Source organism: Acipenser ruthenus, chromosome 21, assembly GCF_902713425.1.
Source record: "Acipenser ruthenus chromosome 21, fAciRut3.2 maternal haplotype, whole genome shotgun sequence".
NCBI lineage: Eukaryota > Metazoa > Chordata > Actinopteri > Acipenseriformes > Acipenseridae > Acipenser > Acipenser ruthenus.
In genome coordinates, this window is record NC_081209.1 from 17,270,166 (window position 1) to 17,342,254 (window position 72,089).

A 72,089-nucleotide genomic window follows, 5' to 3' on the forward strand; every position below is an offset into this window, starting at 1 on the left:
GTTGATCAGGCTGTTGATTGAGGCCTGTGGAATGTTGTCCCACTCCTCTTCAATGGCTGTGAGAAGTTGCTGGATATTGGCGGGAACTGGAACATGCTGTCGTACACGTCAATCCAGAGCATCTCAAACATGCTCAATGGGTGACATGTCTGGTGAGTATGCAGGCCATGGAAGAACCGGGACATTTTCAGCTTCCAGGAATTGTGTGCAGATCCTTGCGACATGGGGCCGTGTATTATCATGCTGAAACATGAGGTGATGGCGGCGGATGAATGGGACGACAATGGGCCTCAGGATCTCGTCACGGTATGTGATAGAGAGAGAAAGGATCGATGCTGCAAATCTCCCTCCCGATTAGAAAGGGCGCTGTGTAAGGGGGAAGGTATGCTGCCTCCTAGATCTACCACCTCGGTGGTAGGTGGAAACCGGAAGGTGACCATATTAGGAGGGGCGCGTAGCTGCAAGTACTCAGGACGATTCCATTGCAGTCAGCTGCGGGGCAGCCCTCTATTGGAGAAATCATGGCGACGCGTTGGCTGCAGGGAGGAGTTTGCTGGGTACAAAGGGGAAGCAGCTATGTCAAAACCTCCCCTTGCGCTGAGAATGAAACGCAAACGGCCGGAGCCTGTATTGTTTTTATGATTTTGGATTACGTGTGTTTTGTGTTGCAGAGGAGGAGTGAGCCGCGGACCGGCGATTATAAAGAGCACGTCCTTGCACTGCACAGCACAGCACAGCACAGCACCGCACTGCACCACTCACGGCACCACGCTTCTCTGGAGCGAGAGCACTGCGCGCACAGAGAACGTGGGGACGGACAAAGTCCCGTTTTTGTTTATTTTTAAGAGAGCTGCTGTGTACCCCCCAATACCATCGCTGGTAAAGGGGTGGACTTATTTTGTGTTCTTTGTTATTATTTTTATTATAATTAAAGTCCACAGACTGTTTTGGGAGAAAGGATTGTGTGGACTTGATTTATTTACTGCACCACTGCACCTGATCACACGGTATCTGTGTGCATTCAAATTGCCATCGAAATGCAATTGTGTTCGTTGTCCATAGCTTATGCCTGCCCATACCATAACCCCACCGCCACCATGGGGCACTCTGTTCACAACGTTGACATCAGCAAACTGCTCGCCCACACGACGCCCACACGACGCCATACATCTGCCCGGTACAGCTGAAACCAGGATTCATCCGTGAAAAGCACACTTCTCCAGCGTGCCAGTGGTCATCGAAGGTGAGCATTTGCCCACTGAAGTCAGTTACGACGACGAACTGCAGTCAGGTCAAGACCCTGGTGAGGACGACGAGCATGCAGATGAGCTTCCCTGAGATGGTTTCTGATAGTTTGTGCAGAAATTCTTCGGTTGTGCAAACCCACAGTTTCATCAGCTGTCCGAGTGGCTGGTCTCAGACAATCCCGCAGGTGAAGAAGCCGGATGTGGAGGTCCTGGGCTGGCGTGGTTACACGTGGTCTGCGGTTGTGAGGCCGGTTTGACGTACTGCCAAATTCTCTAAAACGACGTTGAAGACGGCTTATGGTAGAGAAATGAACATTCAATTCTCTGGCAACAGCTCTGGTGGACATTCCAATTGCACGTTCCCTCAAAACTTGAGACATCTGTGGCATTGTGTTGTGTGACAAAACTGCACATTTTTTAGTGGCCTTTATTGTCCCCAGCACAAGGTGCACCTGTGTAATGATCATGCTGTTTAATCAGCTTCTTGATATGCCACACCTGTCAGGTAGATGGATTATCTTGGCAAAGGAGAAATGCTCACTAACAAGGATGTAAACAAATTTGTGCACAAAATTTGAGAGGAATAAGCTTTTTGTGCGTATGGAAAATTTCTGGGATCTTTTATTTCAGCTCATGAAACATGGGACCAACACTTTACATGTTGCGTTTATATTTTTGTTCAGTGTACTTTTAAAACATCTCAAAATAATGCAGAATTCAGCATTACATCGTACTTAATACTTTGAGGTTTAGTGAGTCATATACACGCAGAGCAGCTGATGATTCGATTACTTTCGGTTTGTCTTAAGTCTGTGCGCAGTGAAATATAGAAATATTTTGGTTTTGAGGTGGCTGTTGATGGAATAGTAAAACAATACTAGATTGTTACTTTACTATGGCAAGCCAAATTATCATTTAGAGATATCTCTAATTGCATTTTAAGATATCTTGAAATATTTAGAGATATCTGTAAAACATTTCAAGATATCTCAAATTGAATTCCAGATATCTTTAATTGTGCAGTTTTTAAGATATCTAAAATTAATTTAAAGATATCTGTAAATCAATTTGAGATATCTAAAAATGAAATAAAGATATGGCAAGCCAAATTATCATTTAGAGATATCTCTAATTCATTTATAGATATCTCTAAATATTTGAAGATATCTCTAAATCATTTCCAGATATCTCTAAATATTTGAAGATATCTTCAAATATTTAGAGATATCTCTAAATCATTTTAAGATATCTAAAATGCATTTTTAGATATCTTTAAATCATTTGAAGATATCTTTAAATGGAGCTTTAAATGAGATATCTAAAATGCATTTTTAGATATCTTTAAATCATTTTAAGATATCTATAAATGTTTTTGAGATATCTTTAAATACTTTTCAGATATCTTTAAATCATTTAGAGATATCTCTAAATAATGTGCTATTCATTTAAAGATATCTGCAAACCATTTGAAGATATCTTCAAATAGCTTCCTGTTCATTTCGAGATATCTCTAAATCATTTAGAGATATCTTGAAATAACTTCCTGTTCGTTTAGAGATATCTCTAAATCATTTGAAGATATCTTCAAATGAACAGGAAGCCATTTCAAGATATCTCAAAATGACTTCCTGTGAAAATGCTCTATGTTTTCAATGGACTTCCTGTCCATTTAAAGATATCTACTACAACCACAACGACAGCCACCCCGACTACAACCACAACCACTGCAGCCGCTACTACAACGACAAACACTGCAGCCCCAACTACAACCACAACCACAGCCACCACCAGTACAACTACAACCACTGCAACCCCTACTACAACCACAACCACTGCAGCCTCCACTACAACCACAACCACTGCAGCCCCTGTTACAACCACAAACACTGCAGTCGCCACTACAACCACAACTCCAGCCCCAACTACAACCACAACCACTGCACCCTCAACCACAACCACTGCAGCCCCTACTACTATCACAAACTCTGCAGTCCCAACTACAACCACAACTAATGTAGCCCTAATTGCAACCACAACTACTGCAGCCCCAACTACAACCACAACCACTGCAGCCCCAACCATAACCACTGCAGTCCCTACTACATCCACAACTACAGACACCCCCAGTACAACCACAACCACTGCAACCCCAACTACAACCACAACTACTGAAGCCCCACCTCAAACAACAACAACAACAACTGCAACCCCAACCACTGTAGCCCCTACTACAACAACAGCCACAACCACTGCGGCTCCCACTACAATTACTGCAGATCCCATTACAACCTCATCCACTTCAGCCCCAACTACAACCACAACCACTGCAGCTTCCACTACATTAACAACCACTGCAGCTCCCACTACATCCACAACCACTGCTGCCTCTACTACAACCACAACCACTGCAGCCCAAACTACAACCACAACCACTGCAACCCCAACTACAACCACAACTACTGCAGCCCCCACTACAACCACAACAACTGCAACCACAACCACAACCACTGCAGCCCCTACTACAACCACAAACACTGCAGTCCCCACTACAACCACAAGCACTGCAGCCCCTACTACAACCACAAACACGGCAGTCCCCACTACAACCACAATCACTGCAGCCCCTACTACAACCACAACCACTGCAGCTCCAACTACAACCACAACCACTGCAGCCCCCACTACAACCACAACAACTGCAGCCCCCCTTACAACCACAATCACTGCAGCCCCCACTACAACCACAACCACTGCAGCCCCCACTACAACTACTGCAGATCCCATTACAACCTCATCCACTTCAGCCCCAACTACAACCACAACCACTGCAGCTTCCACTACATCAACAACCACTGCATATCCCACTACATCCACAACCACTGCTGCCCCTACTACAACCACAACCACTGCTGCCCCTACAACCACAACCATTGCAGCCCCCACTACAACCACAACCACTGCATCCCCGACTACAACCACAACCACTGCAGCTCCCACTTCATCAACAACCACTGCAGCTCCCACTACATCAACAACTACCTCATCCCCAACTATGACCACAACCACTGCAGCTCCTACTACAACTACTGCAGATCCCATTACAACCTCATCCACTTCAGCCCCAACTACAACCACAACCACTGCAGCTTCCACTACATCAACAACCACTGCATATCCCACTACACCCACAACCACTGCTGCCCCTACTACAACCACAACCACTGCTGCCCCTACAACCACAACCATTGCAACCCCAACTAAAACCACAACTACTGCAGCACCCACTACAACCACTGCTCCCCCTACTACAACCACAACCACTGCAGCCCCAACTACAACTACTGCAGATCCCATTACAACCTCATCCACTTCAGCCCCAACTACAACCACAACCACTGCAGCTTCCACTACATCAACAACCACTGCATATCCCACTACATCCACAACCACTGCTGCCCCTACTACAACCACAACCACTGCTGCCCCTACAACCACAACCATTGCAACCCCAACTACAACCACAACTACTGCAGCCCCCACTACAACCACAACTACTGCAGCCCCCACTACAACCACAACCACTGCATCCCCAACTACAACCACAACCACTGCAGCTCCCACTTCATCAACAACCACTGCAGCTCCCACTACATCAACAACTACCTCATCCCCAACTATGACCACAACCACTGCAGCTCCTACTACAACTACTGCAGATCCCATTACAACCTCATCCACGTCAGCCCCAACTACAACCACAACCACTGCAGCTTCCACTACATCAACAACCACTGCATATCCCACTACATCCACAACCACTGCTGCCCCTACTACAACCACAAACACTGCTGCCCCTACAACCACAACCATTGCAACCCCAACTACAACCACAACTACTGCAGCCCCCACTACAACCACAACTGCAGAACCCACTAAAACCACAACTACTGCAGCCCCCACTACAACCACAACCACTGCATCCCCGACTACAACCACAACCACTGCAGCCCCCACTACAACCACAACCACTGCAGCACCTACTACAACCACAACCACAGCAGCCCCTACTACAACCACAACCACTGCAGCCACAAATACAGCTACAACCACTGCAGCCCCAACTACAACCACAACCACTGCAACACCCAATACATCAACAACAACTGCAGCCCCCAATACAACCACAACCACCTCATCCCCAAGAACGACCACAACCACTGCAGCTCCCACTACAACTACTGCAGATCCCATTACAACCTCATCCACTTCAGCCCCAACTACAACCACAACCACTGCAGCTTCCACTACATCAACAACCACTGAATATACCACTACATCCACAACCACTGCTGCCCCTACTACAACCACAAACACTGCTGCCCCTACAACCACAACCATTGCAACCCCAACTACAACCACAACTACTGCAGCCCCCACTACAACCACAACTGCAGCCCCCACTACAACCACAACCACAGCAGCCCCCACTACAACCACAACCACTGCATCCCCAACTACAACCACAACCACTGCAGCTTCCACTATATCAACAACCACTGCAGCCCCCACTACAACCACAACTACTGCATCCCCCACTACAACTACAACCACTGCAGCCCCTACTACAACCACAAACACAGCCACTCCCAGTACAACCAAAACCACTGCATCACCAACTACAACCACAACCACTGCAGCCCCCACTACAACTACTGCAGATCCCATTACAACCTCATCCACTTCAGCCCCAACTACAACCGCAACCACTGCAGCTTCCACTTCATCAACAACCACTGCATATCCCACTACATCCACAACCACTGCTGCCCCTACTACAACCACAACCACTGCTGCCCCTACAACCACAACCATTGCAACCCCAACTACAACCACAACTACTGCAGCCCCCACTACAACCACAACTACTGCAGCCCCCACTACAACCACAACCACTGCATCCCCGACTACAACCACAACCACTGCAGCTCCCACTTCATCAACAACCACTGCAGCTCCCACTACATCAACAACTACCTTATCCCCAACTATGACCACAACCACTGCAGCTCCTACTACAACTACTGCAGATCCCATTACAACCTCATCCACTTCAGCCCCAACTACAACCACAACCACTGCAGCTTCCACTACATCAACAACCACTGCATATCCCACTACACCCACAACCACTGCTGCCCCTACTACAACCACAACCACTGCTGCCCCTACAACCACAACCATTGCAACCCCAACTACAACCACAACTACTGCAGCCCCCACTACAACCACTGCTCCCACTACTACAACCACAACCACTGCAGCCCCCACTACAACTACTGCAGATCCCATTACAACCTCATCCACTTCAGCCCCAACTACAACCACAACCACTGCAGCTTCCACTACATCAACAACCACTGCATATCCCACTACATCCACAACCACTGCTGCCCCTACTACAACCACAACCACTGCTGCCCCTACAACCACAACCATTGCAACCCCAACTACAACCACAACTACTGCAGCCCCCACTACAACCACAACTACTGCAGCCCCCACTACAACCACAACCACTGCATCCCCAACTACAACCACAACCACTGCAGCTCCCACTTCATCAACAACCACTGCAGCTCCCACTACATCAACAACTACCTCATCCCCAACTATGACCACAACCACTGCAGCTCCTACTACAACTACTGCAGATCCCATTACAACCTCATCCACTTCAGCCCCAACTACAACCACAACCACTGCAGCTTCCACTACATCAACAACCACTGCATATCCCACTACATCCACAACCACTGCTGCCCCTACTACAACCACAAACACTGCTGCCCCTACAACCACAACCATTGCAACCCCAACTACAACCACAACTACTGCAGCCCCCACTACAACCACAACTGCAGACCCCACTAAAACCACAACCACTGCAGCCCCCACTACAACCACAACCACTGCAGCCCCTACTACAACCACAACCACAGCAGCCCCTACTACAACCACAACCACTGCAGCCACAACTACAGCTACAACCACTGCAGCCCCAACTACAACCACAACCACTGCAACACCCACTACATCAACAACAACTGCAGCCCCCAATACAACCACAACCACCTCATCCCCAAGAACGACCACAACCACTGCAGCTCCCACTACAACTACTGCAGATCCCATTACAACCTCATCCACTTCAGCCCCAACTACAACCACAACCACTGCAGCTTCCACTACACCAACAACCACTGAATATACCACTACATCCACAACCACTGCTGCCCCTACTACAACCACAAACACTGCTGCCCCTACAACCACAACCATTGCAACCCCAACTACAACCACAACTACTGCAGCCCCCACTACAACCACAACTGCAGCCCCCACTACAACCACAACCACAGCAGCCCCCACTACAACCACAACCACTGCATCCCCAACTACAACCACAACCACTGCAGCTTCCACTATATCAACAACCACTGCAGCCCCCACTACAACCACAACTACTGCATCCCCCACTACAACTACAACCACTGCAGCCCCTACTACAACCACAAACACAGCCACTCCCAGTACAACCAAAACCACTGCATCACCAACTACAACCACAACCACTGCAGCCCCCACTACAACTACTGCAGATCCCATTACAACCTCATCCACTTCAGCCCCAACTACAACCGCAACCACTGCAGCTTCCACTACATCAACAACCACTGCATATCCCACTACATCCACAACCACTGCTGCCCCTACTACAACCACAACCACTGCTGCCCCTAAAACCACAACCATTGCAACCCCAACTACAACCACAACTACTGCAGCCCCCACTACAACCACAACTACTGCAGCCCCCACTACAACCACAACCACTGCATCCCCAACTACAACCACAACCACTGCAGCTCCCACTTCATCAACAACCACTGCAGCTCCCACTACATCAACAACTACCTCATCCCCAACTATGACCACAACCACTGCAGCTCCTACTACAACTACTGCAGATCCCATTACAACCTCATCCACTTCAGCCCCAACTACAACCACAACCACTGCAGCTTCCACTACATCAACAACCACTGCATATCCCACTACATCCACAACCACTGCTGCCCCTACTACAACCACAAACACTGCTGCCCCTACAACCACAACCATTGCAACCCCAACTACAACCACAACTACTGCAGCCCCCACTACAACCACAACTGCAGACCCCACTAAAACCACAACTACTGCAGCCCCCACTACAACCACAACCACTGCATCCCCGACTACAACCACAACCACTGCAGCCCCCACTACAACCACAACCACTGCAGCCCCTACTACAACCACAACCACAGCAGCCCCTACTACAACCACAACCACTGCAGCCACAACTACAGCTACAACCACTGCAGCCCCAACTACAACCACAACCACTGCAACACCCACTACATCAACAACAACTGCAGCCCCCAATACAACCACAACCACCTCATCCCCAAGAACGACCACAACCACTGCAGCTCCCACTACAACTACTGCAGATCCCATTACAACCTCATCCACTTCAGCCCCAACTACAACCACAACCACTGCAGCTTCCACTACATCAACAACCACTGAATATACCACTACATCCACAACCACTGCTGCCCCTACTACAACCACAAACACTGCTGCCCCTACAACCACAACCATTGCAACCCCAACTACAACCACAACTACTGCAGCCCCCACTACAACCACAACTGCAGCCCCCACTACAACCACAACCACAGCAGCCCCCACTACAACCACAACCACTGCATCCCCAACTACAACCACAACCACTGCAGCTTCCACTATATCAACAACCACTGCAGCCCCCACTACAACCACAACTACTGCATCCCCCACTACAACTACAACCACTGCAGCCCCTACTACATCCACAAACACAGCCACTCCCAGTACAACCAAAACCACTGCATCACCAACTACAACCACAACCACTGCAGCTCCCACTACAACTACTGCAGATTCCATTACAACCTCATCCACTTCAGCCCCAACTACAATCACAACCACTGCAGCTTCCACTACAACCACAACCACTGCAGCCGCTACTACAACCACAACCACTGCAGCTTCCACTACAACTACTGCTGATCCCATTACAACATCATCCACTTCAGCCCCAACTACAACCACAACCACTGCAGCTTCCACTACATTAACAACCACTGGAGCCCCTACTACAAAAGAAAGACAGCCACCACCACTACAACCACAACCACAACCACTGCAGCCGCTACTACAACGACAACCACTGCAGCCCCTACTACAACCACAACGACAGCCACCACCAGTACAACCACAACCACTGCAACCCCTTCTACAACCACAACCACTGCAGCCCCCACTACAACCACAACCACTGCAGCCCCTATTACAACCACAAACACTGCAGTCCCCACTACAACCACAATTGCAGCCCCAAGTACAGCTACAACCACTTCAGCCCCAACTACAACCACAACCACTGCACCCTCAACCACAACCACCGCAGCCCCTACTACTATCACAACCACTGTAGTCCCAACTACAACCACAACTATTGTAGCCCTAATTGCAACCACAACTACTGAAGCCCCAACTACAACCACAACCACTGCAACCCCCACTACAACCACAACCACTGCAGCCCCTACTACTACGACAACCACTGCAGCTCCCACTACAACCATAATCACTGCAGCCCCTACTACAACCACAACCACTGCTGCCCCCAGTACAACCACAACCACTGCAGCCCTCACTACAACCACAACCACTGCATCCCCTACTACAACCACAACCACTGCAGCCCCCACTATAACCACAACCACTGCAGCAACAACTACAGCTACAACTGCTGCAGCCCCAACTACAACCACAACCACTGCACCCCCCACTACATCAACAACCACTGCTGCCCCTACTACAACCACAACCACTGCAGCCCCAACTACTACGACAACCACTGCAGCTCCCACTACAACCACAACCACTGCAGCCCCTACTACAACCACAACCACTGCAGCCCCCACTACAACGACTAGAACTACTTCTGATCCCAATGGTCCTACATTCATGTCACTTTCATTCAGAATGATAATGGACTTCAAAGAAACCCTGAGAGATGAGAAGTCACAGGATTTCAAAGACTTAAGTGATAAAGTTAGCAGAGATGTAAGTCTGTATTTGATTTTCTTTTTTTAATACGATACATCAAATCTATTATTTTACTCTTGCAGGCATTATGTCTTGTGATATGCAATGTTAATTATATCCCAGTATTTGTTTGAAATTTAGCTTAAATGTTTCTGTAAACAATAATATATTATGTGTTTCATTCAAACAACACAAAGTCTTATCAGCTGTACATCTTTTTAAAATACATTAAATAGATTAACAATTTAAAATGTATTAATAAAAAATGTATCTGCTTGGCATCAATGTTAATCTAGAACATACAAAACGTATGCATACACCAATACCATATCACATAAAGAGTGCATACATGTCAAAACTGCTGATATGTTCCCATGCAAACTGGAAAGTAACATACAAATCTGCATATTTCCATCAGTACTCTTTGAATGTACTGGTACAGTATATAGACTTCAGAATGAACGCAAATGTAATTTCTGATCTTTTCCAGCTATATAAAGTTTACGTAGTGCTGTATCCTGTTGGTTTCGTCAGAGTATTGGTTAGAAGATTCAGGTAAGAGCTGCTTCATGTTGAATTTGAATATAACAAACAGGTTACTTGCCGTTCAATCATTGAACTATTACAATATAACATGTTCTCCAGTATTACCAGTCGTGTACTAGGTTGTGTCACACACATTTTCTATGTATCATTTTATTGAAATAAAAAATAGTTTTATATCAAGAGGAACATCCTGAAAATATCCTGACCGTGACAACAAGTAGGAGCCTGAAGCCTTCAGACAGAACTAGAAGTAAACACACTACTCAGTATAAAGTATAGTTTTATTATTTAATGGGTCTTTTTCATCAAACTTCTCATACTTCTGTATGCCTTTAAACAAATTAAGCGTAGCTCCAGTGCACACACAATATTTAAGAAGCTCCATGTCGAGCATCCAGTGGTTCCACCCCTGCACATTGTGCGTTGTGAACCTGCCACTCCAGAACAAGCACTCGCTCTGCGTGCAGTGCTTGTGAGTCCAACATGCCCAGGAAGCTATGGGCAGAGAGGCATTTTGTGACCTATGTGCAGCTTTTCAGCCCAAAATACGTCGCTGTAGGCTCAACAAGGCCATGGGGTTAGACGCCGAGTCTCCCATGGCCGAGTTGTCAGCAGCACTCGGGGCCCCATCTCCGCTCCTTCAGCTCTCGCAGAGCCCCTCACAGGAGATTCCCTGCGTCAGGCTCCTGCGCATGCACCTCGCAGCCGCTCCCCCTCCCCCCAGGCGAGAAGGGTGAAGCGTTCAAAACAAGTGAGGGACATTATTTACTTGAAGGCGCACAGGTCCTTGAGCTTCTGTCTAGGCCCTCTAGGCAGCCGCCTCAGAGAGCTCCGCCCCAGCCTCAACAGCCCCAGTAGAAGCCCTGAGGGCCTGTGACCTCAGACCACCTTTACCATACAACAGCTGCAATATTGGCACGCTTGCACCTGAAACACCTGGGTGCTCACTATTGTACAACGGTTATGCATTGCAGTTCCATTTGGGACCTCCCCCTCCGAGGAGTCTCACACACGTTAATGTCAAACTCTCTTCAGGTCTCAGTACGCAAAGAAGTGGTTGCCTTGCTCTGCAAGCGAACCATCTGTCTGGTAGATCCCACCTCCTGAGGAGAGGGGTCATACTCGAGATATTTCATAGTACCCAGGATGGATGGTGGATTCCGCCCCATCTTAGACCTAAGATTCCTCAACAAGTTTGTAAAGGAAAAGAGGTTCCAAATGATGACTCATGGTCACATTCTCCAGTCTGTCCAACAAGGCGACTGGTTTGCCACCGTGGACTTACGGGACACGTATTTTCACGTTTCCATTCGTCCAGAGCACAGGAAGTATTTCCTCTTCACCTTTCAGAGAAGCTTTTATGAGTTCGCTGTGCTGCCGTTCGGCCTCTACCTGGCCCCATGTACGTTTTCAAAGTGTGTATACACTATCCTGGCCCCCTTGCGTTGCAGGGGATCACAGTACTAAGCTATATAGAAGACTGGCTTATCTACTCAGTTGCGGGAGGGAGCAGTGGCTCACACAGCAGTGGTGACGCAGCATTTGTCGAGGCTGGGCTTCACCATCAACAATGCAAAGAGTCGGCTTTTACCGGTGCAGTGCACGACATACTTGGTACTCCGGCTGGACTCCAGTACGATGCACGCATACCTGTCGGACGACAGAGTAGCAGCTATTCAGGGTTGTCTCTCCCTGTTCAAAAGGGATCGAAGATCCCCTTAGTACGGTTCCAAAAACTGTTGGGTCTGATGGCTGCAGCCATATCAGCCATACAGCTGGGTCTACTATGCATGCGCCCGCTCCAAGCGTGGCTTAATGCGTTCCATTTACACCCGAAGCACGCAGACACCATTGTCTGACAGTGTCTCACATACATAATGTTGTTGGTGGTCGTCTTTGAATTGAAAGGGAACATTAGGTTACTTACCGTAACCCTGGTTCCCTGAACTATATATATATATATTTCTTTTTTAAACTTGAACTTTTCTTTTTGATCCTTGTGTTTCTCTTCACTCAATTTTAGCCTTTTATTTTAATTGCGGAATAATGCAGTTTTTTTTTTTTTAATCTGAGAATTTCATTTTGTTTAATGTGGAAAACTAGGATCCTTGGTGATGAGTCTATAGATATGAAGTAAGAAACCAATTGAGTAGTTTCATTTGATTGTATATTTTATTCTCGATATTCTCTATGAAAATGTATTCAGATAATGAATTGCTGTTTGCTTGGGTTAGGGATATGGTCAGAGTTAGGGTTAGGGATAGGGTTAGGGTTAGGGTTAGGGTTAGGGTTAGAGTCTATCTGATTATGCCAATGATCTCATCAACTTTTTGGTACACTGCAATTGGAATTAGCAATGGTACCAACGTTCATCCAAGCAAGTGGATCAAACTCACTTAATCCCCCTGTTGATTGGACTAAATTGGGTACGCTGCAATTCACCCTTGTATGTTAATAGAATGAATAACAAATGAGACTATACTTCCATATTGTTTTTGAATTAGCGAATATTTATTTATTATATTTTATTCCTAAACCCCTTACAATCTTTCGATCCTTTCCAGGCCGGGATCAGTCATCCCAGAAGTAGATTTGGAATTCAAAGCCAATTCCACAACCCCAAGCAATCCGGACATTGTCAGAACTCTCTACACAGCATTGACTGGATCAGGAAATCTGGGAGACCTAGTATTGGACAAAACAAGCATCACATCGAACAGTAAGTGGAATTTATTTCAGCAAAGATTCATTTTCATGTCTTTTACATGTTACATCTTATCAGTGTAGAATTCACAATAAAAGTGTGTTTGGTAAAATCTCTCTTAATGGTACTAAAACCTGCTCATCTTTGCAGCTTTGTGAACATGCAGAATATGGCTCACCAATGAGTTATATCAACACCAATGTGGCACAGATTACATCACCCATTGCTTTGGTTAATTCTTTCTTTTTTTGTCTACAGCTGCGGATGTGAATACACTACCTCCACTTAGCATTGTTATAGAATTCCTCCTTATAGACGGATTTACAATAATAATAATAATAATAATAATAATAATAATAATAATATGCATTTTTGTGTTTTCTGGCTCATTTTTGATATAGAAATGACAATTTTTTTTTTTTTTTTTTTACTATTTTTTCAGTTGAAACCTATCCTTGAAACATATTATGGTCAAACAATGGTGAATTCAGCCTTTGCAAACTTTAGGTAAGTGACTTATCAAAAAGCTACCGTATGTTCTGTTTAATATCGATATGCTGCTTATAAAATCAGAAATGATGCACACCCAACTGTGCTTAATATGGCCTTGGGGACTGAAAGTAGGGTTAGGTATTTCAAGTCAGATATTTTATAAAACAGACTCATTCCAGTAATGCTCTATTGTCCTTGCTCTCAAATGAATACATGTGTTGGCTTTTTCTTACCAGCAAACATTACTGTAAATATAAATGTAAAAACTATTGTTCACTTTGTAAAAAGTATTTTATTCTACATTTTATTTTAACAATTTATTTCTCAAACTATACACATCTGTAAATGTGTAATTAAAGGTTTTGACGATTATTAACAAGGAGTTACAGTTTATTATCAGAACATTTCAATGACAGTACTATTGTAAAGCTTCATATCATGTTATAAATTAAGATTTAGTAAATGTTCTTATAACAGTATATTGTGATTGCCTGCTTTTATTAATAACATCTTTTAAACACACACGTATAAAGGCATCATCGATTATTTAACCAATCTTAAACTAAAGTGTTACTTGTCTAATGAATTTATTCTGAGGTCAGCACTGAACAGAAACGAGACTGGTTATCTGTGTAGAAAATAATGGTTTCAAATAATTCAAGAGGCAGGAGCCAGGCCTGTGTAAAGGGACTACTAGAATAAAGAGACTAAGTGCCCAAGGGGGAGACTGGCACTGGTGCAAATGAATAGATTTAAGCAAGAGAATGGAAAATGAAATGTAGTTAGAAAAGTTTTGGTCGGGGGGTCCCCTCTGACCAGCGGGAACCTTCCTCTCGGAGGATGAGACAATGTTGTCGGCCTCTAAGGTTGGGTAGTGAGCTTCACTTGCCTCCAGAGGGGACCGTTGCAGAGGAGACGCTGCAAAGCGGAGGAAGGAGGACACTGAAAAGCAAGACAAAAATTAGGGAGTTGGCTAGAGTTTAAATAGGGTGACTGACAGGTAATTTCAGGGTGACTGACGGGTAATTTAGCAGGATGACATGAGGGAGGAGCCCCAGCTCCAGCCCCCTGAAATACACAAAGGTTCTACTGAGGCATTATGAATTCTACATTCTATGTACAGAAATATAAATTATATATTTTTTTCACAGCAACTCTGATAATTGGATCCAGACCAAGGTGGTATATCAATTCAGCACACCCATAATTGTGAACCCAAGCAAGATAATTGATGGTATCCTTGCAAGCACAAGTCCTGTACGCTATGTGAGAGGCACCCTGAAAGTCAATGGTATGTTAACAGGGACAGGAGGCTTACATCTACAGTCAACACCATGGAGTCCATGGCCACTAAGTCTTTTTGCTTTCAGACTGGAATAAAATTGGGATCTACTGGTTGTACAAGACTACAGAGCATCAACAACCAACAGCAACATCAACAATAATGCATCAAACCAAATATACACTATCTTATCTTGGTGTTCTGTGTTTTTTTTTTTTTTCAAGCATTTGCTAATTGTATTTTCTTTGGATCCAACAGAAAATCAAGCACAATTTGATATGGTCCCGTTTAGTTTGAGAATACTGAACAAAGACTTCTCTGATGGCCTATCTAACAGAGGCTCCACAGAGTTTAAAGAGCTCAGCACACAAGTCACAACCTCGGTGAGTAACTGGACTCTGTGGGAGATTCAGGATTGCACTGCTTAAGTGGGGTTACTGTACAGTGACAATAACAATACCCTAATCAAAGAGTTGTGAACACAGTTTTAACCACAAGTGTGTTCTTCAATCTCTCACAGATAAAGAAGCTTTTTGGAAATGAGAAAGGATTTTCAGAAGTCTATGTAATGAAACTCACGTAAGTATTTTTTTTAGTGTATAGTACTTTTAGCTCTTTCCATGCCCTTTTCCTCTTCAATACTCAGTATGTATATATAAGTGGGCAGATCATCCTTGATCTCTGTGCAAATGATCTCCAACTAGAAGTCATGTGTACTGACGGATTCTAATCCAGATCAGTATACACTCATCCATATGGTTTTGTCTGATATATTTTTGCTATAAGTCCAGGAGGTATGATAGTGTGTGATATTCATGATGCCCCCTCTCTCCACAGGAAAGGCTCGGTTGTTGCCAGTACAGAGGTGACCTTCTCCCCAGGATCCACCTCACCAAGCAGGGTGTCTCAGATCCTACTTAATGGGATCCCCTCTCTGGAAACAGAAGGCTTGAAAATAGACCCCACTTCAATTAACCTGCCAGGTACTATACTGTGTTCATTCAGAAATATCTATACAGGGTGTGCAAACTCATTTCCAAAAAGACTTCTACATGCATGCTCTAATAAGACCCTGCTTAGGATTCACTTAAATTAGGCCTTACGAAAAAAAATCATATTCTGTATGTCAGAATTATTTTGTAACTTTCCATTAATTAGAAATGCTTACATTTTTTTAGGTTCTCAGTTTACATGCCTTTTATCAGGAGTTTGTTACATATTCCACTTCCTTTGTCATTTCACCTCAGCAGTGTCTTCTGGGTAAAAGCATGTAACTGGCTGACAAGCATGTCAGTTATTTAGAGAAGAAACTGATTGGTTAATGACAGGAAAGAAGGTGTTGAAGGGGAGGGCATAATTTACCTCTCCGAAAAAACTACAAAACCAAAAAAACTACAAAACTACACATGCAAAAATATATTTATTTAATCTAGCATAGTACCACATATAATTTCTTAAAATAAATGAAAATACATATTTGCTTTACCACGTGTGTCCTTTAAAACAGTACATTTCAGACTTATTTAGCACACAGAAGTGAAAAACATCAAATTATTTTGTTAGCTACAACCACTTTAAACTGTGAAGATGGCCAATGTGCTGTACTGTACGTCTGCAGAACTTTGCAGACTGGAAGCCAGGTACATTCCTCATACTGTGTGGGGGGGTGGATAGATGTATTATTATATATCCAAATCCAAGATGTGAGACATGCATGTGTATTTGTTTCAAATTGATTGTTTTTTCCTTTTTTTCTTCAGTGCCATCCACTCCCAGACCCTTCCCTGGGTTTGCTGTTGCCATCATTGTACTGTGTGGCCTGGCCATCCTCATTATCCCAATACTCGTTTTTGTGGTAAGTAAACAGTTAGATCTTCAGAGACGCAAACATGGCTTCAGGAATATAAATAGAAGACGGATTGCAACCTAACGAGGCCAAACTGACCATATTGGATTGCTATGATAACCCTAAGCTCAAAGAATAAGCAGTTCCAGTGGCATGAAATGCAACACATTACCAAAACCTTCATGTATTTAATACATTCACAAGAGAGAATACTAGAGTGTGTTAGATAAGACACACTTCAATCATAAGATGCATAGAAAGCTGCTCATATAAACTTGTATAAGTGTTTAATGGAATACAAGTACTGTACAAAATGACAAAATGAAAGAGTTTGTGTGTCTTTAATGAATTCTGCTCCTAAGCTATCATGTGATTGAGGTGTCTCAGTAACTGCACCCTACAGAACGTGTTCTGCTGAGAGATACTAAACCAATCCGCATGACCACTCACAGTTCTTCCTCAACTATAAAATCACAATCTAAGTTTCCTTTAGCATCTTTGCTCCCAGAGTTCTTGTATATCTATAGCCTCAATGTGTTGAAAGTTGTTTGCCAGTGTAATTCTGCTCCTGTTCCTCTTGTTTTCAGGCTTTGAAGACAGGGCTGTTCAAGAAGCTAGCACAAGCTTTCTCTCTGAGGTCACCAGATTATTATGACTTTTAAACTGCTCACTCTTTTGGGTAAGACAAATCCTATTCACATTGATTCTCAAAAAAACCTAGCACAATAAGACAATGAATAAGTTTATTCATAAGAAGCTGTGTGATTCTTCCTCTGCTCTGGGACCCACTTTACCTCAAGCCGATCTGAAGAAGATCCGACCATCCCAAGTGAGATGAATTATAATAATACTAATTTGAAGTATTCTCCAGGGTAGCCGTAAATGTGTCAAACTATAAGTCACTTTGCAAAATTACAAACTAAAAAAAGAAAATAACATAAAAAGTAAATGCGACGATGCTGAAGTTGGCTTTATTATTTGGCAAGCTTCTTATTCGAATCCCAGCTTCTTATTTGCTAATATTCACAAATTTAACTAAAATTGAATAAGTAACTGGGGTATGCTCATTTCAATGTTAATACAAACACGGGGGAACCCCTGTACGTCAGCCATATGTATTTATCCCAGCCCAAAACAGAATTTGGTACTTTATCCTTTTCAGGTCTGTGTGTGCTATATTAAATGGGGAAAGCACGAAACTTAACAATGGGTTATTAGACAAGATAACAAAGGAAAGCAAATTCCATGTTAGACAGGGAAGATTACATATGCATCACGCACAGGGTTTCCACTTCTGGATCCCTACTTTGAAATGTTTCACTAAACCCGATGTCAATGCTATGTGTGCCATGTTTGCATGCTGTTCTTGTGCCAAATTCCGTTTCTGATAAATACATATGGCTGACGTAGAGGAGTTCCCCCTGAGATTGTATTAACTTTGAAATGAGCAGCTCGAGGCGATTTCTCCCCTAAAATAAGAAACTGGAATGTGAATAAGAAGCTAGAATGCAAATAAGAAGCTGGAATGCAAATAAGAAGCTGGGTTGCGAATAAGAAGCTGGCTGAATAAGAAGCCAACTTCAGTATCCTGTTAATGTGGTAATAAATACGTTGCAGACATAAGCTTTTAAATAAAATTACCAAACTATCCACCTAACACAAACATGGTATTTGAGTAGAATTGATTGTAAGCAGTTGTTTTTAGTTTAAAGTAGGATTGATAATTGAGAGTTTAAAGTCGTGGATGCATACAATAAATGCAATATGGTAAGTTAGCTTTCATTCCTCTTCAGGGACCGTCTTCAGTTTGACAATGCAGTATTTCGATGAATATGCCCTACTTGCTGTCATAGTGCATATTTATGATTGTGGAATGTTTTGATATTATGCTTGTTGCAATATTGACTTAACAATTAAACATTACATTAGTACTTCTGAAATATGTGAATATATCAAATCAAATGGTTTGATGATTTTATTTAAAAGCATGTGTCTGCAATGTGTTTATTCATTCATTTATTTATTTATTACTTTTTAAATTTTTATTTCCAAAGTATAGTTTGACACATTAGCTACCCTGGAAAATAATTCAAACAAGTCTCACTTTGACACGAAGGGGTGGTCAGATCTTGTTCTGGTATTTGTTCTTACTCAGGTCGGTTTGGGTAATTGTCTGCACAAGCAGAATAAGATTTTGGCTTTCTAAAAATGTGAATGAACGTTCCTCAAGGCGATTGTGTTTGCTATATCATTTGCTAACACAACTGAACCGGAAGTATTATTTTGGCAGATAAAAACGCTTAAATGCTCATTCCTTATTCATTTAGAACCTCATAAAATTCTGCATGAAATGTGATCCGCCGGCAGAGAAAACGGAGGATCACATTTGAAAACAGATGGATATTTTTAATGAATTAACTGGTGGAAAAATTCTGCGGATGTTGCCATTTCCTTTTGAAAATCGGGTCCAATATATTTATTTTTCTGATAAAGTGAAGGCTGCATTCAGACTACACACCATAAGAAATGTTAGGCTAGCGGTATAAAGCTCACTGCTGTGGGTTTCGTTTAAGTGTAGAATTGACCTTTTGTTTCATATTGCAGGGCAATGAATGTGTATGCAGTATCAAAGAGGGGAACAGGAACCAAAATGAAGGCAACTGAATTTCTAATTTTTTACAATAATATACACAGTAATTATTTGTTTGTAATTTATATATATATATATATATATATATATATATATATATTGTGAACTGGTGAAGTCCACGTAAGTATGAGATGTGTACGTAGTGCCTGTTTTGGTGCAGAAGAACGTGACAGAGACCCAGGTCCAAGGAGATTTCGGTTTTAATGATTTTTCCTTTTCCTCTTATATTCTACCAATGAACACACAGAAGTTCCAATTATCAAGACAAATAATAACACAACTCAAATAAACACAGTCCAGGACTTTTTGTGGAACGAAACCCTCAGGTAAGAGATGGCTTGCTGTATCCAAGTTTCTTTGTTGGTGGCTTGGTATTGTGGCTTCTTTCTCTTTTCCAGGTTGTCGCGGACATCCACCAGATGGCGCTGTGGAGTTGTGGTAGTCCCCGTCCTACTCACAGGTTTGTAATCCCGACGGCCCCGGAAGCCTGTTTGCGGTATAGTGCGGCCACAACACCCGGCCAACCTTTCGTAAAGGTAAGTAATAATGCTGCTGTGTAGAATAAAATTAATACAGGTGAAAAACAGTGAGCACTTGAGCGTTCTCTAACTCTCGCCTCTCTTTTGTTGCAGGTTCCACTGTTCCCCGGACATACAATAAAGTTGTTTTCATTGTTGTGTCCCTGCGTAATTTGTACACAACTCTTCCAGCCGAACACAGTTCTCCTGGGTTAATCACTTGCCCAGTTCGTGGGCTTTTGATACAGTCTTTAAGCACTCTGTTTACATACACACAAGTCCCGTACTTCCATATCAACAGTACAACACAGCGTACTCACTCTACAGCGGTCAGTGTTCTCTGAGTTGCTCCGATGCAGGGAAGCCTGTAGTCCGCCGTGTTGTTTCCAAGGTAAAACCACCGTGCACAGTCCCGCTGTAGAAACAATGATTGTCTCCGACTGGTGACAAAGGTAGTCCGCAAGGTTGCTTCAATGGAATGTCCCACTACACTGTACCGTTTTAGAAACGAGTGCTACAATTGTATTCCTCTGATTTACCACTGGTTAATTTCCCAATTTCGCTCCCAATGCCGCTGCCCACTTTCGTCTGGGTTAGGTACTCTCCCGTCCCACGGCTCGTGTGTGCACCTGTTCTCGCTCTCCCCTCTAGCTGATTCCCGCAGCTTTTTAAAGCTACCGCTGTTACCCGTCATGCACGGTATGTTTGCCCCGTTGTTGGGAATTGTAGTTCCTAGTCGTTCTGTGTCTCTAACCCCTTTGACACTCTTAATCTCACACATCCCTTTCCTCAGCTCTAACCTATTGGTTTGAGCGACTTTATCACCCCAGCAGTGTACCCTCGATAACCCATCGGCATTTGCATTTTGACTACCCCTACGATGTTCAATTTCAAACCTGTAGGGCTGTAATGTTAAAAACCACCTTGTTACCCTAGCATTCCGCTCCTTGTTCTCTTTCATCCATTTAAGGGGGGAATGGTCCACAACCAACAGAAACTTCCTACCCAATAGGTAATACTTAAGTGATTCTATCGCCCACTTCACTGCCAAGCACTCTTTCTCCACCACTGCATACCGTCTTTCTCTCGGCAGCATTTTCCTACTCAGATACATCAGGGGGTGTTCTACTCCATCCTTCATTTGTGACAGGACTGCCCCTAATCCAACATCCGATGCGTCTGTCTGAACAATAAACCTTTTTGAAAAATCTGGCACCGCTAACACTGGTTCGTTACACAAGATTTTTATAACTGTCTGAAATGCTGTCTCTGCTGCTGCGCTCCACTTGACTTTCACTGGAGCCGATTTCTTTGTTAAATCCGATAAGGGTGCCGTAATAGTGGAGAACTCCGGCACAAACCTCCTATAATACCCTGCCAAACCTAAAAACGCCCTCACTTGTTTTTTGGTTTGCGGGGTGGGCCAGTTTTTTATTGCGTCTATTTTATTAACCTGTGGTTTAATTTTTCCTCCCCCTACTACATACCCCAGATACTTCGCCTCCTTTAAACCGACAAAGCATTTCTCTGGGTTCGCTGTTAACCCTGCTTCTCTTAAACTATTCAGTACTGCCTCTACCTTCTGTACATGCCCTTCCCACGATTCTGAATATATTACAATGTCGTCTATATAGGCCGAAGCGTATTCTACGTGTGGTCTTAAAACTTTGTCCATTAAGCGCTGAAATGTTGCCGGTGCCCCATGAAGCCCAAAAGGCATCACTTTATACTGAAACAGACCCCACGGAGTAGCAAACGCTGTTTTTTCTCGGGATTCTGGAGTTAACGGGATCTGCCAGTATCCCTTGGTGAGGTCTAGGGTGGTTAAGTATTCTGCCTTTCCGAGTTTCTCTATCAGCTCATCTACCCGGGGCATAGGGTATGCATCGAACTTCGATACATTATTTAGCTGTCGAAAATCATTGCAAAATCGCCATGTACCGTTTGGCTTTGCAATCATAACTATGGGACTACTCCATGGACTGTAAGATTCTTCGATTACGTCCAGTTCTTGCATCAATGTGATCTCTTTCCTAATGTCTATTTTTTTCGCTTCAGGTATACGGTACGGTCGAAGTGTGACTTTAACACCGGGTGGGGTTATGATATGATGGTGTATGACACTAGTTCGGCCGGGCGTCTTGGACAACACATCTTGGTTACGCCGTACCATCTGATGTATTTCCTCTTTCTGCTCCGGCTCTAACTCGGGGTTGATATTGATAGATTCTGTTTGATTCTCTTCCCCTATGTGTACTTCATTTATGGACGGCGTTGAGCTACCGTGAGTTGAGTCGATCTCTACCGTTAATGCTTCTCTGTCTACCCACGGTTTTAACAGGTTAATATGATATATCTGTTCCTTTTTCCGTTTATCGAATTGGTGTACCTTATAGTTTACCTCGCCTACCTGTTCAATAATTTCATATGGTCCTTGCCAGTGAGTGAACAGTTTGCTCTCGGGTGTGGGCACTAGCACCATAACCCGATCGCCTGGGTTAAACTGTCGCAATTTAGCCGTTTTGTTATATTGTCGTGCTTGTCGTTGTTGTGCTTGCTGAAGGTGGCTAGTTACAATGGGTGTGACCCTATCTATCCTGTTCTGCATTTGGATGACGTGATCAATTACATTCTTACCTAGGGTGTTCTGTTCCTCCCACGTCTCCTTGGCAATGTCTAGAATTCCCCGGGGTTGGCGTCCATATAGTAGTTCAAAGGGGGAGAAACCTGTAGAAGACTGGGGCACTTCCCGAACAGCAAACATTAGGTAAGGTAGCAACAAGTCCCAGTCCTTCCCATCTTTGGCGATTACTTTTCGGAGCATAGATTTTAGGGTTTTATTAAATCGCTCAACCAGTCCGTCCGTCTGAGGATGGTAAACTGACGTTCGAATTGGTTTAATTTTCAGCAGAATGCACAATTCTTTCATCAATCTACTCGTAAATGGGGTCCCTTGGTCTGTAAGGACCTCCTTGGGTATTCCCACTCTTGAAAACACTTGAAGTAACTCTTTTGCAATGGTTTTAGAGGCCATATTTCGTAAGGGAATCGCTTCTGGGTACCTGGTAGCGTAATCTACAATCACAAGAACATACTCATGCCCTCGAGCAGACTTATTTAGGGGTCCTATCAAATCCATGGCCACCCGCTCGAACGGGACTTCAATGATAGGCATGGATTGGAGGGGAGCTCTAAAATGTGATTTGGGACTGGCTTTCTGACACTTAGGGCAGGATTTACAAAAGTTTTCCACCATCTTGTTAATACCGACCCAATAAAACCGTTGGCAAATCCTTTGTAACGTTTTCTCACTACCTAAGTGTGCTCCAAACAAATGATTGTGGGCTAACCTTAAGACTGTCAGACGATATGCTTGGGGCACCAAGAGCTGCTCCACCTGTGAGCCATTAACCACAGTAATGCGATACAGTAAATCATTCTTAATAATGAAGTGTTCCCTAGGATTCACAACAGCACCCTCTACTGGCACCCCATTCACCGATATAACCCTGTCCCGGATATTTACTAAGGTACTGTCTTGGGCTTGTTCCCTTCCGAAATTCTGGGCTGAGGGTTGAAAAGGTTCATACCAGTTTTCTGTTTCATCCCTCTCCCCTATATCCATTATTTCCTCCTCCGTGGTATCCATAATATCACTGACGGTACACTGGGTGCCTGTCTCTCTCCTTTGTTCCCCCACTAGGACTGGTGCACCTTGCGGTCCATACCCCTTTTCTAGCCGTCTTTGTCGTCGCGACTTATAAATCTTACTGGGTCTCGTTCCTTCAAACAGGCTGCTGTCGGTAAAGGGAAATAAGGTTAATAGACTCTCAGGGGTGGTATTGCCCTCCTCAGTGTTTAACTCAGTAGGACTCAATTTCCCGTTAATGTCCACCAGGGTTTTAAACCTGGGATAATCTCTGCCCAGGATTACTGAGTGCGGCAAACTTTTAACCACGCCCACTCTCATGCTACACACGTGGTCTTGGTAAGTTATATCAACCAGAGCAGTGGGGTAAGGTTTAGTATCGCCATGTATACACATAATCCCTGTACTGAGATCATAATTCAATCGGAAAGTAGGTACCAAATTGGACACTACCAAGGTAATTGCACTGCCTGTATCAATGAGAGCCATGACCTCACGTCCATTTACTTCTACTGGGGCGAGGTAGGGCGCCCCTCTTTCTATTTTCCCTGGAACTATTATACTACCACACAAATAATCCCCCATATTACACTGCATAGGCTCGCCTTGTGTGCAAAACCTGGCTATATGACCCACTTGATTACACTTATAACAGCGGTAAAAAGAATAATCGATCCCCTCCCGGCTGCTGCTGACCCCCTGTCCCTTCACCACAGGTACTCGCTCTTCATTTCCTGTGGACTGCGGCTTACTCCTCGGGTCTAGGACACGTGGTCTCCAACTGTCTGGTCTGGTCGTCACTTTATGACCCGAGGCCCCAGGGCGCACTAGCTCTTCAGCCGCTAGTTGGCGCTCTACTAAGGCAATGAAGTCGTCCAATGTGCTAGGGTTCCCCTGGCCAACCCATTTCCTCATCGTTGGGGGTAGTGCTCTGAGATAACGATCCATTACCAACCATTCCACGACCGTGTGACTGTTGTTCACTTCGGGTTTTAACCATCTATTGGCCAGATGGACCAAATCGAACAGCTGGGACCTGGGAGGTAAGGACCCGCTGTAACTCCAGCTATGGTACTTTTGTGCTCGGAGAGCAGTAGTAATCCCGGCCCGGGCCAGGATTTCAGCCTTGAGTACATCGTAATTGTTGGCCTTCTCGGTGGCCAAATCAAAGTATGCTTTCTGGGCATCTCCAATTAAAAAGGTTGATAATATACCGGCCCACTGCACCCGTGGCCAGCCTTCTCTAATTGCCGTCCTTTCAAAGGCCAGGAGATATGCTTCAATGTCATCGCCGTTGGTCATTTTATTCAATACGTGCGTTGACCGTATAGAAGCGGTGGCCGCCGAGGGAGCCGGAGTGCTCACCAGTTCTTCCATCCGTTGCAAAATGGCTACCCTTTCCTTCTTTGCTTCCTGTATCTGCTCGTTCTGCAACCGGTTGGTTTCCTGTTGGATGGCTGCGAGGTTCTGTTGTGCAGCCGTGGCATTCATGATCACACGGACCAGGGCTTCTAAATCAGCCATTTTCTGCAATCAGGTAACAGACAGGTGGGTGCTGTAATGGATACTACAGGCTTAACACATCCCACTTCTGACACCAAATGTGAACTGGTGAAGTCCACGTAAGTATGAGATGTGTACGTAGTGCCTGTTTTGGTGCAGAAGAACGTGACAGAGACCCAGGTCCAAGGAGATTTCGGTTTTAATGATTTTTCCTTTTCCTCTTATATTCTACCAATGAACACACAGAAGTTCCAATTATCAAGACAAATAATAACACAACTCAAATAAACACAGTCCAGGACTTTTTGTGGAACGAAACCCTCAGGTAAGAGATGGCTTGCTGTATCCAAGTTTCTTTGTTGGTGGCTTGGTATTGTGGCTTCTTTCTCTTTTCCAGGTTGTCGCGGACATCCACCAGATGGCGCTGTGGAGTTGTGGTAGTCCCCGTCCTACTCACAGGTTTGTAATCCCGACGGCCCCGGAAGCCTGTTTGCGGTATAGTGCGGCCACAACACCCGGCCAACCTTTCGTAAAGGTAAGTAATAACGCTGCTGTGTAGAATAAAATTAATACAGGTGAAAAACAGTGAGCACTTGAGCGTTCTCTAACTCTCGCCTCTCTTTTGTTGCAGGTTCCACTGTTCCCCGGACATACAATAAAGTTGTTTTCATTGTTGTGTCCCTGCGTAATTTGTACACAACTCTTCCAGCCGAACACAGTTCTCCTGGGTTAATCACTTGCCCAGTTCGTGGGCTTTTGATACAGTCTTTAAGCACTCTGTTTACATACACACAAGTCCCGTACTTCCATATCAACAGTACAACACAGCGTACTCACTCTACAGCGGTCAGTGTTCTCTGAGTTGCTCCGATGCAGGGAAGCCTGTAGTCCGCCGTGTTGTTTCCAAGGTAAAACCACCGTGCACAGTCCCGCTGTAGAAACAATGATTGTCTCCGACTGGTGACAAAGGTAGTCCGCAAGGTTGCTTCAATGGAATGTCCCACTACACTGTACCGTTTTAGAAACGAGTGCTACAATTGTATTCCTCTGATTTACCACTGGTTAATTTCCCAATTTCGCTCCCAATGCCGCTGCCCACTTTCGTCTGGGTTAGGTACTCTCCCGTCCCACGGCTCGTGTGTGCACCTGTTCTCGCTCTCCCCTCTAGCTGATTCCCGCAGCTTTTTAAAGCTACCGCTGTTACCCGTCATGCACGGTATGTTTGCCCCGTTGTTGGGAATTGTAGTTCCTAGTCGTTCTGTGTCTCTAACCCCTTTGACACTCTTAATCTCACAATATATATATATATATATATATATATATATATATATATATATATATATCATGCTTGAATCGGTGGAATCTACACTCTCTTTGTGACCTATATCAGATTAAAATATATATTTTTTAACCTAGTTTTTATTTTACCTTTGAAAAACAAACACATTTTGGTCTGAATGGCTTAACGGGTATAGCAACAAAAGAGAAAGAAAGTGTAATAATAAAAGCCACAGCACAGAACAGTGGAGAGCAGTTCTGTGTATGAACACAGAGTACTAATGATCCCCTGGAAGAGTTATCTGAGGCTAGGCCAAATACAACCAAAACACACATTTCAAACCTGTAAGGGTGTAATAGAAAGAAGATTGCATGGAAAATGAATGTGTATCCATTTTAAGCAGTTTGGAATGGTTCCCGTAGTGGTTGTGTAGAAAGCCTGTTTCTTTTGCTCTTCACACTTCCAGAGTGTGCTCTGTAGTCATGCTGTCTGTCTTCCCTGTTGGGATTTTGTGTATGAAAAGGTATTATATAATTGTTTAGAAGACAGTGTTAATACATTAAATATTTTTGAACAAAAACTAATGTACCATATTTGTGTATGTAAATGTATGATCATTTGAATTCTATAGCAAATAAACTACGTAATATATAAATCAATGTTTGTTGTTATATTTTTACATTATAATGTAAGGGGTCTTCACAGGTGTTTTTTGATAGGTTGTGTTGTAAAGGTACTTCACTAGTGTTTGATAAGAGGCTCCCCTTGACAGGGTCAGACATTCAGCTTTTTAGCAACGCTAAATCCTAACCAAAAAGACTGCAGTACTGGTCTTGGCAGTCATCATCACAGTAAGTGCAGTAAATTAATAATATACAGGTTATAACTGCACTGTAAAACATGCTTTCAAATTGAGGTGGGAGATTTGGGCTGCGTCTTAAATTCGAGGGCTTCTTAAATTTGAAGGAATAAGAGTAATTACAGTTGCAGCACGGCTAGTCTTTGCCGCCGTCGTCTCTGTTTAATCATTTTAATGGTAATGATAGCTGGCAGAGCAAGAGCAAAAGGAGTCTTCCAAACAAAAGTGTTCTTCAAGGGATCCATCACAGCAAGAAACTAAGGCATTTTCACAAATCGCACAGCTACTTTCTGATAGGAATAGGGGCTGACAAGTTTTAGTGTGTTTACTTGGTAGAGCGAGTAAAAAAAAATCATGGAAAATCGTCTAGAGAATATATTTTATGCGACTAAGCTGAAAACTTTGCTACAAATTAGGCTATGACGACAATAAACGTTACAAGGAAACTCCTTTTACTCTGCAGAATCTGCATTAGTTGGAAAACAATTTTTTCCTCCTTGTGTCGCTGCTATTTTTGTAGCAATTTTGACAGAGTAAATTATAAACTCGCTCTATACATGGATAGAAATACGGCTTATAATACTCTCCAAACCTTTCACATAACAGGATTTCATAGACATTTCATAATGTGGCAAAAAAGTTTTACCAGTATACAATTCTAAGCAGATCATGTTTTATCCTTTAAAAAAAAATGATGGAAACAAAAGGTCTATCTTATTTGTCTTATTTTCATCCTTACCATAATAAAACATTGGCAATTCCCACAATTCACAAAGATGGTTCCACCAGACTCTGGTAAAATTTGCGTGATTGATATTTCACTGGCATTAATATGATTAGGTTTAACCAGGCAGTCTTAAAATACATTTAATTAGCTATGTTTCCATAAACAAGATGAACACATTCCTGGTGAACTTGCAGAATTTCGCATGAATAAATATATGGAAACCTTATCGTACAAAAATAGGTTTCCATCAAAGAGCTGTACGTAATGACGCCACGAGTTTCAAAAAATTTTCTTGATTCAAACAAAGAAAAAAGAGAGAGGCATTTCCTTCATTTATTTTGTATTCGCTTGCTAGACTTGCATATAAACTCTACCGAATAACCTACCTTACTGAGCATTCTGGTGATGTGTCTTTACACTACGTCCGAAAATGGACCAAGAAGGAACTGTGTGTTTTCAGAGTTGGGGGTAACGCGCTACTTAAATAACACCTTACTGTGATAATATTACTTTTGCCAATAACAAGGTAATATAACGCGTCGAGATTTGTAATGGGAGTAATAATATTACAGTTACTTTCCGCAAAATTAAACATATTTATACTACCTGTTTGACACATTTAATACATGAATTACCAGACATATAGTTAAAAAGTAAACAATATTCACAACAACTGTTTCACAGGGCAAGACAAGAAGAAGGAATGTAACAAGTAGTATTTAACACTAGAACGACCAAGGCGTCATTTTGACCGTTTTTGGAATTTAAATTTGAATTGCTGTGTGTGTATTTCAGATAAGGAGCCGTGCTTTGCTGACTTTTGATAAATCAATCAATAAATCAATCAATATTTATTTTATATAGTGCCTTTGACACAAAAATGGCCAAATGTTTAGCATCACCTAGAATTTTAGGATTGAGACATCATTGAAAAAAAAACAAAAAAAACCTGTATGAACATAATTTAGATATTTTATTTAACATCATTGTAACAGGGGATGTGTTACTTGTGTATTTTATAACATATGAAATGTGTCATTAGGTTTTAATTAAGTGCCCCGTCAGATGTTGTGCCAAATAGTGTCGCTGCCAAAATTGTGTAGCACTGTGGCAGGGCGAAAGTCCTACATGTAAATAGTGTGTGGCGGTGTTGGGAATATTGAGTTGGCAGGGACAGGGTTAAAATCCTTTCACATGGTATTTAAGGAGGAGAAACGCCTTTGTTTGGGGGTTGGTGTTTGAGAGGAGTGCTGGTGAGTGTCTCTGAGTCTCATCCCTGACGCTATCTTGTTACACACACAATTGCTATAATAAAGTAATAATGTGTAATATAGTCTATAACCGTAAATTATTTGATAATTTAATTGTTTTACATTCTTTGTTTTTGAAGATCAGAGAACATTGTTCTGCTAATTAGTGGATTTACTACAGCAGAGCAGAACACTGTGTCCGTTTGCCTTTAATGTGTGTAATCATGTGCAGAGTTTGCAAACCTAGCTCTCACTGACACTTTTTTAGAAATACATTTATATTTTTTAAAATATATTTTGTAGAATAAACCTACACTTAAGATATATGAAGGTTGAGATACTCAGCAACAGGTTCTTATACAAGAATTAAAGATGTACTGCATGACTTTGCATGCATGCTGACTACAATTGTAACACGTCTCTTCTGATGAGACTGTTTGGCATAACACCAGATAGAAACGTGCTGCGTTGACCACGTAAATACACCATGAGTTAACCAAATGTTGCATGTTTCCATCACAATTGTCGTCCTTTTTCAAATGCAGTTCGAGTTTTAGTGCATAGAAAAAGTTTGATGGAAACATAGCTGTTGCCAGATATTTTACCAGGGCTTAATGCCAAAACCGCTATCAGCTTTCTAAGAGCTGGTGGATTTATCTGCTCTTTATAGTACTGTAACCACCCTCTTGTGTTCATATGTAGTAAACTGTTAGCCTGAGCATTTTCTTGTAGATTTTAAAATGTGTAAAATAAAAATAAAAAAAAATCTAATTTGTAAGTAGTATCAATTCTAGTGCAAATTCAACCAAACAAAAAAATGAAGACATGACAGTGCTTCAAAAGAACAATGTGGATACAACTAATTTCAATTATAAAACACAAGTTCTACAAGTTTTAATCAGCGAGAACTGCCAGAGACTCTCTATACAGCAAGGATAGTTGACCTGTTTTCAGGGTATTGGCGCAGCAAAAGTAAATCAGCCAAAAGCACCATTTCACTTTTAATTTGTAGTTCCCAACACTCTTAGGTGAAATGTAGAAAAAAAAGTCAATACCTGTGTGACAGAGAGCTAGTGAATCCAAGTCATAAATCTCCTTCCCGATCTATGAGAGCACTGTATATCAGGAAAAGTGTTCACCAGACTGGATGGGTTGGCAATTCATTAAAGGGAAAGTCAGAATTTGGCCATCCAGAAAGGAAGCGGAGTCACAATACTAAAAGTAATCGCCTTAATGCGGTAGGCAATGTGGCAGTCACGGATTGGAGGAAAAGCGATTGCACTCGCTACCGAAGCGGGCGTGACTGAGGGTATATCAGGGGATGTGGTGAAGCAATCTGTTCCTTTGTTATGGTTGTGAAACGTCCTGTAAAGGACATGCAAGTGAAAAATAACCCTGAGTGTTTTGAGTAATCTCTGTCTATTAATTGTCACACTTGTAATATATAGACAACTAAAATCCAGGAGCTGTCGCTATCAGCCAGCACCAAGCCCGGACTACACTGCGCTACTGTTTCACTAATTGCTGTATAATTCACCACTTGCACTGGGAGCACTCACTGTTGGATATTGTAATCGTGTGTGTATAGTGTGTGGTATTATTATTTCAGGACTGAACCCAGTGGTTTTAACTGTGCCATACACATCGTTATGTAAGGCCAGTTAGTTATTATTTTGCTATCAAGCAACCAGTCAAATAAAAGAGCTGTTTTTCACTGTGAACTGTTTTGTGTCTGTTATTCCTGAGCACTGCATCACCTCTACATCTGTGCACAGCAAACCACTTTGCCACAACCTGTCATACAGTAAGAGAAATAAGTCGCCAAAGAAAGGTAAAAATGTCCACGCCTATGTATATTACAGGACATCCGAGTTTAATGACAATTAACTTATTTTGTCAACATGGAAATATACTAGGGAAGGCATTGACTAGTCGCATGCATCGCACGCAAAATAATGGAACATTTGCCTGCAAAAAAAAAGGCACGCATGGGATTTGAAACTATAACCTGTTTGCAAACATGTTGTTTTACTGTCAGTGCTATATGATTAATTGAGGAAATTATCAGTATTTTGAAAGATGAAGTCAGCCAGCTGAGAATTCTCTGGAAATTTTTCACATTTTTGAGATTTTTTTTTTGTCAAGTCATCTCATGATTCTGAGATTCTGATCTTGATCTCTGAAAAATGTTGGTTTCCTGGTTTCCTGTCAGTGTAACACTCACTGTGGTCCCTATTGGTGCAAGTGGAAGTACGGTTTCCTCTTGATACTGGTTGATGAGAGTAACGCTATTTGTGGTCCCCACTGGACAAAAAGGAACGTTAATTTTCATGAATAAATAAATACATTAATAAATATGTATCTCAAAACTTAGCCCATAGTACAAATGCATTTGTTACAACTCATAAGCAAAAACAATAATTTTAAACTGAATTTTTACCATCCCTTAATTTCATGAGGCAGACACACTCGGACACGTTCAGCTTGTTCGATGTGGAAATGGAACAGGTTTTTAGCCTTTTCACTAAATCATTTAGTTCCATATCTGTTCTAGCATCATGGCTGACAGTGATTTGGGGATGCTGTTTGTGCATTGTGATGGGTTTTTTTCAGACAGAAAGTTCCAAACAGTAGTTATATCATATGTAATAAACTAACATTAATATATAAAAACATCTCACTATACAGTACAAACCATCGTTTGGCCATAGCTGTACCTGCGGGGCTTCACCATGTCTCACCGTGTGCAGACTGGGCTGTTTGACCGAACAACATGTTCCACGACAGGAAGGTGGAAGGGTTTATTGCCTTTGTTTTATTGAAATGCTCATTCTTTGTGCCTTGTGTCACAATAAACCATGCATTCGAGTCCAGAATACCTGCCTAGATTGCAATCTTTACCTCCGCCTTACAGTATATTAAACACAAGGAAGATATGTAGCCTATTGTGGGGAGGGTATGGGTGTTGATAGCAAAGTAGATTTCAAATCTGTTTCCATCTAATTAAAAAATATTTTCAATTTGCGTCATACCTACGTGATTTGTGATAATGACACTATCATTTAAACCAGTTATATATTGGATGAGTGAAGACAGGCACACAACACCTGTGATACTTCACACATACAGACAGGAGCACAACTCATGGGATTCTTTACATTTACAATATGAAGATGTTTTTCAAAAGAGGTTAGTAAAATATTCTCTATTTACTTTAAAACAATGTATTTCTCTATTCCTATCAAGTGTCATTTTACAATGAAAATGTTTTTGCTCTAATCAGCCAGTGTTCTACCCCTGACAAAAAGAAACAAACAAATGGCAATTAAGATTCCTTCAAAAACTATTTTATCCTAATTAATTAAAAAATATATATTATTCTTGTAATGATTTAAAACGGTATAATTAGATGTACGTTTCTAAATGTGTTCTTTTTTATTTAAAATAATAGTTTAAATAATATCATTTGCCCCTTCTTGTTGTGTATTTGTAAAAATTAAACCTGATACGTGTATATATATATATATATATATATATATATATATATATATATATATATACACACACACACACAAAACAGTAAAAAAATAAAATCCAAACATCATAGGAGTTGGAGAAGCTGTATTAGAAATGGAACAGTTCAAATCACAATTTGAATCATTCTGAACCATTTTGATCAAGTTCCATTATTGTACAACTAACACAAGATTGTGTTATGTGCATTACAATTTTGAAACATGTAAAAAGTGGTGCAATCGGCACCTTAATTTCGTATTCGATTATCCTATAGGCATTTATCAACGATAATCGATCCATTGACGTTCTACTTTTCAAAATAATGAACATTCGTTTTTTTTTTTTTTTTGTTTTTTTTTTTAACAGAAGACCAATAACTAAAAACACGCACTCGGGGCGTGTGGATATTAAAGTATATCCCACACCCTGTCGAGCCTCATTGCTTACATAACATACCTGCTGCTTTGCAGGAAATGTTTCTGCCGACGCGCTATGGCTAGCTTCAGGATGAAATCTCTCCTACTGATATTTTCCCTGGTGCATTCCTTGTACAAAACGAAGGAATTGGTGGCTGCCAGGTCCAGTAGAGATAGGTCCTAAATACATGTATTAAATACCCTGATGGCTTTTGAAAGGCAGGATCGCAAAAAAAAAAAAAAAAGTTATAATAATCCCCTCTACCTAGAACCGCCAAAGCCGTCACTTTGACTGCCTTTTATAATACATTTTTTTAATATAACCTACCGTGTATATATATATAGCCTGTTGTTATCGCTACTGCTGGACCTGGCAGCCATTTCCCTCCAACTCTCCTACTTATATGACGGTTACGTTTTAAACATCAGTATTAAAATGAGACAAAACTATGGGATACAACTCAACAGTTTTATTCAAGCACGTTATATCAAACATCGGCACAGCCGAAACGCTGTATTTAAATGATTTATTTTCTAACTTACCGTATAAAGCACTACTTTAAAAAATGAAAAACTATAATAAAGTAAACATTTCAACAAATGTATTTTTTAATTTAAAATGAAAGTAACATGTTTTCTTTGTGTGTTCAAGATGACATCTCCTGTTATATTTTTCCTGGTGCATTCCTTGTACAATAACCGCGGTGGATCTAGTGTTAACATTGTAATAATAATACAAAAAACACTACATTTTAACAGAAGTAATTTCTATCTGAACTATCGTTGTTCATTACTGTTAACATTTTATGTTCAAAAGCAAAGCACAACATTTAATTAATCTCACAAATCCTGACCAATTTAACTATGGTACTAAATTCAGCTTCTTTTTATATAATATTGCCATATAATCCAAACACAACATGCTTTGAAACAAAAGCTAAATCGGTAGATTTAATAGATTAAAAAAAAAAAACATGTTGCCTTCATTTTTAAAGTAAGAAAATGTGAATACAATATGCCTACTTCTGATTTGGCTTGTCCAACGCAAATACGCGAATGTTCAGCCCTAACGTGTGTATCCTAGCAACGCGCTAATCTACCGTACTAGCACTAAAGAAGCGCACTCTCACACACGCAAGTTTAAGGCATACCTCCTCATGAATTTTGGTGGTATGATGAAATCCTTGCAGTCCGTTTAATCAGCGTGCTGATGATAGTTTACAAACTGTGAGGCTAATTACGATAGTTTGCTTAATAATTAATTTAAACAATTAATTCATTTGAATAATTAGGGCAGCAGTGTGGAGTAGTGGTTAGGGCTCTGGACTCTTGACCGGAGGGTTGTGGGTTCTATCCCCAGTGGGGGACACTGCTGTTGTACCCTTAAGCAAGGTACTTTACCTAGATTGCTCCAGTAAAAACCCAACTGTATAAATGGGTAATTGTATGTAAAAATAATGTGATATCTGTATAATGTGAAATAATGTATAATGTGATATCTTGTAACAATTGTAAGTCGCCCTGGATAATGGCGTCTGCTAAGAAATAAATAATAATAATAATTACAATAGTTCAAATTAATGTGCGTTAATCAAATTGAATGAATACTATATGATTATTACCATATTAGATCACCGACTAAACACAGACAATCTATTAGTTACCTGTTAAATAATCTGAATATTCATTCACATTAATTAAGACCTCAACATAATCATTTTATTTAATGACGTCACACATAAGATTCCCATTCTTAACTACAGGACCAAAAAAATAAATAAATAAATAAACAAAAAGCACTGTAGGAGGACGTTTGAATAATACTGTAATTCTAATAATAATAATTCTAATAATAATAATAATAATAATAATAATAATAATAATAATAATTTTGAAAACTTTAAATGTTAATCGTACAAATTCTCAACTATTAATAATAATAATAATAATAATAATAATAATAATAATAATAATAATAATAAACCCTGCTTAAAGCAGGGAATCAATCAGGGGCGAGTTTATGTTTATGAATCAGTGAAAGTTTCATGGCATATTGCACAATGTACACAAAATCGATCGTTTTATGGTGCGCGGAAAAAATAAATAAAATAAATAAAAAGACTCCCTTTCGAACACTGATTGAGGCTCCGTCACTGTTTTTTGCATTATTATTATTATTATTATTATTATTATTATTATTATTTATTTCTTAGCAGACGCCCTTATCCAGGGCGACTTACAATCCTAAGCAAATACATTTCAAGTGTTACAATACAAGTAATACAATAAGAGCAAGAAATACAATAACTTTTGTTCAAGCAAAGTACAAGTGTGACAAACCACAATTCAATAATACAGCAGATAATAGTGATAGTTACATCAGGATATGATTAAATACAAAATACTACAGGTTAAACACTTGGCAGATTACAATATTCTGAAGTACAGGATTAAATGCAGTAAAATAGGGGGCAGATAAGAGCAAAATAAAGCACATTTAAATGAAGGGTGATAGTGTCCCAGGATACAAACAGAGGAGTTCTACAGGTGCTGTTTGAAGAGGTGAGTCTTAAGGAGGCACCGGAATGTGGTCAGGGACTGGGCAGTCCTGACATCTGTAGGAAGGTCATTCCACCACTGCGGAGCAAGGGTGGAGAAGGAGCGGGGCTCAGGAGGCAGGGGAGCGTAGCGGAGGTAGAGCCAGTCTTCTAGTGCAGGCGGAGCGGAGAGGTCGAGTGGGGGTGTAGGGAGAGATGAGGGTCTGGAGGTAGCTGGGTGCAGTCTGGTCAAGGCATCTGTAGGCTAGTACAAGAGTCTTGAACTGGATGCGAGCGGTGATCGGGAGCCAGTGGAGTGAGCGGAGTAGTGGAGTAGTGTGGGCGAAGCGAGGCAGAGAGAACACCAGGCGGGCAGCAGAGTTCTGGATGAGCTGGAGCGGACGGGTGGCAGACGCAGGGAGGCCAGCCAGGAGGGAGTTGCAGTAGTCTAGGCGGGAGAGTACCAGGGCCTGGACCAGGAGCTGGGTAGCGTAGTTGGTGAGGAAGGGTCGGATTCTTCGGATGTTGCTCAGGAAGAATCGGCAAGTGCGTGCCAGAGTGGAGATGTGCTGGGAATAAGAGAGGCAGGGGTCCAGGGTGACTCTGAGGTTCTTAGCGGAGGAAGAGGGAGAGAGTGTGGTAGATTCCAGAGGAACAGAGATAGAGAGATCAGAGGAGGGGGAGGAGGAGGAAAGAAAGAGGAGGTCAGATTAGAGAGGTTGAGTTTGAGGTGATGCGAGTGCATCCAGGAGGAAATAGCAGACAGACAGGTAGAGATACGGGAGGAGATGGTGGAGTCAGAGGTGGGGAAGGAGAGGAAAATCTGAGCATCATCAGCATAGAAAGGTATGAGAAACCATAGGATGCGATGAGGGGGCCCAGGGAGCGGGTGTAGAGAGAGAATAGGAGAGGGCCCAAGACTGACCCTTGGGGGACTCCAGTTAAGAGAGGGTGAGATGTGGCAAGTGCCAATACCAAGCAAGCTCAAATTTCCCACTGACTGCATCAGCAGCACTGGCATACTGTGTTTTGTAATGCATGTCATTTAAGGGGGGTTATATAGGTCATACATATTGAACTTTACATATTTCATGAATTCACTTTAGTTAGATTGTCTTGTAAGTTTATTTGTTGTAAGAATGATATCTGTACATGATCTGTACACATTTTCTCTGTTTCCCTTTATTCTTGGTCAAAAGTTGGAACGTCAGCAAACACAATGAGGCTGGAAACAATAGCAATACTTTTACTTACAGCAGGTAAGCCTAATGTCTTTGTCCTCTAGGCATATATTTTAAAAAGTTAATAAAATATGTTAATTGCCATACCATTACATAATACTGTACATGTTTATTTTACACCTTTCTTTACAAATGTTGGTAGAATACATTTACAATAATGTAATGTAACAATTCCTCTACCTAACAAACCCCACATGAATATTCATTTTTGTTTAATAAAACCAAAATGTCAACAAAAAAATATCAATATGTATCTGGATACATTAACTTTTATTCAGCTTGCAATGGACTCTTATTAAGTAAAGATGTTCAGGGTTTCTGTATAGAAAAAAAAAAGGTTTCAAGAGATTAAAACTTAAATAACTGGCACATCTGATGCTTTAAATTGCTGAAAACAACAACCCGTTATAGACTATTTATTTAAACGCATGCTGTGTGTACTAAAATGCTAATTGCATAACATAATCACATACATCTTTACACCTTATATGGTTTGTACCCTTCTAAAAACCTGTTATAACATTCAGAGTAAGACAAATATATATTTTAAAAAAACAGTACTAATATTTTAAATATTTTTTGAACAGCAACTACTACAACCCAAAGTACTGCAGACCCCACTACATCCACAACCACTACAGCCCCAACTACAACCACAACAGACCCCACTACAACCACTGCAGCTCCCACTACAACGACTGCAGCACCGATCACAACCACAACCACTGTAGCTCCCACTACAACTATTGCAGCCCTGACTGCAACCACAACCACTGCAGCCCCAACTACAACCACAACCACCGCAGCCCCAACTACAACCACAACCACTGCAGCTTCCACTACATCAGTAACCACTGCAGCTCCCACTACATCCACAACCACTGCTGCCCCTACTACAGCCACAACCACTGCATCCCCCACTACAACTACAACCACTGCAGCCCCTACTACAACGACAGCCACCCCCACAACAACCACAACCACAGTTACCCCCACTTCAACCACAACCACTTCAGCCTCTACAACTACGGCAAGCCCCTACTACAACCACGAACACTGCAGTCCCCACTACAACCACAACCACTGCAGCCCCGACTACAACCACTGCAGGTCCCACTACAACCACGGCAGACTCCACTACAACCACTGCAGCCCCAACTACAACCACAACCACTGCATCCCCCACTACAACTACAACCACTGCAGCCCCTACTACAACGACAGCCACCCCCACAACAACCACAACCACAGTTACCCCCACTTCAACCACAACCACTTCAGCCTCTACAACTACGGCAGCCCCTACTACAACCACGAACACTGCAGTCCCCACTACAACCACAACCACTGCAGCCCCGACTACAACCACTGCAGGTCCCACTACAACCACGGCAGACTCCACTACAACCACTGCAGCTACCACTACAACCACAACCACTGCAGCCCCAACTACAGCCACAACCACTGCATCCCCCACTACAACCACAACCACTGTAGCCCCTACTACTACCACAACCACTGCAGTCCCTACTACAACTACAACCACTGCATCCCCTACTACAACCACAGCCAACCCCAGTACAACCACAACCACTGCAACCACAACTACAACCACAACTACTGCAGCCCCCACTACAACCACAACAACTGCAGCCCCACCTACAACGACAACCACTGTATCCTCTACTACAAACACAAACACTGCAGCCCCTACTACAACCACAAACACTGCAGTCCCCACTACAACCACAACCACTGCAGCCCGTACTACAACAGCCACAACTACTGCAGCCCCCACTACTACAACCACAACCACTGCAGCCCCAACTACAACTACAACCACTGCAGTCCCTATTACAACCGCACCCACAGCCAACCCCAGTACAACCACAACCACTGCAGCCCCCACTACAACCACAGCCACTGCAGCCCCCACTACAACCACAACCACTGCAGCCCTTACTACAACCACAGCCACTACAGCCCCCACTACAACCACAACCACTGCAGCCCCTACTACAACCACAAACGCTGCAGCCTCAACCACAACCACTGCAGCCCCAACTACAACCACAACCACTGCAACTCCCACTTCAACCACAACCACTGCTGCCCCTACTACAATCACAACCACTGCTGCCCCAACTACAACCATAACCACTGCAGCCTCAACCACAACCACTGCAGCCCCAACTACAACTACAAACACTGCAGCCCCTACTACTACCACAATCACTGCAGTCCCCACTACAACCACAACCACTGCAGCCCCTATTACAACCACAACCACTGCAACCCCTTCTATATCAACAACCACTGCAGCCCCCACTACATCCACAACCACTGCTGCCCCAACTACAACCACAACCACTGCAGCCTCAACCATAACTACTGCAGCTTCTACTACTATCACAACCACTGCAGTACCAACCACAACCACCACTACTGCAGCCCTAATTGCAACTACAACTACTGCAGCCCCAACTACAACCACAACCACTGTATCCCCCACTACAACCACAACCACTGCAGCCCCTACTACAACAACAGCCACAACTACTGTAGCTCCCACTACAACCTCAACCACTGCAGCCCCTACTACAACCACAACCACTGCAACCCCCACTTCAACCACAACCACTGTTGCCCCGACTACAACCACAACCACTGCAGCCCCTACTACAACCACAACCACTGCAACCCCCACTTCAACCACAAACACTGCAGCCCCTACTACAACCACAAACACTGCAGTCCCCACTACAACCACAACCACTGCAGCCCGTACTACAACAGCCACAACTACTGCAGCCCCCACTACTACAACCACAACGACAGCCATCCCCACTACAACCACATCCACTGCAACCCCCACTTCAACCTCAACCACTGCAGCACCTACTACAACCACAACCACTGCAACCCCCACTTCAACCACAACCACTGTTGCCCCGACTACAACCACAACCACTGCAGCCCCTACTACAACCACAACCACTGCAACCCCCACTTCAACCACAAACACTGCAGCCGCTACTACAACCACAACCACTGCAGCCCCAACTACAACTACAACCACTGCAGCCCCTACTACAATCACAGCCACTGCAGCCCCCACTACAACCACAACCACTGCAACCCCCACTTCAACCACAAACACTGCAGCCGCTACTACAACCACAACCACTGCAGCCCCAACTACAACTACAACCACTGCAGCCCCTACTACAATCACAGCCACTGCAGCCCCCACTACAACCACAACCACTGCAACCCCCACTTCAACCACAAACACTGCAGCCGCTACTACAACCACAACCACTGCAGCCCCGACTACAACCACAACCACTGCAGCCCCTACTACAACCACAACCACTGCAACCCCCACTTCAACCACAAACACTGCAGCCGCTACTACAACCACAACCACTGCAGCCCCAACTACAACTACAACCACTGCAGCCCCTACTACAATCACAGCCACTGCAACCCCCACTTCAACCACAAACACTGCAGCCGCTACTACAACCACAGCCACTGCAGCCCCCACTACAACCACAACCACTGCTGCCCCTACTACAACCACAACCACTGCTGCCCCAACTACAACCATAACCACTGCTGCCTCAACCACAACCACTGCAGCCCCAACTACAACTACAACCACTGCAGCCCCTACTACTACCAAAATCACTGCAGTCCCCACTAAAACCACAACCACTGCAGCCCCTATTACAACCACAACCACTGCAACCCCTTCTATATCAACAACCACTGCAGCCCCCACTACAACCACAACCACTGCAAACCCTACTATATCAACAACCACTGCAGCCCCCACTACATCCACAACCACTGCTGCCCCTACTACAACCACAACCACTGCTGCCCCAACTACAACCACAACCACTGCAGCCTCAACCACAACTACTGCAGCCCCTACTACTATCACAACCACTGCAGTACCAACCACAACCACCACTACTGCAGCCCTAATTGCAACCACAACTACTGCAGCCCCTACTACAACCACAACCACTGCAGCCCCTATTACTACCACAACTACTGCAGCCCCAACTACAACCACATCCACTGCATCCCCCACTACAACCATAACCACTGCAGCCCCTACTACTACCACAACCACTGCAGCCCCTACTACAACTACTACCACTGCAGCCCCTACTACAAACACAAACACAGCCACCCCCAGTACAACCACAACCACTATAACCACAACTACAACCGCAAATACTGCAGCCCCCACTACAACCACAGCAACTGCAGCCCCAACTACAACCACAACTACTGCATCCCCTATTACAACCACAACCACTGCAGCCCCTACTACAACCACAACCACTGCAACCCCAACTACATCCTCAAGCACTGCAGCACCTACTACAACCATAACCAATGCATCTCCTACTACAACCACAACCACTGCAGCTCCCACTACAACCACTGCAGCTTCCACTACAAACACAGCCACTGCAGCCCCTACTACTATCACAACCACTGCAGGCACAACTACAAGCACAACTACTGCAGCCCTATTTGCAACCACAACTACTTCAGCCCCAACTACAACCACAACCACTGCATCCCCCACTATAACCACAACCACTGCAGCCCCTACTACTACTACAAACACTGCAGCCCGTACTACAACCACAACCACAGCAGCCCCTACTACAACCACAACCACAGCCACCCCGAGTACAACCACAACCACTGTAACCACAACTACAACCACAAATACTGCAGCCCTATTTTCAACCACAACAACTGCAGCCCCAACTACAACCACAACCACTTCAGTCCCCACTACAACCACAACCACTGCAGCCCCTACTACAACCACAACCACAGCCACCCCGAGTACAACCACAACCACTGCAAACCCCACTAAAACCACAACCACTGCATCCCCTATTACATCCACAACCACTGCAGCCCCTACTACAACCACAACCACCCCAGTCCCCACTACAACCACAACCACAGCAGCCCCTACTACAACCACAACCACAGCCACCCCCAGTACAACCACAACCACTGCAACCCCCACTACAACCACAACCACTGCAGCCCCCAGTACAACCAGAACTACTGCAGCCCCTACTACAACCACAACCACTGCAGCCCCCACTACAACCACAACCACTGCTGCCCCTACTACAACCACAACCACTGCAGCCTCAACCACAACCACTGCAGCCCCTACTACTATCACAACCACTGCAGTCCCAACTACAACCACAACTACTGCAGCCCTAATTGCAACCACAACCACTGCAGCCCCCACTAAAACCACAACCACTGCAACCCCAACTACAACCACCACTACTGCAGCCCCCACTACACCCACAACAACTGTAACCCCAACTGCAACCACTGCATCCCCTACAACCACAACCACTGCAGTCCCCACAACAACCACAACCACTGTAGCCCCTACTACAACAACAGCCACAACTACTGCAGCCCCCACTACAACCTCAACCACTGCAGCCCCTACTACAACAACAGACACAACTACTGCAGCCCCCACTACAACCTCAACCACTGCAACCCCACCTACATCAACAACCACTGCAGCCCCCACTACAACCTCAACCACTGCAGCCCCCACTACAACCACAACCACTGCAGCCCCCAGTACAACCACAACCACTGCAGCCCCTACTACTACCACAACCACTGCAGCCCCCACTACAACCACAACCACTGCAGCCCCAACTACAACCACTAGAACTACTTCTGATCCCAATGGTCCTACATTCATGTCACTTTCATTCAGAATGATAATGGACTTCAAAGAAACCCTGAGAGATGAGAAGTCACAGGATTTCAAAGACTTAAGTGATAAAGTTAGCAGAGATGTAAGTCTGTATTTGATTTTCTTTTTTTAATACGATATATCAAATCTATTATTTCACTCTTGCAGGCATTATGTCTTGTGATATGCAATGTTAATTATATCCCAGTATTTGTTTGAAATTTAGCTTAAATGTTTCTATAAACCATAATATATTATGTGTTTCATTCAAACAACACAAAGTCTTATCAGCTGTACATCTTTTTAAAATACATTAAATAGATTAACAATTTAAAATGTATTAATAAAAAATGTATCTGCTTGGCATCAATGTTAATCTAGAACATACAAAACGTATGCATACACCAATACCATATCACATAAAGAGTGCATACATGTCAAAACTGCTGATATGTTCCCATCAAACTGGAAAGTAACATACAAATCTGCATATTTCCATCAGTACTCTTTGTATGTACTGATACAGTATATAGACTTCGGAATTAAGTAATTTCGCAAATGTAATTTCTGATCTTTTCCAGCTATATAAAGTTTACGTAGTGCTGTATCCTTTTGGTTTCGTCAGAGTATTGGTTAGAAGATTCAGGTAAGAGCTGCTTCATGTTGAATTTGAATATAACAAACAGGTTACTTGCCGTTCAATCATTGAACTATTACAATATAACATGTTCTCCAGTATTACCAGTCGTGTACTAGGTTGTGTCACACACATTTTCTATGTATCATTTTATTGAAATAAAAAATAGTTTTATATCAAGAGGAATATCCTGAAAATATCCTGACCGTGACAACAAGTAGGAGCCTGAAGCCTTCAGGCAGAACTAGAAGTAAACACACTACTCAGTATAAAGTATAGTTTTATTATTTAATGGGTCTTTTTCATCAAACTTCTCATACTTCTGTATGCCTTTAAACAAATTAAGCATAGCTCCAGTGCACACACAATATATAATAAGCACCATGTCGAGCATCCAGTGGTTCCACCCCTGCACATTATGCGTTGTGAACCTGCCACTCCAGAACAAGCACTCGCTCTGCGTGCAGTGCTTGTGAGTCCAACATGCCCAGGAAGCTATGGGCAGAGAGGCATTTTGTGACCTATGTGCAGCTTATCAGCCCAAAATACGTCGCTGTAGGCTGAACAAGGCCATGGGGTTAGACGCCGAGTCTCCCATGGCCGAGTCGTCAGCAGCACTCGGGGCCCCATCTCCGCTCCTTTAGCTCTCGCAGAGCCCCTCGCAGGAGATTCCCTGTGTCAGGCTCCTGCGCATGCACCTCGCAGCCGCTCCCCCTCCCCCCCAGACGAGAAGGGTGAAGCGTTCAAAACAAGTGAGGGACATTATTTACTTGAAGGCGCACAGGTCCTTGAGCTTCTGTCTAGGCCCTCTAGGCAGCCACCTCAGAGAGCTCTGACCCAGCCTCAACAGCCCCAGCAGAAGCCCTGAGGGCCTGTGACCTCAGACCCCCTTTACTATACAACAGCTGCAATATTGGCGCGCTTGCACCTCATACAACTGGGTGCTCGCTACTGTACAACGGTTATGCATTGCAGTTCCATTTGGGACCTCCCCCTCCGAGGAGTCTCACACACGTTAATGTCAAACTCTCTTCAGGTCTCGGTACGCAAAGAAGTGGTTGCCTTGCTCTGCAAGCGAACCATCCGAGCTGGGTCTACTACGCATGCGCCCGCTCCAAGCGTGGCTTAATGCGTTCCATTTACACCCGAAGCACGTAGACGCCATTGTCTGACTTTGTCTCACATACATAATGTTGTTGGTGGTCGTCTTTGAATTGAAAGGGAACATTAGGTTACTTACCGTAACCCTGGTTCCCTGAACTATATATATATATATATATATATATATATATATATATATATATATATATATATATATATATATATTCTTTTTCAAACTTGAACTTTTCTTTTTGATCCTTGTGTTTCTCTTTACTCAATTTTAGCCTTTTATTTTAATTGCGGAATAACGTAGTTTTTTTTTTTTTTTTAATTTGAGAATTTCATTTTTTTTACTGCGGAAAACTAGGATCCTTGGTGATGAGTCTATAGATATGAAGTAAGAAACCAATTGAGTAGTTTCATTTGATTGTATATTTTATTCTCGATATTCTCTATGAAAATGTATTCAGATAATGAATTGCTTGGGTTAGGGATATGGTCAGAGTTAGAGTTAGGGATAGGGTTAGGGTTAGGGTTAGGGTTAGGGTTAGAGTCTATCTGATTATCCCAATGATCTCATCAACTTTTTGGTACACTGCAATTGGAATTAGCAATGGTACTAACGTTCATCCAAGCAAGTGGATCAAACTCACTTAATCCCCCTGTTGATTGGACTAAATTGGGTACGCTGCAATTCACCCTTGTATGTTAATAGAATGAATAACAAATGAGACTATACTTCCATATTGTTTTTGAATTAGCGAATATTTATTTATTATATTTTATTCCTAAACCCCTTACAATCTTTCGATCCTTTCCAGGCCGGGATCAGTCATCCCAGAAGTAGATTTGGAATTCAAAGCCAATTCCACAACCCCAAGCAATCCGGACATTGTCAGAACTCTCTACACAGCATTGACTGGATCAGGAAATCTGGGAGACCTAGTATTGGACAAAACAAGCATTACATCGAACAGTAAGTGGAATTTATTTCAGCAAAGATTCATTTTCATGTCTTTTACATGTTACATCTTATCAGTGTAGAATTCACAATAAAAGTGTGTTTGGTAAAATCTCTCTTAATGGTACTAAAACCTGCTCATCTTTGCAGCTTTGTGAACATGCAGAATATGGCTCACCAATGAGTTATAGCAACACCAATGTGGCACAGATTACATCACCCATTGCTTTGGTTAATTCTTTCTTTTTTTGTCTACAGCTGCGGATGTGAATACACTACCTCCACTTAGCATTGTTATAGAATTCCTCCTTATAGACGGATTTACACCAGGACTGTCCAGTAGCATATCTGCAGAATCAATTCAACTTAATGATAAAATCAATAATTGGGTGAGAACTAATACAACTACTATAATTACATGAAAATTGGTAAAGAAGTCTTGTCAACACATTTATACGTTTTAAAGTAACTGCAATTACTACTCAAATAAAATACAAAATAATAATAATAATAATAATAATAATAATAATAATAATAATAATAATAATAATATGCATTTTTGTGTTTTCTGGCTCATTTTTGATATAGAAATGACTATTTTTTTATTTATTTTATTTTTTACTATTTTTTCAGTTGAAATCTATCCTTGAAACATATTATGGTCAAACAATGGTGAATTCAGCCTTTGCAAACTTTAGGTAAGTGACTAATCAAAAAGCTACAGTATGTTCTGTTTAATATCGATATGCTGCTTATAAAATCAGAAATGATGCACACCCAACTGTGCTTAATATGGCCTTGGGGACTGAAAGTAGGGTTAGGTATTTCAAGTCAGATATTTTATAAAACAGACTCATTCCAGTAATGCTCTAGTGTCCTTGCTCTCAAATGAATACATGTGTTGGCTTTTTCTTACCAGCAAACATTACTATAAATATAAATGTAAAAACTATGTAAAAAAAAACACTTTGTAAGAAGTATTTTATTCTAAATTTTATTTTAACAATTTATTTCTCAAACTATACACATCTGTAAATGTGTAATTAAAGGTTTTGACTATTAACAGTTTACAGTTTATTATCAGAATATTTCAATGACAGTACTATTGTAAAGCTTCATATCATGTTATAAAGTAAGATTTAGTAAATGTTCTTATAACAGTATATTGTGATCGCCTGCTTTTAATAATAACATCTTTTAAACACACACGTATAAAGGCATCATCAATTATTTAACCGATCTTAAACTAAAGTGTTACTTGTCTAATGAATTTATTCTGAGGTCAGTACTGAACAGAAACAAGACTGGTAATCTGTGTAGAAAATAATGATTTCAAATAATTGAAGAGGCAGAAGCCAGGCCTGTGTAAAGGGACTACTAGAATAAAGAGAAATGGAAAATGAAATGTAGTTAGAAAAGTTTTGGTCGGGGGTCCCCTCTGACCAGCGGGAACCTTCCTCTCGGAGGATGAGACAATGTTATCGGCCTCTAAGGTTGGGTAGTGAGCTTCACTTGCCTCCAGAGGGGACCGTTGCAGAGGAGACGCTGCAAAGCGGAGGAAGGAGGACACTGAAAAGCAAGACAAAAATTAGGGAGTTGGCTAGAGTTTAAATAAGGTGACTGACAGGTAATTTCAGAGTGACTGACGGGTAATTTAGCAGGATGACATGAGGGAGGAGCCCCAGCTCCAGCCCCCTGAAATACACAAAGGTTCTACTGAGGCATTATGAATTCTACATTCTATGTACAGAAATATAAATTATATATTTTTTTCACAGCAACTCTGATAATTGGATCCAGACCAAGGTGGTATATCAATTCAGCACACCCATAATTGTGAACCCAAGCAAGATAATTGATGGTATCCTTGCAAGCACAAGTCCTGTACGCTATGTGAGAGGCACCCTGAAAGTCAATGGTATGTTAACAGGGACAGGAGGCTTACATCTACAGTCAACACCATGGAGTCCATGGCCACTAAGTCTTTTTGCTTTCAGACTGGAATATAATTGGGATCTACTGGTTGTACAAGACTACAGAGCATCAACATCCAACAGCAACATCAACAATAATGCATCAAACCAAATATACACTATCTTATCTTGGTGTTCTGTGTTTTTTTTTTTTCAAGCATTTGCTAATTGTATTTTCTTTGGATCCAACAGAAAATCAAGCACAATTTGATATGGTCCCGTTTAGTTTGAGAATACTGAACAAAGACTTCTCTGATGGCCTATCTAACAGAGGCTCCACACAGTTTAAAGAGCTCAGCACACAAGTCACAACCTCGGTGAGTAACTGGACTCTGTGGGAGATTCAGGATTGCACTGCTTAAGTGGGGTTACTGTACAGTGACAATAACAATACCCTAATAAAAGAGTTGTGAACACAGTTTTAACCACAAGTGTGTTCTTCAATCTCTCACAGATGAAGAAGCTTTTTGGAAATGAGAAAGGATTTTCAGAAGTCTATGTAATGAAACTCACGTAAGTATTTTTTTTAGTGTATAGTACTTTTAGCTCTTTCCATGCCCTTTTCCTCTTCAATACTCAGTATGTATATATAAGTGGGCAGATCATCCTTGATCTCTGTGCAAATGATCTCCAACTAGAAGTCATGTGTACTGACGGATTCTAATCCAGATCAGTATACACTCCTCCATATGGTTTTGTCTGATATATTTTTGCTATAAGTCCAGGAGGTATGATAGTGTGTGATATTCATGATGCCCCCTCTCTCCACAGGAAAGGCTCGGTTGTTGCCAGTACAGAGGTGACCTTCTCCCCAGGATCCACCTCACCAAGCAGGGTGTCTCAGATCCTACTTAATGGGATCCCCTCTCTGGAAACAGAAGGCTTGAAAATAGACCCCACTTCAATTAACCTGCCAGGTACTATACTGTGTTCATTCAGAAATATCTATACAGGGTGTGCAAACTCATTTCCAAAAAGACTTCTACATGCATGCTCTAATAAGACCCTGCTTAGGATTCACTTAAATTAGGCCTTATGAAAATAATCATATTCTATATGTCAGGATTATTTTGTAACTTTCTATTAATTAGAAATGCTTACATTTTTTTAGGTTCTCAGTTTACATGCCTTTTTATCAGGGGTCAATTACATATTTCACTTCATTGTCATTTCACCTCAGCAGTGTCTTCTGGGTAAAAGCATGTAACTGGCTGTAAAGCATGTCAGTTATTCAGAGAAGAAACTGATTGGTTAATGACAGGAAAGAAGATGTAGAAGAAGGGGAGGGCATAATTTACATCTCCGAAAAAACTACAAAACCAAAAAAACTACAAAACTACACATGCAAAAATATATTTCTTTAATCTAGTAGATATAATTTCTTAAAATAAATGTTTGCTTTACCACGTGTGACCTTTAAAACAGTACATTTCAGACTTACTTAGCAAACAGAAGTGAAAAACATCAAATTATTTTGTTAGCTACAACCACTTTAAACTGTGAAGATGGCCAATGTGCTGTACTGTACGTCTGCAGAACTTTGCAGACTGGAAGCCAGGTATATTCCTCATACTGTGTGGGGGGGTGGATATATGTATTATTATATATCCAAATCCAAGATGCGAGACATGCATGTATATTTGTTTCAAATTGACTGTTTTTTCCTTTTTTTCTTCAGTGCCATCCACTCCCAGACCCTTCCCTGGGTTTGCTGTTGCCATCATTGTACTGTGTGGCCTGGCCATCCTCATTATCCCAATACTCATTATTGTGGTAAGTAAAAGTAAACAGTTAGATCTTCAGAGACGCAAACATGGCTTCAGGAATATAAATAGAAGACGGATTGCAACCTAACGAGGCCGAACTAACCATATTAGATTGCTATGATAACCCTAAGCTCAAAGAATAAGCTGTTCCAATGGCATGAAATGCAACACATTACCAAAACCTTTTTAACATATTGAGAATCTGTCATTCCTTGTTATTGATAACACTAAATAATATGACTGTTGGAATAAGTACTCCCTTCATGTATTTAATACATTCACAAGAGAGAATATTAGAGTGTGTTAGATAAGACACACTTCAATCATAAGATGCATAGAAAGCTGCTCATATAAACTTGTATAAGTGTTTAATGGAATACAAGTACTGTGCAAAATGACAAAATGATAGAGTTTGTGTGTCTTTAATGAATTCCGCTCCTAAGCTATCATGTGATGGAGGTGACTCTGTAACTACACCCTACAGAACGTGTTCTGCTGAGGGATACTAAACCAATCCACACAACCGTTCACAGTTCTTCCTCAACTATAAATCACAATCTAAGTTTCCTTTAGTATCTTTGCTCCCAGAGTTCATGTATATCTATAGCCTCAATAGAACTGTGCTGAAAGTTGTTTCCCAGTGTAATTCTGCTCCTGTTCCTCTTGTTTTCAGGCCTTGAAGACAGGGCTGTTCAAGAAGCTAGCACAAGCTTTCTCTCTGAGGTCACCAGATTATTATGACTTTTAAACTGCTCACTCTTTTGGGTAAGACAAATCCTATTCACATTGATTCTCAAAAAAACCTAGCACAATAAGACAATGAATACGTTTATTCATAAGAAGCTGTGTGACTCATCCTCCGCTCAGGGACCCCCTTTACCTCAAGCCGATCTGAAGAAGATCCGACCATCCCAAGTGAGATGAATTATAATAATACTAATTTGAAGTATTCTCCGGGGTAGCTCTAAATGTGTCAAACTATAGGTCACTTTGCAAAATTACAAACTAAAAAAAGAAATAAAATAAAAAGTAAATGTGACGATGCTGAAGTTGGCTTTATTATTTGGCCAGCTTCTTATTCGAATCCCAGCTTCTTATTCGCTAATATTCACAAATTTAACTGAAATTGAATACTGGGGTATGCTCATTTCAATGTTAATACAAACACGGGGTACGTCAGCCATATGTATTTATCCCAGCCCAAAACAGAATTTGGTACTTTATCCTTTTCAGGTCTGTGTGTGCTATATTAAATGGGGAAAGCACGAAACTTAACAATGGGTTATTAGACAAGATAACAAAGGAAAGCAAATTCCATGTTAGACAGGGAAGATTACATATGCATCACGCACAGGGTTTCCACTTCTGGATCCCTACTTTGAAATGTTTCACTAAACCCGATGTCAATGCTATGTGTGCCATGTTTGCACACTGTTTTTGTGCCAAATTCCGTTTCTGATAAATACATATGGCTGACGTAGAGAAGTTCCCCCTGAGATTGTATTAACTTTGAAATGAGCAGCTCGAGGCGATTTCTCCCCTAAAATAAGAAGCTGGGATGCGAATAAGAAGCTGGAATGCAAATAAGAAGCTGGAATGCAAATAAGAAGCTGGAATTCGAATAAGAAACTGGAATGTGAATAAGAAGCTGGAATGTGAAGAAGAAGCTGGAATGTGAAGAAGAAGCTAGAATGCAAATAAGAAGCTGGAATGCAAATAAGAAGCTGGGTTGCGAATAAGAAGATGGCTGAATAAGAAGCCAACTTCAGTATCCTGTTAATGTGGTAATAAATACGTTGCAGACATAAGCTTTTAAATAAAATTACCAAACTATCCACCTAACACAAACATGGTATTTGAGTGGAATTGATTGTAAGCAGTTGTTTTTAGTTTAAAGTAGGATTGATAATTGAGAGTTTCAAGTCGTGGATGCATACAATAAATGCAATATGGTAAGTTAGCTTTTATTTCTCTTCAGGGACCGTCTTCAGTTTGACAATGCAGTATTTCGATGAATATGCCCTACTTGCTGTCATAGTGCATATTTATGATTGTGGAATGTTTTGATATTATGCTTGTTGCAATATTGACTTAACAATTAAACATTACATTAGTACTTCTGAAATATGTAAATATATCGAATCAAATGGTTTGATGATTTTATTTAAAAGCATGTGTCTGCAATGTGTTTATTCATTTATTTATTTATTACTTTTAAAATTTTTATTTCCAAAGTATAGTTTGACACATTAGCTACCCTGGAAAATAATTCAAACAAGTCTCACTTTGACACGAAGGGGTGGTCAGATCTTGTTCTGGTATTTGTTCTTACTCAGGTCGGTTTGGGTAATTGTCTGCACAAGCAGAATAAGATTTCGGCTTTCTAAAAATGTGAATGAACGTTCCTCAAGGCGATTGTGTTTGCTATATCATTTGCTAACACAACTGAACCGGAAGTATTATTTTGGCAGATAAAAACGCTTAAATGCTCATTCCTCATTCATTTAGAACCTCAGAAAATTCTGCATGAAATGTGATCCGCCGGCAGAGAAAACGGAGGATCACATTTGAAAACAGATGGATATTTTTAATGAATTAACAGGTGGAAAAATTCTGCGGATTTTGCCATTTCCTTTTGAAAATCGGGTCCAATATATTTATTTTTCTGATAAAGTGAAGGCTGCATTCAGACTACACACCATAAGAAATGTTAGGCTAGCGGTATAAAGCTCACTGCTGTGGGGTTCGTTTAAGTGTAGAATTGACCTTTTGTTTCATATTGCAGGGCAATGAATGTGTATGCAGTATCAAAGAGGGGAACAGGAACCAAAATGAAGGCAACTGAATTTCTAATTTTTTACAATAATATACACAGTAATTATTTGTTTGTAATTTATATATATATATATATATATATATATATCATGCTTGAATCGGTGGAATCTACACTCTCTTTGTGACCTATATCAGATTAAAATATATATTTTTTAACCTAGTTTTTATTTTACCTTTGAAAAACAAACACATTTTGGTCTGAATGGCTTAACGGGTATAGCAACAAAAGAGAAAGAAAGTGTAATAATAAAAGCCACAGCACAGAACAGTGGAGAGCAGTTCTGTGTATGAACACAGTGTACTAATGATCCCCTGGAAGAGTTATCTGAGGCTAGGCCAAATACAACCAAAACACACATTTCAAACCTGTAAGGGTGTAATAGAAAGAAGATTGCATGGAAAATGAATGTGTATCCATTTTAAGCAGTTTGGAATGGTTCCCGTAGTGGTTGTGTAGAAAGCCTGTTTCTTTTGCTCTTCACACTTCCAGAGTGTGCTCTGTAGTCATGCTGTCTGTCTTCCCTGTTGGGATTTTGTGTATGAAAAGGTATTATATAATTGTTTAGAAGACAGTGTTAATACATTAAATATTTTTGAACAAAAACTAATGTACCATATTTGTGTATGTAAATCTATGATCATTTGAATTTTATAGCAAATAAACTATGTAATATATAAATCAATGTTTGTTGTTATATTTTTTTCATTATAATGTAAGGGGTCTTCACAGGTGTTTTTTGATAGGTTGTGTTGTAAAGGTACTTCACTGGTGTTTGACAAGAGACTCCCTTGTCAGGGTCAGACATTCAGCTTTTTAGCAACGCTAAATCCTAACCCAAAAAACTGCAGTACTGGTCTTGGCAGTCATCATCACAGTAAGTGCAGTAAATTAATAATATACAGGTTATAACTGCACTGTAAAACATGCTTTCAAATTGAGGTGGGAGATTTGGGCTGCGTCTTAAATTCGAGGGCTTCTTAAATTTGAAGGAATAAGAGTAATTACAGTTGCAGCACGGCTAGTCTTTGCCGCCGTCGTCTCTGTTTAATCATTTTAATGGTAATGATAGCTGGCAGAGCAAGAGCAAAAGGAGTCTTCCAAACAAAAGTGTTCTTCAAGGGATCCATCACAGGGCAGCAGTGTGGAGTAGTGGTTAGGTCTCTGGACTCTTGACCAGAGGGTCGTGGGTTCAATCCCTGGTAGGGGACACTGCTGCTGTACCCTTGAGCAAGGTACTTTACCTAGATTGCTCCAGTAAAAACCCAACTGTATAAATGGGTAATTGTATGTAAAAAAATAATGTGATATCTTGTAACAATTGTAAGTCGCCCTGGATAAGGGCGTCTGCTAAGAAATAAATAATAATAATAATAATAATAATAATAATCACAGCAATAAACTAAGGCATTTTCACAAATCGCACAGCTACTTTCTGATAGGAATAGGGGCTGACAAGTTTTAGTGTGTTTACTTGGTAGAGTGAGTAAAAAAAATCATGGAAAATCGTCTAGTGAATATATTTCATGCGACTAAGCTGAAAACTTTGTGACAAATGCAAATTGGGCTATGACGACAATAAACATTACAAGGAAACCCCTTTTACTCTGCAGAATCTGCATTAGTTGGAAAACTGTTTTTTCCTCCTTATGTCGCTGCTATTTTTGTAGCAATTTTGACAGAGTAAAGTATAAACTCGCTCGATACATGAATGGAAATACCGCTTATAACACTCTCCAAACCTTTCACATAACAGGATTTCATAGACATTTCATAATGTGGCAAAAAAGTTTTACCAGTATACAATTCTAAGCAGATCATGTTTTATTCTTAAAAAACAAAAGGTCTATCCTGGCGTGAATTATTTTTGTCTTATTTGTCTTATTTTCATCCTTACCATAATAAAACATTGGCAATTCCTCCAATTCACAAAGATGGTTCCACCAGATTGTGGTAAAATTTACATGATTGACATTATTATGTTATGATTTCATATAGTCATCTGCGTTCATTATCACTATTCCTGAGCCTTTATCTGCTGGTCTTATCATTATATCATCATCATTTAACAACTCAGTCATAGCTTGTTCTTCAATATTGGTTAAATTAAGTTTACATCTTTTCTTTAGTCCTACTATTATTTCTTGTTTAACTACTTCAATATACATATCTAACCATTTATCTCTTCCATCCGGAGGAGTCCATGTGCTTGTACTATTAACCTTAATCCCATGTTCATAATTACCCTCTGAATCCGAGATATTTTCATTGAAAAAATATTCTGCTAATCTCATGCATCTCTCCCACTCCTTTAATTCAGTGGCCAGTTTATCTTTATCGATGTATCTTTTAGTCGGTATAAACTTAAGTCCTTTACTCAGTACCGCTTTTTGGGATGTGGTTAAAGTTTTACTTGATAAATTGAATACTATGTCTTCTGTCTTCTCTTTTGTGTATTTGGTACCATGTCTATTTTTGGGTCTCCTATCTTTCTGTTTTGAATTCTCTGTCCTATTCATGTTTAACTCTCTATTTTGCATTTTATTATTTACTTTAACCTGGTTTATTTTTACTGTTTTAGATTTATTTTGATTATCTTTCTTAATTATGCCACAGTATTTAGATTTTCTTCCGGTTTCATTATCTTTAAATACAATAACTGAGTGTCACAAAGACGGCCAGAGTGGGTGGCGTCAGACCAGATGCAGGAAGTAACAAACAGACAGAGATTTGGGTTTTGGTTAAGCTGAGCGCGTGATTGCGCTCAGCATTTAATACAGAAAATAAAAAGGTTTGCAACAACAAAAACACTGGACACGGCACTTGCGCCAAAATAAACAGACATACAAAACGACTAACACTAAACAAACGGTGCACGGACAGACAAACAGACACGGTGAGTAAAAACCTGCTCCTCTGCTCCGGGCGGTGGCGGAAGCAGAGGCAGCTCCAGCTCCTCTGCTCCTGGTGGTGGTGGAGGCAGAGGCAGCTCCTGCTCCTCTGCTCCTAGTGGAGGAAGCGGTGGAGGTGGCGGAGGCAGAGGCAGCTCCTGCTCCTCTGCTCCTTCCGGTGGAGGTGGCGGAGACAGAGGCAGCTCCTGCTGCTCTGTTCCTGCCGGTGGAGGTGGCGGAGGCAGAGGCAGCTCCTCTGCTCCTGGCGGCGCTGGCTCCCTCCGCTGTGGCGGCTGGGCTGGTGCGCGCCGTGCTGCCTTCAGCAGCATGAATAGAGGCTGCTGGGGGACACCAGCCTCCTGCCCCTCTCCCCCCCAAAAATTTTCAGGGGGTTGGGCCTGTAACTCCTCCCCTTCCGGCTCTTGGGGCTGAACCAGCAGGCATTTTCCCTCTGCTGGTGGCTTGGGTCCCAGAGCTGTGGAAGCCCCGACTTGCCTCCCTTTGGGCTGTGGACGCACCGACTCCTCCCTTTTGGGCTGTGGACGCACCGACTCCTCCCTTTTGGGCTGTGGACGCACCGACTCCTCCCTTTTGGGCTGTGGACGCACCGACTCCTCCCTTTTGGGCTGTGGACGTTCGGGCTCCCCCCCACTCAGGCGTAGGACGTTCGTGCTCCTCCCACTCAGGCGTAGGACGTTCGGGCTCCTCCCACTCAGGCGTAGGACGTTCAGGCTCCTCCCACTCAGGCGTAGGACGTTCGGGCTCCTCCCGCTTGGGCTGTGGACGCTCAGGCTCCTCCCACTTGGGCTGTGGACGCTCAGGCTCCTCCCACTTGGGCTGTGGAGGCAAAACCAGCAGGCATTCACCCTCTGCTGGTGGAGATGGGGACAGCAGGTACTCCTCTGCTGGTGGTCCTGCTACCTGGGCTGCTGTTCCATTTATGGTTGCCTCCAGGTAGCTGAGGACAAACTCCACACCTTCCTCCAAGGTGTTTGGGGTGTGTTCCTCCTGATATGCCTCCCATCTCTCACTGTCCATCATCCACAGGGCCCGGACGACTATGGGCAGAGACTGGGCCTCCAGCCCAGCATTCTCCAGGAACCAGCCCCGCAGTTTGATGGCGTCTTCTGCCATTGACTTTTTTTTTTTCTTTTTTCCCCCAAAACAATATTTGTAATCCTTTATATATATATATATATATATATATATATATATATATTTTTAATCCAGACCCCTCCTGGTCTGACACTTGGAGGCGCGGCTATCCCACGATGACACCACGTGTCACAAAGACGGCCAGAGTGGGTGGCGTCAGACCAGATGCAGGAAGTAACAAACAGACAGAGATTTGGGTTTTGGTTAAGCTGAGCGCGTGATTGCGCTCAGCATTTAATACAGAAAATAAAAAGGTTTGCAACAACAAAAACACTGGACACGGCACTTGCGCCAAAATAAACAGACATACAAAACGACTAACACTAAACAAACGGTGCACAGACAGACAAACAGACACAGTGAGTACAAACAAAACACTTCTCTTGCACGTTTTTACTTATTTTAACTCTCCTCTCTCTCTCACCCGTTCTCCTCTTCCGAACACCCAACCCTGACTGAATGAAATGTGCGTCTATATATACTATTGTGCTGGGATTCAATTACCAATTAATTATTCACTTGAATCCCAGCACGTGAATTAATTCTGTGCAACCCCGTGCCACACATTATACATATTTTATCTGCACGTGAAGTGATGTGCCATCCTCGTGCCTAAATATAATTATACACTTTAAACACACGTGAAACACAGATCCGTTTATATCCCGTGTACCAATCTATACACCAACATTAACATACGCACGCATACATACATACACAGAACACACAAATGCACACAGGGGCGGGGCACTTTGCCACACTGAGAAATGGTTATTGTTGTATAAAAGATTAATTGGATCGTTCTTATTTTTAATATATTCTATTGTGCCTTCGTATTTAAAACAGTCCTTATTCTTTAAGTCTATGTATACGTGTATGGGCCTATTTAGGAGGTCTACAGCTGCCATAACTTCTGCCTCTGTAGCCCAAGAATCTATACTCCCATCACTTAATTTCATTTTTTCAATATGGGTCACTGAGTCGATGTACATTTCATATTGTTTTATATTGCTTTCCATTAGTTCTATTACATTATGTCTAATTGTTCGATGGTCATTTTGTGAACCGTATAAAACTACACCTAAACATCTAAAGAAACTGTTCCCGTCCTTCTCTATTTGAACTATGTTGTAGTCGTCATAACTCTTATACTCGCATTGCTCAAGCATTCTATTCGAAAGTGTTTCAGCAGTGTTTTCCTTATTCTCTGATTTGTTATGATTTGAAATTTTAATTTTTTCTAGACCTATTCTATTTTGTAATCCCGGTTGACCTCTTAATTTCTGTAATTTCATTATCTTTTTGTTGTTCAAATGTTCTAGTGTTTTGTTCTCAAAGTTGTCTACTTTATGAAGTAACTGTCTCATTTCTGATGGAGGGAACATGCAATTTATGTCATTTATTACTATCTCTATTTCATTACTTATTTCTCTAATTCGTCTTGCCGATGTTAATTTAGCTTCCTGCATTACCTTAAACGAAGTCTCTTTTAATATCTGATTTACATTTAATCTTTCTGCTTCACTAGTCTTCATGTTTACGCTTAGTTTTATTTTAAAGCCAGTTGGAACTACTGCATTATCTATACAAGTATCTATAAAGTTTTGATGAGAACGATACTTAGCTCTCTGTGCCGTCAGTCTCTTAAGTTTATTATCCGCCTGTCTTGCCCTCCTGGATTGGTGTAATACTCCAGTCCGCCTTTCACTTCCTCCATAGATGACTATATGAAATCTGTAGAATGTGAATTAAGTAATACATATATGAAGAAGTTAAAAGCAATAAGATCAATAAATCGGTAAAAGAGGTTAAGGAAATTGCGGAGAGACTTTACAATAAAGGCATTATATCAAAAGAATAAAAAAAATACATGCAGCCACATAATGCAAGAACAGGCCTAGCAAGAGGAAATCCTAAAATGCACAAAGAAAATCACCCTATGTGAATGATAGTCAGTACAATTGATAATCCAACACACATAATAGCTGAAATAGCAGAAAAACAACTTAGGTCGTATGTTGAGAAATTACCAAGCTATGTTAAGGATACAACACAATTTTTAAAAAGACTTGAATCAATAAAACACAACCTTCCAGAGAATACAATTTTATTTTGCATGGATGTAAAATCCTTGTACCCAAGTGTCCCTCGTAAAGAAACTTTAGAAGCTTGTCAAAAAGCACTAGATAATAGACTAGATAAATCAATACCTACAGCAGAGGTACTGAACATGATCAACATAGTTTTACATTTGTTGATAAGAATTACAAACAAAACGATGGTACCGCAATAGGATCTAAATTAGGAATGCATTTTGCCAGTACATACATGGGGAAATGGGAAGAACAATTATTTAGAAAATCGGAAAGAGAACCTTTAGAATACATTTGGTTTGTAGATGATATTTTTGGGGTTTGGACACATGGAGAAGAATCTCTTTTCCAGTTTCACAAAATGGCAAATGAAATACACAGTAATATTAAGGTGGACCTTCGATGGACAAGGAAAGAAATAGAATTTTTAGATACCATAGTAAAACTTGAAGAAGGTTCAATTGAGACTGATGTCACGAAATCCGCGTGGTCAGATTTCTTTACATACTCTTTTTATTTGCTCAGCACACACTCTTATCTCAGGGGAGACTTTAGGAGGACAGAGATGTTATTACTCCTAGTGGGATATAGTTCGTGCTCTGGACCCGCAGTATATCCAGATGACTAATATAGAACTCAAGAAATTGACAGACTCGTGTATTTAAAGTTTTTTACAAATCGGAGTATGATCAGTACTCGTTCGGTTTATTAACGGTTAAATATTGGATAGAGTAGCTACAGGCTACGTCGTATCCCCAGCTGAAAGACACACTGGGCAGTCCAGTGTCTTAACAGATATCAACGTTAACACTTTAATACATGTATATATGTGTTAATCAAGGCCGACAAGCAGGCCAAGAACACGTCACCTAAAGTACCCAATGGTCTATTTCAGCACATTCAACAAAACTCTCTCTTATTTCTAAAACATAGCGTGAGTCCCTTATAGCAATACATGCAATACATGTGAGATAAAATAATAATAATAATAATTGCTTAATGCTTACCCTTTAATATAAATCGTAAAAGGATGTGGCTGTCTTCACCAGGCAAATGAAACTGAATTCAATCAGCTCAACTGTGTCTTTGGTTTGCAGAAGATGGACCACCTTGCCCTGTCTGGGATGAGTGTGGTACTCCATTGAAATTACTCTGGAGTTAAATAGGTTTTTCGTCTCATTGGAATACATGGGACGCCTCAATTAAATCCAATCATTAATCAGGTGAGACAGCTCTTTATCCCTTTTACAAATAATAGTTTTCAAAAGATCCGGACTAACTTTTCAGAATTAATAGGTGTCATGTACTCAATAAATTCAAAACTTCACATTTGTTTCAACTCTTATGATCTCATTTCTTTGCTTTCCTCCAAGCCCCTCCTTTATCTGAAATGTTAAGTGAACCAAGGTTCCCAGGATCTTGGTTTATAATATAATATAAAAACACTACTGCATGCAAAACACTAATTTTATATGTGTTATATATGAGAGATGTTCTTAATATGTGACATCATCTTCTAAGTGATTATATTATGCTAAATTAAAGGTATGTGTTTCTTTTAACTTCATATTGTTTCATCATTTTGTTAATGAGTCAGTTTTGATTCCATATACCATTGTCTAACAGAGTATTTGACACAAGTTTGTCTCATACAATATTCAAGTCATTTAGTTTCACTAAATTTAAGTGGTAATAGTTTTCATTACAATTATTTATCCATTAAGAGATGCACTGACCAGGCTCTGACCTGTACCTCTCTGGGAATATGTTACTGCTAGCAGTTTCCACAGTCTCTTGTTTTTTCCAAGGTCAGAGTCTGTGCAAAGCACTTTATTAGATATATGACCTGTCCATTAAGCCATGAGTTGTGCATATTATTTCAATACATTTACTTATCAGTACTAAACCACTAACTCCATAAACCTCAACACTCCATCTCTATGAGGCTTGCAGCTCTGCTGAAGTGGAACCCAAGGACATTCCCTCTTTCTAGATAAGAAGAGAGGCCCTGGTTTCACTGTAGCAGTTTCAAATCACCACATTATAAGGAATCCATCTACCATCATTAGACAATAGTATAGTGGATTAATAACAAGGTACATTATAGTATATTATTACAAACTTAACACAAAAACATAACACAACACCTTTTAACTTCTATACTTCAATGGATATCATAATGTCTAGAAGTCTTATTGTTCAATAGAAAGAAGAATAAACTTGTACCATTTTCCCATTTAAGTAAATCGAATACTGCTCCAGGTTTTAATCTTCTTATCACTACAGCAAAGTCGTGAACAAGCAATAATACTTGTCAGTTTTAAATAATATGTTTTCTCATTATAGCAAATACTTAAAACATATTATTAATCTTATGAAATAACTGTTATGAACTATAAACAGTTTCAATTAGCACTGAACCTGTTTCATTATAAGATAATCTTTCAATTAATTTACCTCTGTTTATCAATTGCTATAATATTATTTATTATCAAGACCTCTGGATTGTTAGTTAATCTTTTGGTCATAAAGAGTCTCTTCTTATTTTGTGTTTTTAGGACATAAATTTGTAGATTAACGTTCACTTTTAGCCGGAATGGTGCTTTTTATCAAGCGTCATGCTTTCTGAAGATAAGATGTACAAGTGGTAAATCGTTCATTATATATATATTTTAAAAATTCTCAGATTGCTAAATGTTTAATTAGAACCATATGTAGACTGACCTATTTCATGGAGCAAGAGAGCCATCTACTGGTGGTACAAGGATACTCTTTTTTATCCTTCCTAATATCTTTGACACATGTCCTGCATATCCCAGCGTTCCCAGCAGGATTCAACTTCTGTGCCGGGTTCAGCTCTGGTTGGTTCCGCGAAAACGACAACAGGCCCCTTATCCAAAGTTTAGCATCACAGGTGTGAGACGCCATCTTCCTCACTTCGTACCTGCAAGATACTTGGACACGTTTAGCTGTAAATATTATTTCTTTATATTTCCTTTTGTTCGCACAGAGTCACTTTGCGAGGTACGCCTTCCATCCAGAACACTGAAGGAGGCCAAAACTCACTGTTATTCATATTTTCTGGTATCCAATTACTGTTCTGCCTCACATCATCAGTTGGCAGACACAATACAACTGAATCTGATTCAATTGATGAACCAACAGCTGTAGCTACCGAGATCCTCCATGTCAAAGGAGTCAATATTTTACTGACCAGCCTAGCTGATTCAGCGTTACTTGCGACACTGACCTCTTCTGTAAACCTACTGACATGCACCAGTATTTACACATGTCCTCTGCACATCCGATACACACTAAAAGGGCAATCCCAAAGGGTCTAGGAATAAGAATACGAAGAATATGCTCAAAAGAAAGTGACTATGTAAAACAAAGAAATGTATTAAAAACAAATCTTAAAAAAAGCGGATAGAAAGAAAGAATTATAGAGACGGAGTTAAGAAAAGTGGATAAACTAAAAAGAGATGATCTACTAGATTATAAAAATAGAGATAAAAAGGTCAAAAGAGTCCCATTAATAATGACTTACTCTAAACTTTTGCCCAATATTTCTAAAATAGTTTGGAAACACTTGCGGATTCTACATAATTCAGAAAAATTAAAAAAAGTATTTCTTAAGGCCCCAGTTGTAGCATTCAAAAGAGAAGCTAATTTAGGTGATATTTTAGTTCACAGTAAACATAAAAGAATAATTGACAAAATAGGTTCTACGAACATATGCAGTAGTAGATGTAAAGTGTGTAAATACATAGACAAAAGTAAAAATATAATTAAACATAAGAACACCACATATCCACTAAAAACTAATACCTACTGTAAAAATAGCAATGTTGTTTATGGAATAGCCTGTGAAAAATGTGATGAAATCAAATATGTTGGAGAGACTGGAACTACTTTATATAAAATAATTCAGAACCACCTTTCATTAATTAGAAATAAAAAAATGAATGAACCAATAGTACAGCACTTCACCAGTCAGGGACATGACATAAATGATGTAAAGTTTGTAGTATTAGAACAGCTCAAATTAGACAATGCGACATATAGAAGAATAAAAGAAAGTAAATGGATAAATAGACTGAACACGATTATGCCAGCGGGACTCAATAGAAAAGAATGAACTAATTAACTTCAATAAATATATAACATTTAAATAAATAAACAAAATTCATTCAAAAGTTGTGCATGCTGATGCGCTGGGGAGGCCAAATCTAGACTGATCCTCAGAGCCAGCATTGCATGATATAATAAAAAATATAAGTTTATATAAAGTAGTGTTAATTAGAATTAATACAGATTCAAAGATAGAAGTAAAAATGATGTCACAATATATAGAACACCATTACATCATGTAAGAATAAATCATGAATTTGAATGTAAACAATAACAAGTAGTTGTCATGCCGTCAAAAACCTATAAATACCTCCAATGTTTTGATTCAAACACAGGCTCCCTTGAGAAAGATATGTATAACATATCGAAACGTTGGGCAGCTGGCTCTTTGAGCTAAAATATATTATTGTGTTTTATACATTATATATATATATATATATATATATATATATATATATATATATATATATATATATATATATATATATTGATATCTCCACTTTAAATGGCTGGTTTTTGTTTCAGATTGTAATGATGAGGCAGACAAACCGTTTGGGGGGGGGGGGGTGCAACTTGCTACAAACATTCTCTCACAAGCACAGCCCTCCCTGGTTATTAAGTTCAGGATCCCCTTCATGCGGACAACGTTACTGCAGCCAATCACAGAGCCCCCATGGGAATTTTTGGACTGTGAGATAATGGGTGGTGGGACGGGAATGCATGCCTGTGATTGGGGGAGTGCACACGACGGTGCAGAATGGGAGGGGTATTTAAGCCTGGCAGAGGGAGGGGCTGGGGGGACAGTGTGTGTTTGGAGCTGTGGGAGAGAAACTGTTTTGTTGTGTTACTGAGTCAGACACACAAAGACTGTTTGCTTTGTGTGTGGTACAACCTGTTTGTTTAAACCCTTATATTTTTCCTGTATTTGTTATTGTTTATTGCCTTTGTTTTACAGAACTTCTCTTTCTTTGTGCCTTGTGTTACAATAAACTATGCAATCGAGATGAGAATACCTGCCTTGATTCCTTTCTTTACCTCCATGTTTCACTCGTGTAGTGAGAATTATGGAGTGCATGTTGTAGAAAGTGAAGACGGAATGGGCAGAGACTGTGGAAGGACCCATATAAAGCCACCCCAGTTCACTGCTCAATGTAAATTAATTGCACAGTGGGAGGTTGGACTGAAGGGGAGAAGGCCCTCCAATTGGCAGTGAGCTTAACTGAGGAGGCCTTACCGTGTCTGTTAACCTTAACACCGAGACAAAGACTTGACTGTGGGGCGTTAACAGGGGTGTTGCGGTGCCATTCTGGGAGCAGCTGACAGCCTGGGCTGCTCCGCAATGAGCTCCACAGATAAAATAAAAAGCCGTGGAAGCCAATGAGGGTGCTAGTGGCGGCAATAGAGTGACTAACAAAGAGAGCATACGCCCACATGCCGCTAGCAGTCCAGGAAGAGCTGGCTCGGGACCAGTTTTTGGAGGCCCTGCCAGTGCCGGCACTAGGATTTACTGGGCCCTGGTGCAAGACTGTGAAGTGGACCCCCCTCCCCCACATACCCCCCAAAACAAAATAAAAAATAAAAAAACACACAGCACAGCCAAAGACAACCTTTTGAAAATAAATATGAATCTGTCAAAAAGTATTCTTTTTTCTTTTCCAACAAAACATATTCTAACGTTATTTTAAGATGACTGTGAACAAGACAGTAATCAAACAAATAACAGTTACATTTTAATAAACATTTTAATAAATCAATTATGTAACAAGATTAATCAATTTGATTAATTACTTTATTTAGTTAATATTGAAACATATTAATAGCTTCACATTAGTCACAAAATGCATTAATCATAGGCATCAATTGGATTTTTAAATGAATGTTATCAAATACAAAACACAAGTTAGTATGAAAACGTTTCTATAAAAAAAAACAAAAAAAACACGTCTGCATCTCAAAACTTAGCCCACAGTACAAATGCATTTGTTACAACTCATAATCAAAAACATAATTCAATGAACACACTTAATATCCCTAAAGCATGTCATTTGTTTTTAAACTGAATTTTTACCATCCCTTAGTTAAGGCGGAATATCGTGAGGCGGACACACTCGGACATGTTCAGCTTGTTCGATGTGGAAATGGAGCAGGTTGCTAGAGCGCTTGCTGCATCCCACCTCCAGATAAACAACCTTTGAATGACAGTCCACCAATACTACCTTGCTACGATTTCTTTTTCTAATCATTAGAAATAGGACCCCTATATTCTGGGCCTGGACTTCCTGCGCAGCACCGGCAGTCAGTTGACCTCCGGATAGGGCTCCTGTGCTTCTCGGCTCACACCCTGTGGCAGCCTGGCAGGAGCCGAGACCACCTTGCCAGACGACTAGGCCTGATGGAGAGAAGGTAGAGGCGTGTTTCAGCCGCTCTTTCAACAATTCAGAGAACCACTACTGCGTCACTCGGAGGTGCAGTGGCTGGAGAGACAGCGGCATCCCTCCCTAGGAGGATATCGCACTGCAATCGACAGCAACCAAGGGCCTGTGGTTGCAGTGGGCTTGCTTGGGCATCCAGGATGGTGGCACGTGGTGGTCCCCAGCTCGTTACAACAGGCGGTCCTGCAGGCTCACCATGGAACCCCTGGCACAGGGCACCTTGGGATAACCAAGACCCTGCGCCGGGATCAACAGTGGTTCTACTGGGTCGATGCCGTCCTGACATCCAGGACTACTGCCAGCACTGTGAACAGTGCACGGTCAAGAAGGGACCCTTGAACCAATCGCAAGCCCCCCTCCAGCAGTTTCATTTAGCAGCCCCATGGAGTCGGGATCGATATCCTGGGCCCCTTCCCCCACTCGGAGAAGGGAAACCATTTTGTCCAGGTTACCCTGGACTAGTTTACAAAATGGCCAGAGGCTTATGTGCTGCTGGACCAGGAGGCCGTGGCTGAAACTCTGCTGGAGGGGTTCTTCTGTCGATTCGGGTTCCTTCAGGAACGCCACTCGGACCAAGGGCGCAATTTTGAGGCCAAGATGCTGGCCGAGATGTAGCTGCCTGTTTGTTTAAACCCTTTTATTTTTCCTGTATTTGTTATTGTTTCTGCCTTTGTTTTATTGAAATGCTCATTCTTTGTGTCACAATAAACCATGCATTCGAGTCCAGAATACCTTTACCTCCACCTTACAATATATTAAACACAAGGAAGATATATAGCCTATTGTGGGGAGGGCATGGGTGTTGATAGCAATGTAGACTTAAAATCTATTTCCATCTAAATAAAATATATTTTCAATTTGCATACCTATATGATTTGTGATAACAACACTATCATTTAAACCAGTTATATATTGGATGAGTGAAGACAGGCACACAACACCTGTGATACTTCACATATACAGACAGGAGCACAACTCATGAGATTCTTTACATTTACAATATGAAGATGTTTTTCAAAAGAGGAGGTTAGTAAAATATTCTCTATTATTTAATACTTAAAAATATATATTTCTATATTCCTATCAAATGCTATTACATTTACAATGAAAATGTTATTGATCAAAACAGCCAGTGTTTTACCCCTGACCAAAAAAAGGCAAGATTCCTTCAAAAATGTTTTTTTTATCAATTTAAAGAAATTATTTTTTTGTAATGATTTTAAAAAGTAAGTATAATTACAGATGGACGTTTCTAAATGTGTTATTTTCATTTAAAACATGTTTCCCATTGTTTACCCTTTCTTGTGTATTTGTAAAACTTAAACCTGATTATATGGATATATATATTTGTATTTTTATACCAAAACGGTAAAAAATAAAATCCAAACATCATAGGAGTTGGAGAAGCTGTATTGGAAATGTAACAGTTCAAATCACAGTTTTAATCATTCTGTACAGCCATTATTGTACAGCTAACACAAGATTGTGTTATGTACATTACAATTTTGAAACATGTAAAAAGTAGTTTCACTAATTTCATATTCGATTATCCTATAGGCATTTATCAATGATAATCGATCCATTGACGGTTTACTTTAAGATAATGAACAAACATCAGTTTTTTTTTTTTTTTTTTTAACAGAAGACCAATAACTAAAAACACTGTTGTGCATAACAGTTAAATTAAAATGCACAACTTGCATTCAAATTAGAACACTTATTAAAAAAGAAATACAAAGGACTTTAACAACTGGAAAGATTATGCATGCGTCTGCATCAGATGCCCCTTTAACACTAGAACCACCGCGGTTATACTCATACCTAAAACCGCAGCAGGCAGTCATTATGACGGTTACATTTTAAACAACATCAGTATTAAACTGAAAGACAAACAATTGGATACAACTCAACAGTTTTATTCAAGCACGTTATATCAAACATCTGCAAGCCTACTGATATTTTCCCTGGTGCATTCCTTTGTACAAAACGAAGGAATTGGTGGCTGCCAGGTCCAGTAGAGAGAACAACAGGCTTATATATATATATATATATATATATATATATATATATATATATATATATATATACAGTATATATATATATATATATATATATATATATATATATATATATATATATATATACAGTATATATATATATATATATATATATATATATATATATATATATATATATATATACACATACACATCGCAGATTGTTAATTATCGCCAGCACCTTAGTGCGAGGTGCAGGGTTTAGAAAGTGTGCGGCCAGTCTGTTCTGGGCTGCTGTGTGTTAAAAACCAGTTTGATAGTGTGCTCAAGTGTATTGAAAGACAAAGGTATTGTGTATATCCTTTTTGTGAATCGTGTTTTGTGTAAACCTGTGAGTTTTTTTTTTTTTTTTTTTTTTTTTTTTTAACAGGTAAACAGCTTAGCTGTCTTGTTTTGAGTTAGGTCCCTGTTTCTGTTTTAGTTAGTGCTCAAAAAGGAGCTAGGTGTTTGTTTTTATTTTGTTTAATTCTTGTTTATTAAAAAAATAAATAAACAGCGCGTAAGCGCTGTGAAAACTTCGTTTCTCTGTGTGCTGTAGTAGTAGATCACAAGATATCCATTTTTTAAATACACAAACCTGTTGTTATCGCTATCCATTTCTTTCGTTTTGTACAAGGAATGCACCAGGGCAAATATCAGGAGATATAATCTTAAACACGTAGAGGAAACACTTTCATTTTGATATGAACATTGTATATCGATATCATGCGTGTATTTCAATATCTATCGATAATATTGAAGTCTTCCAAAACACAGAAATATAACACAATTACAATATCAAACATATATAGACGTTAACTGACATTTACATATGAAAAGCAATAGATTTAACTTGGTGGTTCGTTGCTTCACATTATCCATGGAGAAAAACAAGGTCTTGTTATTAGTGGGGCTTGCGAAGCAAGAGTCCCCACTTTAAATCTTCGACATTTTTCTTCTTCTTCTTCTTCTTCTTCTTCTTCTTCTTCTTCTTCTTCTTCTTCTTCTTCTTCTTCTTCTTTGGCACGCTACTCCTCTTACACCGTTTAAGCTAGAAACGCCGTTCAAACTTTAAAACATGTAGACCGGTCTGGAATAGTGTGCTTGTATACAACTTTTTGATATATTTTATACTTTTTAAACTATTAAGCTTTTTGTCCTTGTTTTGTCCATCTTCAATCACTTTAATGGGACTTTTTTCAACATTCTAAAGCTAACCGTTGTTTAAAAACTCCCAGACTTCCAACAATCTATTTACTGTAAACGATGTAACTTTTGACACAAATCAGTTACTTTGACCACTTTCCCAACAAGTAAGACAAAAAGTTAGAGCATATGGAATCTTCCTCTACTTCTCTGCTGTTCAAATCTGAAACCAAAACAGAAATAACTAGGTACACCTGTTTTAGTAACTACACCAACTACGTTTTCTGTGAACTTTTAGTAATAACTGCCGTTTTGACCACTTTCCCAACAAGTTAGACAAATACTTAGAGCAAATGAAATCTTCCTCTGCCTATCAGCTCAAAATAGGAATGTCGTCTACGAATCAAGAGGTACTATGGCAAGCCAAATTATCATTGAGATATCTCTAATTCATTTATAGATATCTCTAAATATTTGAAGATATCTCTAAATCATTTCCAGATATCTTCAAATATTTAGAGATATCTCTAAATCATTTTAAGATATCTAAAATGCATTTTTAGATATCTTTAAATCATTTTAAGATATCTCTAAATGTTTCTGAGATATCTTTAAATACTTTTCAGATATCTTTAAATCATTTAGAGATATCTCTAAATAATGTCCTATTCATTTAAAGATATCTGCAAATCATTTGAAGATATCTTCAAATAGCTTCCTGTTCATTTCGAGATATCTCTAAATCATTTAGAGATATCTTGAAATAACTTCCTGTTCGTTTAGAGATATCTCTAAATCATTTGAAGATATCTTCAAATGAACAGGAAGCCATTTCAAGATATCTCAAAATGACTTCCTGTGAAAATGCTCTATGTTTTCAATGGACTTCCTGTCCATTTAAAGATATCTTCAAATGAACAGGAAGTTATTTAGAGATATCTCTAAATGAACAGGAAGTCATTTGAAGATATCTTCAAATGATTTAGAGATATCTTTAAATAATATGTGGATTTGGCTAGCATGGTGCGCCAAACTGTCATTTAGAGATATCTTAAAATGAGGGCTTTAAAGATATCTGTAAACCATTTGAAGATATCTTCAAATAACTTCCTGTTCATTTAAAGATATCTCTAAATCATTTGAAGATATCTTCAAATAACATCCTGTTCATTTAGAGATATCTCTAAAACATTTAGAGATATCTCTAAATAACTTCCTGTTCATTTGAAGATATCTTTAAATGGACAGGAAGTCCATTGAAAACATAGAGCATTTTCACAGGAAGTCATTTTGAGATATCTTGAAATGGCTTCCTGTTCATTTGAAGATATCTTCAAATGATTTAGAGATATCTCTAAACGAACAGGAAGTTATTTCAAGATATCTCTAAATGATTTAGAGATATCTTGAAATGAACAGGAAGCTATTTGAAGATATCTTCAAATGATTTGCAGATATCTTTAAATGAATATGACATTATTTAGAGATATCTCTAAATGATTTAAAGATATCTGAAAAGTATTTAAAGATATCTCAAAAACATGTAGAGATATCTTAAAATGATTTAAATATATCTAAAAATGCATTTTAGATATCTCATTTAAAGCTCCATTTAAAGATATCTTCAAATGATTTAAAGATATCTAAAAATGCATTTTAGATATCTTAAAATGATTTAGAGATATCTCTAAATATTTGAAGATATCTTCAAATATTTAGAGATATCTGGAAATGATTCAGAGATATCTTCAAATATTTAGAGATATCTATAAATGAATTAGAGATATCTCTAAATGATAATTTGGCTTGCCATATCTTTATTTCATTTTTAGATATCTCAAATTGATTTACAGATATCTTTAAATTAATTTTAGATATCTTAAAAACTGCACAATTAAAGATATCTGGAATTCAATTTGAGATATCTTGAAATGTTTTACAGATATCTCTAAATATTTCAAGATATCTTAAAATGCAATTAGAGATATCTCTAAATGATAATTTGGCTTGCCATAAATTGTAGTCAGCATGCATGCAAAGTCATACATCTTTAATTCTGGTATAAGAACCTTAATATATCTTAACTTTAGGTCTATTATACAAAATATATTTTTAAAAATATAAATGCATTTCTAAAAAAGTGTCAGTGAGAGCTAGGTTTGCATCCTCTGCACATGATTACACACATTAAAGGCAAACAGACACAGTGTTCTGCTCTGCTGTAGTAAATCCACTAATTAGCAGAACAATGTTCTCTGATCTTCAAAAACAAAGAATGTAAAACAATTAAATTATCAAATAATTTACGGTTATAGACTATATTACACATTATTACTTTATTATAGCAATTGTGTGTGTAACATGATAGCATCAGGGATGAGACTCAGAGATCAGAAACACTCACCAGTACTCCTGTCAAACACCAACCCCCAAACAAGGGCGTTTCTCCTCCTTAAATACCATGTGACTGGAGCCTAATTAACCATTAATCATTCAATTAAGACTTCTTTGACTTGAAAAAAGAAAAAAGGACCAGGGGTCATAAATGGAGATTAGATAAAGGGGCATTCAGAACAGAAAATAGGAGGCACTTTTTTACACAGAGAATTGTGAGGGTCTGGAACCAACTCCCCAGTAATGTTGTTGAAGCTGACACCCTGGGATCCTTCAAGAAGCTGCTTGATGAGATTCTGGGATCAATAAGCTACTAACAACCAAACGAGCAAGATGGGCTGAATGGCCTCCTCTCGTTTGTAAACTTTCTTATGTTCTTATGTTCTCATGTTCTTATATTCCCAACACCGCCACACTAGGACTTTCGCCCTGACACAGTGCTACACAATTTTGGCAGCGACACTATTTGGCACAACATCTGACGGGGCACTTAATTAAAACCTAATGACACATTTCATATGTTATAAAATACACAAGTAACACATCCCCTTGTCACGAAATCCAAGGGTTCAGTTTTCTTTACGTACTCTTTCCATTTTGCTCAGTATACACTCTTATCTCAGGGGAGACGTTAGGAGGACAGAGATGGTACTACTCCTTGTGGGGTATTTTTATTACGCTCTTGACCCGCAATATATCCAGATGACTAATGTAGCACCCAAGAAATTGACAGACTCATGTATTTAAAGTTTTTTACGAGTCGGAGTATGAGTACTCGTTCGGTTTATTAACGGTTAAATATTGGATAGAGTAGCTACAGGCTACTTCGTATCCCCAGGTGACAGACGCACTGGGCAGTCCAGTGTCTTAACAGATATCAACGTTAACACTTTAATACATACATACATATATATATATATATATATATATATATATATATATATATATATATATATATGTATTCAAGGCCGACAAGCAGGCCAAGAACACATCACCTAAAGTACCCAATGGTCTATTTCAGCACATTCAACAAAATACTCTCTTATTTCTAAAACATAGGGTGAGTCCCTGTGACGAAGTGTCCGCCCCTGTGTGTATTTTGTGTGTTATGTGTTGTATGTTGTGTGCGTGTGTTAATGTTGGTGTATAGTCATTGGTACACAGGATATAAATGGGTCTGTGTTTCACGTGTATTTAAAAATGTAGATTTGTATTTAGGCACGAGGAGGGCACAAATCACTTCACGTGCTGGTTAAATGTAATATGTGAGCACGGGGTTGCACAGAATTAAT

The 72,089-nt window shown here is 40.7% G+C and overlaps 3 protein-coding genes and 1 long non-coding RNA gene across 4 annotated transcripts; all 4 read left to right on the plus strand.

Annotated features, from left to right (window-relative positions):
• Nucleotides 1–10,277: 10,277 nt before the first annotated feature.
• Nucleotides 10,278–13,698, plus strand: LOC117428064 (uncharacterized). Its single transcript, XR_004548265.3, has 3 exons — nucleotides 10,278–10,469; nucleotides 10,942–11,006; nucleotides 13,562–13,698. It is a non-coding gene; the product is annotated as an uncharacterized LOC117428064 (long non-coding RNA).
• Nucleotides 13,699–14,148: 450 nt separating this feature from the next.
• LOC117428308 (uncharacterized) lies at nucleotides 14,149–17,739 on the plus strand. Its single transcript, XM_034047187.1, has 7 exons — nucleotides 14,149–14,208; nucleotides 15,345–15,484; nucleotides 15,734–15,858; nucleotides 15,996–16,054; nucleotides 16,313–16,458; nucleotides 17,236–17,330; nucleotides 17,725–17,739. Exons 1-7 carry the CDS (start codon nucleotides 14,180–14,182, stop codon nucleotides 17,737–17,739), a joined length of 609 nt encoding a protein of 202 aa, XP_033903078.1. The 5' UTR covers nucleotides 14,149–14,179.
• Nucleotides 17,740–32,842: 15,103 nt separating this feature from the next.
• LOC131699100 (GATA zinc finger domain-containing protein 14-like) lies at nucleotides 32,843–41,179 on the plus strand. The gene is made up of 3 exons (XM_058994886.1): nucleotides 32,843–32,945; nucleotides 37,425–37,484; nucleotides 38,054–41,179. The coding sequence occupies exons 1-3, from the start codon at nucleotides 32,924–32,926 to the stop codon at nucleotides 41,173–41,175; spliced, it is 3,204 nt and encodes a 1,067-aa protein (XP_058850869.1). The 5' UTR covers nucleotides 32,843–32,923; the 3' UTR covers nucleotides 41,176–41,179.
• A 1,221-nt stretch (nucleotides 41,180–42,400) lies between these two features.
• On the plus strand, nucleotides 42,401–53,192 carry LOC117428061 (uncharacterized). Its single transcript, XM_034046609.3, has 12 exons — nucleotides 42,401–43,351; nucleotides 43,830–43,894; nucleotides 45,808–45,962; nucleotides 46,206–46,336; nucleotides 46,581–46,645; nucleotides 47,726–47,865; nucleotides 48,113–48,237; nucleotides 48,375–48,433; nucleotides 48,692–48,837; nucleotides 49,599–49,693; nucleotides 50,360–50,451; nucleotides 52,472–53,192. The coding sequence occupies exons 1-11, from the start codon at nucleotides 43,253–43,255 to the stop codon at nucleotides 50,432–50,434; spliced, it is 1,155 nt and encodes a 384-aa protein (XP_033902500.2). The 5' UTR covers nucleotides 42,401–43,252; the 3' UTR covers nucleotides 50,435–50,451; nucleotides 52,472–53,192.
• Nucleotides 53,193–72,089: the final 18,897 nt, after the last annotated feature.

Coding starts and splice junctions, on each gene's coding strand:
- LOC117428061 (XM_034046609.3), top strand. CDS start 43,253: ATGTCACTTTCATTCAGAATGATAATGGACTTCAAAGAAACCCTGAGA. Junction 47,866..48,112: donor AGGCACCCTGAAAGTCAATG/GTATGTTAACAG, acceptor TGGATCCAACAG/AAAATCAAGCACAATTTGAT. Junction 49,694..50,359: donor TCCCAATACTCATTATTGTG/GTAAGTAAAAGT, acceptor TCTTGTTTTCAG/GCCTTGAAGACAGGGCTGTT.
- LOC131699100 (XM_058994886.1), top strand. CDS start 32,924: ATGAAGATGTTTTTCAAAAGAG. Junction 32,946..37,424: donor GAAGATGTTTTTCAAAAGAG/GTTAGTAAAATA, acceptor CTTGGTCAAAAG/TTGGAACGTCAGCAAACACA. Junction 37,485..38,053: donor AATACTTTTACTTACAGCAG/GTAAGCCTAATG, acceptor TTTTTTGAACAG/CAACTACTACAACCCAAAGT.
- LOC117428308 (XM_034047187.1), top strand. CDS start 14,180: ATGGTGAATTCAGCCTTTGCAAACTTTAG. Junction 15,485..15,733: donor AGGCACCCTGAAAGTCAATG/GTATGTTAACAG, acceptor TGGATCCAACAG/AAAATCAAGCACAATTTGAT. Junction 16,459..17,235: donor CACTTCAATTAACCTGCCAG/GTACTATACTGT, acceptor TTTTTTCTTCAG/TGCCATCCACTCCCAGACCC.